The sequence below is a fragment of the Tachypleus tridentatus genome, chromosome 7, assembly GCF_004210375.1.
Source record: "Tachypleus tridentatus isolate NWPU-2018 chromosome 7, ASM421037v1, whole genome shotgun sequence".
Taxonomy (NCBI): Eukaryota; Metazoa; Arthropoda; class Merostomata; order Xiphosura; family Limulidae; genus Tachypleus; species Tachypleus tridentatus.
In genome coordinates, this window is record NC_134831.1 from 150487805 (window position 1) to 150550487 (window position 62683).

At 34.8% G+C, this 62683-nt stretch overlaps 1 protein-coding gene across 3 annotated transcripts; it reads left to right on the forward strand.

Annotated features, from left to right (window-relative positions):
- Positions 1-5457: 5457 nt before the first annotated feature.
- On the forward strand, positions 5458-49936 carry LOC143256902 (GMP reductase 2-like). 3 transcript variants are annotated; one of them, XM_076514742.1, is made up of 7 exons: positions 5458-5929; positions 13025-13144; positions 20121-20204; positions 20950-21123; positions 21553-21741; positions 35336-35542; positions 46642-49936. In XM_076514742.1, exons 1-6 carry the CDS (start codon positions 5843-5845, stop codon positions 35540-35542), a joined length of 861 nt encoding a protein of 286 aa, XP_076370857.1. In that variant the 5' UTR covers positions 5458-5842; the 3' UTR covers positions 46642-49936. The 3 variants fall into 3 exon arrangements, with proteins under 3 accessions (XP_076370857.1, XP_076370855.1, XP_076370856.1); XM_076514740.1 differs by having other exon boundaries at positions 35336-35538; XM_076514741.1 differs by lacking the exon at positions 13025-13144 and having other exon boundaries at positions 5597-5929; positions 35336-35538.
- The last annotated feature ends 12747 nt before the right edge of the window (positions 49937-62683 follow it).

Here is a 62683-nt window from a genome sequence, read left to right on the forward strand (position 1 = left end):
GATAGAATTCCTCAGAATTTGTATGTTCTTAAATGTGATGTACATCTTGTGTGAAACAACTGTGGAACGATTTTAATCTTCACTTTTTTGTGGCCCCCAACGGTTACAAAAGGTCTGTTTGTGGACCCTGACTCAAAAGGTTTGTGCACCACTGATCTATATCTATATATTCATTTTGCGATCTTTTAAATTTACAATATTTTTGCTTTATTTGCGTGTTAAGATAGCAATCCAAAAAGACAGTATTTAAGATAATTGTTTTATATTTTAATAAAGCTTTGTGTATTGTTTGCTAGATAGAATTTTTTTTAGCATGATGCAGATATGATGTGTGAATGTTAGGAATTTCTCTATTGTTTAATTTTGATGTGACATTTTGAGTTTTTCTGAAGATTTGGAGAAAGGCATATTGTACAAAAACACCAGAGTTGTTGCTGATAGCTTAATCAGTCAATTAGTTCGCATTTCAGATAAAGAATTCATCAGTTCGGTGTTCTACATTTTCAAGTTTTAATCGTGGATTTAAGAACAAATCTAACAATTAAATGACTTAATTTTTATTTGTTTGTTAGTGTTAACAACGAAGGTGTCACAACATGTAGACTTTGTATGTTGCAGTTAAAGTAATAAATCGTTCGTTATCGGCAAGTGGGCTGAAATTTGCATTATTTTTATCGAGTAATAAAAATAGTCCATCAATGAAAGAAGTTTTACAACAGTAGAAATACAAAGTATTTGTGTAATTACGTCGAAAATGTTAAATCCATAATTTTTATCGAGTAATAATGTGATGGCCAATCCCACTATTCGTTGGTAAAAGAGTAGCCCAAGGTGGTGATAATTAGCTGCCTTCCTTCTAGTCTTACACTGCTAAATTAGGGACGGCTAGCACAGATAGCCCTCGAGTAGCTTTGTGCGAAATTCGAAAACAAACAAACAAAGCATTTGTGTAATTACGTCGAAAATGTTAAATCCATCTGTAAGTTTGCGTACGTAACTTAATGGTAATAAAAAATGTTTTTATATGTCAAAAAAACTTTAACAATAGATAAGCTGAAAATATAATGAAATAGAGGTTTATGCTTATTACAATAGACATAATTAAGCAACTTCACATAATAGCACAAAGAAAATGTTAGTTGTTAAACTGGCAGATTTAATTGACCTGCTTATTGTCATAGGCCCGGCATGGCCAAGCGTGTTAAGGCGTGCGACTCGTAATCTGAGGGTCGCGGGTTTGCATCCCGGTCGCACCAAACATGCTCGCCCTTTCAGCCGTGGAGGCGTTATAATGTGACGGTCAATCCCACTATTCGTTGATAAAAGAGTTGCCCAAGAGTTGGCGGTGGGTGGTGATGACTAGCTGCCTTCCCTCTAGTCTTACACTGCTAAATTAGGGACGGCTAGCACAGATAGCCCTCGAGTAGCTTTGTGCGAAATTCAAAAACAAACCAAAACAAGCTTATTGTCAACTTGTAGTGTTTATTTTATTTGACTATATCACTAACAAGAAATTTAAAAACCCGCAACAATTAGTTGACTCAAGATTCAGCCACGTACATAACTAATATTTTTCCTTTTGTGAAATAGAATTAGGAATTTTGAAATTCAAACCCATTTAGAAACTAATATGTTGAATCTAAGTTTAAAAATAAACTTTTTTATTATTATTACGTTTATATTAACTTCGATATTGTCTATTTCACTACTTTGACAAATCCTTTATTCTACTTTAAGAATAAAAAGAAACGTTGATACCAGAATTCTTAAAATCAAATGAATTTGTTGGAGTTTTCTCAAGTCAAAAAGGATATACTCACAATTCAAAGACTTTAAGCCTGCTGGACATTTATACTTTGACAGAAACGTCACAGAATTTCTAATTGAAGAATAACACTTTCCAAGTTCAAATTCAACAACATAACTAACTATGATAGAGTTTAAACAGTATAACGTTAACAATGTAGCATTCTGACTATTCTAAGGTGAACTGAAATACTTTGGAACTACATAATATTAATTCGTTCAGGATATCAAATTTTTAAAAAGTACTAAATTTGGAATGGCTGAGTTAAAGCTAAGGAATAAACAGACTAGACACAATGTGCAAGACCCAGTAAAAACAATTTTTCTAAATAGAAACACAGCATGTATACTGGTTTGACTCTGAATAGTTGTCCCTTTAACAGTCTTAAACCAGGGTCAGGCTTACAAGACACCTGGAATCTAACTAACTACATGTAAGGTTTCTACTTAAAACTAAACCTTGCACTTACCTATTGCGACTGAGATACCACGAGACTGGTTATTATGATTTCATAAAGGTAGGGCCGAGACCTTTATATATATAATCTGTAAAAGTATTGAATGATATTGATTTCGACCAACTAAAACGAAATTGCTGTAAGCAATGTAGTAACAGGTGTTAATAACTTCGAAAATGATAAAGAAACAAAGGTAATCTGAAACAGTATTAACTTAATAATCTTCAGATGTTATGTAGAAATCTGGGGTTAAGTGCAGCCAAATGGTTAGCTTGTTGGAATATAAATACTAGGTTCCGTGGTTCACAACCCGTTATTGCTATAAGAAAACATTTTGTGTTGTGGGTGTCTAAATAAGAGTGAAGATCAAATCTTCTGTTCAGTTACAACGCCCTACAAGTTACAGTTACGATAGAAAGTGCTCGTACCCCTGCGTCACGAGTAGTTTTTTGCTCATAACTTAAAAAGTATCGCGAGTAGACTAATAGAAGTATAGTATATTATTAATGTTTTACTAACACACGTCTACATAAATTGTTATGTAAATTAAATGACAAATAAACTGTTTATAAACAAATAACCAAAAATAGGAAGAACAGAAAGTGTTTGTACAGTTCAGAACGTGTGAAAAAACTAATATTCCCGTAAAATTTGTGTTTAGTTTGGCAAATAAACTACATTATACAATTCCAGAACTAGACATTGGGTTCATAATTATTGGAATTTAGCCAGCAAAAATAATACTTCCGGCAATTTAGCGCTGTCTCCGTCATTATCTGCTTGGTCATCATGACGAACAGGAAACAACTGTCCAGTGATTTAAAAAACCGAATTATTGTAAAATACAAGTCTCTTGCACCTCTTTCCGGTATTGCTACACAGCTTAATGTGGCAAAATCTATTGTTCAAAGCATAATTGCCAAGTTTAAGCTTACAGGATCAACTGGTAACCTCCCTCGTTCCGGACGCCCCACCAAAATTCCAGAAAGAATCAAGAGGAAGATTCTCAGAGAAGTTAGTAGAAACCCTCGTTTAACACGTAATGACATACAGAAACTGGTAAGGGGAAACTTGAGAACTAAGCACTTCTACAGTTACGAACATGTTACGCTCTTCTGGGTTCAAAGCATGCCGTCCTCGTAGAACTACATATTTAAAGCCTGTTCATTTAGAAGCACAATTGAGTTATGCAAGAATGCATGTAAATAAACCATTTACCTATTGAAAGAATATTCTTTGATCAGACTAGACTAAAATCGAGCTTTTCGACTACAATGATGTTCGCTATATTTTCTGTAAGAATGAGGAATGAAATCTTCCAAAGAACACCGTCACTACAGTTAAACACGGAGGTGTCTTGAACATGCTATGGGGTTCCTTCTGCTCTTCTGGTGTAGGCAGCCTTCACCACGTCAACGGAATCATGAAAAAAGAAGAGTACGTTGATATATTAGGCACTTATATCAAGAATGGTGCTCGGAACTTGCGGCTTGGACGTCGTTGGATCTTCCAGCACGACAATGACCCTAAGCACACATCAAAATATGTGGTAGAGGAATTATATAAGCGTTCTGGAGTAGCCATCGCAGTAACCCGATCTCAACCCAATTGAAAATGTTTGGCATGAGTTGAAGACCAGGGTTCATCAGCGTCATCCGAAAAAAACGTGGAAGAGTTGGGTGCCTTCTGTAAAGAAGAATGGAAGAAAATACCAGTCGAGTACTGTCAAACGATCACGGAGGTCTGTGAGGAGATATTGCGCCAAGTAATTCACCTGAAAGGCTACACAACTGACCCTTAAAGTAGACACACAAACACTTTCTGCCCCTCCTATGTTTGGTTATTTGTTTATAAACAGTTTATTTGTCGTTCAATTTAAATACAAGTTTAAGTAGATGTGTGTTAGTGTAATATTTATAATATATCATACTTTCATTATCCTAATCGTGATGCTTTTTAAGTTATAAGGAAAAAACTACTCACGACGCAGGGGGTACGAACACTTTCTGTCGTAACTGTAGCTATGAGTGGTATTGACTATAGCTAATTTACCTCTAATTTATCATTTAAAAATTAGAAATGGCTGCTTTGCGCAAATTTCAAACAAAGAAACAAAACGAGTGAAAACCTGAATATATATAATATAAATATTAATAACACAGAAAAAAGAAACGTATAGTGCATTCCTATACTACAACAGAAGAATCCAAGAAACAAGAACAAAATAATTAACTTCGAAAATTAGTCCAAAATCTCTTTGATAATGCCCACCCCCGCTAGTAGGTCGGCATGTCTCCCTGATTTACAACGCTAAAATCAGGGGTTCGATTCCCCTTGGTGGGCTCAGCAGATAGCCCAATGTGGCTTTGCATTAAGAAAAAAACACACACTCTTTGATAATACGGTGCTTACGAAGTCTGATTAATTTACAGCATATAACATTTCTAACTGCGTTTCAAGCAATGTTCAGTATATTCTTTATACTCTCGAGTGTCTAAGATATCGGTCTTTTTCTTGGAATGGTATTATTAGAAGTATTGGTCCTTCCATACCAGGATACAATGCCTAAATGTTGGAAGAAAGTATCAATAAGTAACATGAAAAGTGGTTGAGACTCCTTAGGACATATCAGCTTTTCATATTATTTTGTTTATACTTTTCTTTATTGTTGGACGTCTTCATCAAAATTCAATGGGTTACGATCATTGGATATTGAAAAACTTATTCATTAAGTCATTTGTAACAATTTACATAATTCCATGCACTATACGTAGACACCAGATCGATGAGATTAACCTTACTGAATCGATGTGTATAGCTATCAAGAAAAAATGTAGCGCTACCTAGTATCAGACATTTTATTTTCCTGTCAAAATAGTAGTACTTTAAAGAGACGGTATTATACATAAATAAACGACGAGAAAGTTCATGTGAATAGAGGAAAAGGTACGTAAATATGGGCATGTTTAAAAAGGTGGAAGATACAACCTTACACTAACACTGTTTTGTTAAATAAAATTACTGTTTTTATTCTGTTGGCATTATGTTTTTGAACTTTAACAACATGGAATTTTTTTTACGTGCAATATGTTGTTTTCCGATTCAAATTTAATTGTGAGGTTATCGGTAAAGTATTTACATATTTATAATTATAATAATATTTTTCAGTGGCGCCCGGTTTTAGTTGTTCCTAGTGGTTCAGTGGTATGTCTGCGGACGTGCAACACGAGAATTTGGGTTTCGATATTCGTGATAGGCAGAATACAGATAGCTTATTGCGTAACTTTATGATTAATTTCAAATAACAACGGTAACTGTTTTAGTTATATGTATAACTTTACTTGAAATAAACGACAAGTTAGATATTTATTTTATTTATTGAGAAAAACAAATAAATATAGAGATTAGTTAGGTTCATAATTATACATCAGTACATGTTGAAGGGCGTTGAAGTTTACTGGATGAGTTGAAACAATAATTTTGGATAATTTCCAAGTTTGCTACGGTAGTAGGTTAAGAGTTCATTTTTATCTAAACCCGGGTGCTATTCGTAAAGTCTGTCTTTGTGAAGCTCGGAAATGCCACATATTGATAACGATATAAAACTAGATTTTAAAGATGTTCTTTTGCGGCCTAAAAGAAGTACTCTTAAAAGCCGAAGTGAAGTAAGTACTTTTATATTATCCAACCTTCCAGTGAATTGCAAATATTTTGAAAGTTATGTGATCTAACCGCTACTTCGCACGTTTATAAATAAATTGTATATATATATATAACACAACAGACTGTAATGCGGGGTGAAATATAGGGAGTCTTGGTGATAACAATACCCTGTAATTTACAATCTTATTGTTTTGCAGACTTAAATGGTATACAAAGTACTACATTGATACCAGACAATAAAAGAAGTAAATTTAAAATAATAAATGAATCAAACCAAATAGCTTAAAGAAGATAACAGTAATAAAAAAAGTAATAAATATAAAAAGTAATTTCATTAACAGCTACTGAATCATGAATGGAGGAATTTGTGCCTTATATTTTATAACTATAAGACTAACATTTACATCTTGAATAAGTAATAGAAAAAACTTGCAATTCATAATGTATAAAAATTCAAGTAAAATTCATTTTCATTTTGATATGTATTTATGGATAGGAAAAGGAATCTTTGGAGATTTAGATGTTTACACACCTTTGGCAAATTTATTTTTCAGTTAGAAGTGTAATATTGTACATTTTTGGCATTTAAAATATTGTTTTAAATATTTTCTTAAGACTTTAGTGACAAATTCACTGTTTTCAGTGTTTATAGGAAAAAACAAACAAACTTGAAACAACCCAGTTCTGTTTTGTGTATGAAATGTATTTCTGTTTCTCAATCATTTTGCAAAACAATGAAACACAACTGTTTCATTCAAAGTTCAGTGGATCATTTTGTAAGAATGGTTTGCATTCTTGTGATAGGTTTTTTACATATGATGCAATACAAGTCCTCTTAAATGTGTTTTTGTTATTGTTCTTTGTTTGTGCATTGATAAAATTTAAATAACTAGTGTATTTGCCCCTGAATGGGACAGTGATATGTCTGTGGACTTGCAATGCTAGAAACCAGGTTTCAGTACTTGTAGTGGACAGAACACAGATAACTCATTGTGTGGCTTTGTGCTTAATTCAAAACAACAACTAATGTGTTTCCAGCAGTAGAAGTAATATTATAAGATTTGGAAAGCTGGTTACATTCTTTTAGGGTAAGTTTATTTTTCAGTGAGAATTCTTGATTTCTTGAGACTGAGTAGGTTACTTTAAGATAAAATGTGTGTGCAAGTGGTTAAGAATATTCAACGTAATTGAGAAAAAAAAAAGAACTAACTAAACACAGTAAGTTCTTTATTATTAGTGAACTTGGGAATGCTATTACTTAAGATGCTTTTCAAATTCTTAACATAAATAATCAACATTGAAGACACCAAAGTACAATCTTGACAGTGCACACGCTATGTATTTTTGTAATTGGAAAAATGCTTGTTTTTGCTTTTTCCAGTTGTGTTTTTCTTCGATCCAGGGCTGCCTTGTTGTGCGAGCCTATATCACTTAGTCTCTCTTTTTTTCAGCTTGTTGATCTTCTCTATATCCTCATTTTTTTCTCTCATTCTTATTACACTTCTATTCATCTCTTACTTATTTAACTTTTTAGCTATTTGTCCATGTGTTTTTTATTTCTTACATCAAGACCCTATTAGCTTTATGGGAAAACTTTCACACATCTATCTTCAACCTTGTCCTCATTTTTCTTTGTCCATTGTGTCCCAGTTAAACTGGTTTCTTTCATCTTAGAATGTGCTTTTTCAAATAAACTAGCTTTCTCATATTCATTTCTTTTTTGCACCCTTTCTTTGTCATGAGGCTTTTCTTAAGATAATCTTGAGCTGAAGTAGTCATCTCTACTCACTTTGATTTATTGCCTTTTTGGACCAGAGGAGCCTTGCATTGTTTCTCATGCTCTATAACCTCATGGGGCTATTCACTCTATTATTCATAGCCCTTTTATGAGGGTTCAATGCCCCCTCTCTGTGATGGTTAGCTACTGTGGATTTTGAAAGCCTTTTTTTTAATTTTTAATGGAGTCTCAGCTCCATTCTGTTGGGAGGTCAGCTTTTTTCCATTTACATCTGGAGACTCTCTTTGTTGTAGTCTATTGGGTTACTCAGGTGCTTTTTCATGTTTTTTTTCCTAGCTTTCCACCTTCTCTCTTATGTGATTAGAATGGTATTGAATAAATGCTTAATCTTTTGTGTGCAGGTTTGGCTATTTTGACGAACTTTGCAATAACTATGTAATGATGAAGCTTTATATAATATAACTTTTAATATAGTAAATTTCTGAAGCTTTTATCAAGCATTACATGTCTTTTGTCCACAAAAAACCAGACTTATTATTCATTATTTTACTGAGGTTTGTCTGTGAATTTATGGAGTCCGAGTCTGATTCTTACTAGCCTGAATGCGAAGTGATTTTTGTATTAAAATTAAAAATACTTTTCATTTTACAGTTTTTAAATTTCATTTGCATAACCTCTAGGTCATCCTTCATGAATGTCAACTATCTGTTTTCCATAAAACTTTATACTCTTATTTGTTATTTTCTCTACCCTAATACTGTATACAGGCTTGGTCCATTTTACCAACCTTTAAACCACACAAAAAATATGAAATAAATAATAAATCTAAATACCTGTTTTATTTTAAGAGTGATTGTATATTGATATAAACAGTTACATATTATTTATTCTTCTAGCATAAGCTAATACAATTCAAATGCCCTGGTCATTAGACATTGTTTTACTGCCGTTAGATTAGTGTCAAAGAAGCAATAATTTGTGTAAACATAGCATCAAGTTACCAAGATACTTCATCAGGTTTCAACATGGTGTATTTGAAAGGTGTGCTTGTGCTGTAAGATTCTAATTTTTACATTTTAGTTACTTTTGTAATAGTAAAAAAATCTAACTTGTATACAGGCCAATGTGTTATGCTACATAACGTTTGATTTCTTGAAGTAGAAGTCATAAAAGCCAAAATGTATTTATCTTGACAGAATAGTCAGATTATTGTCTGCTCATTATGGTATTAGTGATAGGGGTGCAAGTGGGCCATGAGAAAGGTGGTGCTTTGAACCTTGTAAGTGTAGTGAGTGTTGGTATAATAAACCTAAAGACATAATGTGGGATCACATATACTGGAGCCAAGTGAATAAAGTTTGCCATTTATTTAACATTTATAATTAAATTTGAACTTAAATAATTTCTGAATTAAGTTGTTTTCTGTTCTATAACTAATGTTTTTAATGAAATACAAACCTTTATAATCAATAGTCAAAATTAAGAAATCAGCAAATATTTTTCCAGTTTTGTTGTGTATATATTTCATTTTATACTTTTAGTACATAGACTAACAATAATAATAGGTTATACTTTTGTTGCTAAGGTAGTGTACCAAAACATGCTGACATTTCCTTATATAAGAAGCTGTTAATCTAATGAATTTTTATCAATAATTATCTTATGAAAATGCTACAGATTAATTTCATGAATGATTTGAAAATTTGATTGGCTCACAAAGAAATTTACTGACATTTGATGGTCTGAACTGCATGTTTGGGTCTTTTTTTTTTATTTTGATTTTGCAAAATTTATTGATTTCAATTAGCTGTGAAATGTGTAGTTAGGATATACTATAGGGTGGGAGTTGTAGTACTTGCCCCATCATTCTGACAGGGTATAGGCTATTATATACAACACAATAAATTTAGACTTTATGGAATTTCTTTTGTAAGGATATTGTTAGTATTTCATTCTTATTCATTTTAAATATGCAACATAAAATATTAAAACTTGGTGAAATATAATGGGCTAAAGTATTATAATTTAACTGGCTTTCTAACTAAGCTATATGTGCATTATATTTTTGTTACTTGGTCAAGGTGATTTCTGTGATAGCAAACTATAAAACTGATGCAGAATGAGTTAACTGATAGTGTGAATGAGCTAGCCTCATAAAAAAAGTAGAAAGTTAAAATCTTTTCTTTCTGTGGATTATAAATAATTCAGTAGCAAATGTCATAGAAAATTGACATGTTAAAGATGTTAGGAAAGACATGGTATGCAAGTTTCAGTAAATGACATATATCATTAAAAGAAAGATCCTAGAGGCTATAAATTTTGATTTTAGCTGAGAGGTATGTATAAGTTTGTAAAACCTTCAAAATTTAGAAAATAACATAGGGATAGAAGTAATATTAAAATGGGGAATTCAGAGTAAAGAAATGAAGATTGAGGATTTATTTAAAACTTTTGTTTTGAAATCAGGTAATTAAAGCTTACATAATATTAACAGTTAAGTTATAAACTACATTTTGATGCTAAGTTGATTGTAATATATTAATAATAAAGTAGTTTAATTATAATTTGGATGTAACTCTAGAAAAGTCGTGACATGTAAACTTTGACATACCTCTATATTGGGTTAGCTTCTGGGGTTTGCTCCTATTTCTCTGTTATTCTCATGAAGACAGGAACTGGTAGTTTTGTAGTAGATATGTTTCACTTGAACCAACTCTGGTTTTTCATTGGTACTTGATGGTGATGTTTGGTTTCACCAACACAGCTTGCTTTACAGTCTCCTGATGTATTAGTAAACAAGGTGTAAACAATGGGCTGTTGGTAGAATTTGTAGTGGAAATTTTTCTTAGCATGAAATTAAGTTCCAAAATAAATTCCAGGTTTATATGAGGATTGTTAGAGTTACATAATCATAACTTTTTTTTTCAACTGTTTCATTAAAAAAAAGCTCTGTCTTTTAAGATATGGTAACAGGTGTATAAAAGAAGTTTGGGTACAGTAGGTATCTTCGGTGGCTTGACAAACATTAATTAAGAATGAGTAAGCTATTTTCTCTAAGAAATGCTCTGTGTAGTCATTTTGAAAAAGAATGCTTTGTATGAAAGAAGATTTTTTGTGAAGTTCAATATAGAAAGAGGTATGGTTGTAGGTTGAGAATAATATTATATTTCAAGAAAAAGAGTATAAGTGTATCAGATGATTAATATAAATGCTTCTTATTATACATTCATGTTTTATTACAAATCACTTTCAGTGAACCCTTCAAATTCTGGGTTCAAATCACTGTTCTCATTTAGTTGGAGCATTTTTTGTAATGTCTCATCATCACCATAAAATATTTATTTAAAAATTCTTTTTATCTTCAAAAGATTTGTAAAGTTTACTGAAAGCTTGGAAAATTTTGTGTAGTTACATAAAACACATTAAAAGCTACAGTATGGAAACTGTGAAGGTGAATTTGGGATCATGTGGTCGGTTGAATTGGCTAAGTTCATGGCAAGAGAGCTAATCATTTCATCTCAGGTAGGTCGAAGTGTGCATGTTATAACTTTTCACAGAGTTACATTTAAAATTTAATTTAAATATTTTATTATCAATTATATGAATAAATTTGGCATAAAAATGTAAATCATAAATTAAAATTTAGTATTATTTGAGTTTTAAGTTTTAATTTGTAAGGAAATAAATAAAAAGATCTCATTCTCCTGTAGTATAAGAACTGTGGCTTTGTCATCTGTCTTCTGTTTTCTTTAAAATTTTTACCAATTTTTCAAGAAGTATGGAACTTGGTGTAAGTTGCTCATTATAATGTTCATTATTCAGGCAAAACATAATTTACATAGTCTTGAAACTTAGTTAGAGGCCAATAAAATAGAAAAATCTAACCCATCTTATTGTGTCCATCTGCCATATCCTTACTTTCAGAACTTGCCAAATAGTACTTTTCTGATATTAAGACTATATTATTTATAATCAACAGAAAGCAGAATCATTTCTGTATCAAATGATGTATTATATTATTGTCTGTACAGAGAATGATTTTCCTTCCAGTTCAAACTTTATTCTTATGGGAAACACATTGATGATTTTAGATGAATTTTTAATGACTTTTGTCACTCAATTAGAAAGCCAGAAAAATTGTGATAGTCAAGGAATGTTCTTTACTTTTTACATGTTATATTATGTGTACTTTGATGTATTATTTGATTAAATATAAATTATTTAATTCAATAGCACAATTAGTATAAAATAAGTAGAGTTAAGTTTAATTGATATTTGAGAGTAAAAAACAGTTCCAGGTAAGTACTTTGTTTCTTGTTTTGCATGCATATTCTTTATTTAGTTTTATAAAAGTAACTAAAATGTAAAAATTAAAACTTTTTAGGTTAGTTAAAATTAAATAAACAATGTTAGTAATAATTTTTTATGAGGAATGCTTGCAGGTAGAATGTTTTATTAATTCAGTACCGAAATGTGAACTGCACATCTGCTATGTGATTTGCAATTTATAAGGCACGAAAAATAGTTTAAGAAGAATAAAATTTAAAAAACATAAATATATAATGTTACAAGCTTCAAGCTATTTAGGATAAACAGCTGTGGTTTTCTGTCAGAGTTTGCAGTCATTCTCTAAAGGAAATAGGGGAAATTTATAATTATTTTATAATTTTTTTTAAGAGTGGTTATAAGGTTGGTCAAACCAACCAATCTCATATAGAGTTAGGGAAAAGGAAATAATAGGTAAAGTAAAAAGTCTGTCTGACAAAAAAAATAAACACTTGATATTTATGTAGGAGTTATGAAAATGATATTTTAAAATATTTGTATGAAGAAAGGTATTTTTAACCTTAAGACCTGAAAATTGGTTTGGAACCCTTGAAAAAAGGTTGATAATGTGGGACCCTATTGAGAACCATGTGCAAAACTGTTGCAGAGGGTCATGATTAATGAATACTGGCTGTAAATGGGTTTTTGAGAATGTTTATTTGCAAGCATAGCAAGTACTAATGCAAATTTGTTTTTAACAATTTTATGCTTACTCTGATATATTGGTAATGTCTATTTGGTGGCTGTGACTGGAAAAATAATAAGCAGTATGATAAACTCGCAATAAAAATTATATGAACATCTTAACAATTTTGTCATCAAGAGGTTACTATTTTAAATTTCTAAGTATGTATTTATGATAAGCTGAACTTGGTTCTTTGTTAATGAAGAAAAGAGTGCATATTATGTTTGGAAACATATTGTAAGCAGAAATCTACAGTATTAGTTTAGGTATATGTTTGTTAAATTTTTTTTCTTTTGTAAAATTTTTGTTGGTTATTAGATGTTTGATAACAATTATTTTTTTGACAAGGTTGATCTGGAGCGTAATTATAAGTTTAAAAATTCTGGACAACACTATAAAGGGGTACCGATAATAGCAGCTAATATGGACACAGTAGGTACATTTGAAATGGCTGAAGCTTTGGCTAAGGTAAGGTTTATTTTATAGACAGCCTTATAAATTGTTATCATTGTCATTTTATTTAGTCTTTTTTTGTAAAAAAGGAATTATGATAATAATGATTTTTAGAAAAACTTCTCTGGCTTATGTAGTTTTTGTTTTTTGGTCATTAAAATAATCTTATGGTTAGTTACTCATATTTTTTTCTACAGAATTTCAATGAGGTTTTGTCTTTTTTTAGATAAGGGTATCATTATGGTTGTTATCTATCTTACCTTCAAGAAGAATATCCATAAGATTTGCTATAAAGGAAGTTGGTATGTTAAAGAGCTCTATAATGTGTAAGAGGGCAGTATTGTAGTGAGTGATAAATAAAACGTGAGACAGATCAAAAAAATTTCAATAGTCATAATAATATGGTTATGTGAATCAGTTTTCTGTTAAGAATATACTTAAATACTCCACTTGATAATTTAAACAAATAAGGTGGAAAGGAAAGTTTTATGTCTCAGTGCATTACCATGAAGGAAATACATCAAACTGATGAATAAATTGTTTTTTTTTCATAAGCAAAATAGTACACATTTATATATCTTTAATCATGTCTTCTGATATGGACCTCTTTGCTCACAGGATTAGATATTCTTGTTCGTTGCTATTCACTATATGTGAACTTTTGTATTATGTATGTTCCAAGCTTTCTGCACCCTTTTATTGAATTCAAATAATCGCAACATGTCTCTCATGCAAATCATGATGTGCCACTTCACCAGTATGAGCATAATACACTTTTGATGTATGCGACCCCTACTATGCACCTCTCCTGAATTATTACTTTTCATTTGACAGTGCTTGCATTGAGACATTTTTTTGTTTTTACTAGTGTTTTAGATTTAATTCATTTTCAAAGTGGTGTAATTTAACATAGTTTTCTTTTTGAAATCATTCAGGTTCAGTTATCCTTACTGTAGTTGCATTTATTATTTACTTCAAATACTTTTTTTGACTTATGCCACATGAATTATGAAGTTAATGTCTTTACATTTAAGACATTTTATCACAGGCTTCAGATGCTACTGACCAGTCAGGAGATTTATTGAAGTTTTTTCTCGGGGAGATTGAACATTACATGGGCAAACCTTTATATCCAGACATTGCCCCACTTCCTTCTGAACATATATTTTATGACTCACATCCTTCATAGTTGCATGAATATACTCCCAATTCTATTCCTGACACTAAGGTTCATGTTGAACAGTTTGCCTCTCAATTGGGTGATGATGTTAGTATGCCTTGTCCCTCACAGGCTTTGGATCAGTTTATCTTCACATATCATCGGACTGACTGTCCATATCTCAATGAACATCTGTTTGGTTTGTTTTACTGATTTGGTGGGTGGGCTCCAAATCTTTTATTATTCTCACCTATGCCCAGTTTTTCCACTTCCATCTTACAGTTATGACTCTTTTGTGGTTCTTTACCACAATCTATCTCCTGTCTAAGGGTCTTCACAGATATCCTGAAGGATTTTGAGAGACATCCTCTCCACATTGTTTGATGTCTTTGGTACTGGCTTTGCAAATGTGGTTTATCTGTTGGTGGGACCTTTTAGGCTATGATGCTGTCTTATCTGAAACCTTTTAACTTGTGTCTTATCTCTGGGATTTGCACATGGCTCCTTTTTTGAGACATTTCATCTTTGATACAGTCTATCAACAGTCTACTCTTTCACATATGTTAGCCCATTTGTCTTAGTTAAAACCGAGTGTGGCACAGATTTTGGTTTCCTGTCCTTCCCCTTTCCAACCAATACCTGTCCCTCTTTTGTGTAGTGCCATGGTTTGTTGTTTTTCTTGATGTTTCATGCTACACCACCGACAGTTCTGGTGACTACATGCTGGGAGCTCAACTTGTGGCCTTCATTCATTAGTGGTGTCCTTTTACCACCAATGTTTGGGTTCTTTTGGTTTTGTCAGAGGAACTCAAAATTCCATGTCTTTCTCCACCTCTCTTGTCCCAGGTACCTGTTTCCTTCCTATCCCCTAAGAATCCCATAATTTATCAGCATCTGTCAGAGGTAGTACAGGATTTTCTTGCTCAACAGATTATTGAACCTGTTCCACATGATTCATTGAGATTCTACTATCATATTTTTGTGTTTACCTAAAAGACCAGGGACTGGAGACCCATCATTGATTTGACTCACCTCAGTTGTTTTCTTCACCTCCCATGTTTCATCATGGAGTCTTATCTCACTTTCTGATGGCATTTTATCTGGGTCTTTGGATTACCAAGACAGACATCTCCATCTTCAATGCTTATCTGCATATTTTCATCTCTTTGTGATCTTGTCCTTATCTTTGATTCATCCATTGAGGGGTGGTGTAGCAGTTCTTTGCCCTGCTGTTCTGGTGGTTTTCAGCTTTTGTATTTTCAAGTGGTGAGAGCTTTTGCTTTTCATCTTCATGCCCTGGGGCTGCATTTCCATTTTTACAAGAATGACTGATTAATTTTGGCCTATTCTAAACAGGAGTTGGTCAGTCATACTTGTCAGCTCCTTTTTGAAGCTGCTCTGGTAGGCTGGTTGATCAAATTGGAGAAGTTCTTCCTACATTCTGCCCAGTATCTTGTGCATTTAGGTGTCTTTCAACACTCACCGTAGTAGGGCCCAACATTCTCTTTATTCTGTTTTGTGGAATTGTCAGTTTGTTATGCCCTGTTTGCTCCCTCACTTTTTGCATGCACGTTTCTGTTACTTTTGGGGATTTGGTCTTCTCTGATGATGCTAGTTTCCCATCTGCTATGCAAACATGCACTCTCTTTAGTGGAACGTTGCTTTGGATCCCTTGGTTGCTTGAATTAGCATGTTCCTCCTTCCCTTTGGTGGTTGGACAAGCCTCACATATCAGCAGGTATACCACTTTCTCCTCCTCATGTGGATTTATATCTCTTCAGGTCACATCGCATCAGCTGTATGGACCAATCACCAGGAAACTTCAGGTTGTTATTCTGTCAATGAATGTGTATGTATTAATGTCTTGGATCTTCTTGCTCTTCAATGAGCTTCAGATCATTTTTTTCCCATTGTTAGACATTGTCTGGTAAGGATATCTTCTGACAATTCAATGGTAGTAGCTTATATTAATCACTAAGGAGGAACCTAGTTGAGATCCCTCTGCTTTCATACATTGGATATTCTATACTTGGCACAGGCACAATACTTTTATTTAATTGCACTTCACATCTTTTTATCCCTTTATCAAACTCTGTTGACATGGTTACATAATGTGATTGTAATCTCTATGCTATTTTTGCCATCATTACTGTTATCCATGTATATGCTTAGTTATTTCTTCTGCCAGTCATGTCTTTCTCTACTGCCTTTTACCACTGTATAATACTTGGCTGGCTTGCTAAATGTCAGGGTTTTGCATATGGGCTGAGGATTCTTCTGCAATAGGTGTCTGTGATAAGTTTGAACAATAAATGGACAGCACATAATCCATTTGTTTTAAAATAATATATTAAAAACAGATCAAACATATGAACAAAAATTCTTTATGCTACAGGGTATCAAAGTTGTATCTAAAATTCAAAATAATTCTCATTTCTTGTCAAAAGTTTACTTGCACTGATTCAGTTATTTTAAAACCCATTTGAGAAGATAAACTATTTTTCTCTACTCTTATTACAATAATATCAGTGAATAATTTATTTATGCTATCCTATGGGCTACCATAGTTGTATTATAAACTCTAAATAACTGTCTCTTTTTCGTCAAAGTTCACATGGCTAGGTTAAATTACCTTAGAACTTCATTTGACAAGTCAAATTTTTCTCTTTATCTTTATTAAACTGTGAAGCACACTGTAAAATATCACCCATCTTGCTAATCACTTGCACTCCGGCTGACTCAATGTTTTCTTTTTTCTAACTAAACTTTGACTTTTCTCTGCTTCCTTAACTCTAAACTTACACTTATTTGGTCATCTGTAATTATATGTTGATCACTGAAACTTCAAACTTTCTCTAAAGTACTTGAGCAATGCTGTAATGTAACAATACTCATTTAAGGTATAAAGAAAAATGGAGAATCAAGTAACTTGGTGGCAACAATATTTTAAAATACATCAAAAACATATGATGTATGACTTTTATGTGCAAACAAATCAGTTATAACTATTGATTTTAAAATAATTACTTTTAACTCCCTTGTTATGAAACATAAATAATCATTAAATATCAACTCAAAAATAAGTTAAATAATAATACCTACAGTAAACAGTCCTGTATGTCCAACAGGATTATTAAAACATCCAGATAGTTATATTATACTTTGTAATAAAATTTTTACTTTTTCTTGTTCCTGGCCAAAAGTGCTATTTCGCAATTGCTTATGCATAAAGTAAATGGAAAGACCTATTTTTCTCTTCAAACTTTGCTTTTGTGACCTGGGTAATGAAGTTTTCAAATTTACCTATTTTTCAAACCATTTTAGGTAGATTCAGTGCTGAGTAGCTGATAGAATTTTCTTGAACTTGCAAAAATTTTCAAGAACCTTTTAGAAAGTTGTAGAAGCCTCAAAGCTGTGCTGCTCCATAACATGAATAAGTATCCATCTCTTTCCCTGGCTCATTTGGTGTACCTCAAAGTGGAATACAACAGTGTTAAGACCATGCTAAAAGTCTTGAAGTATGATGAGTATGGCTGGGAGGTTATCAGAGACTTCAAAATGGTGGCATTCCTGATGGGTCTCCAAGGAGGCTTTACCAAGTTTCCCTTTTATCTTTGCCTTTGGAATAGCAGGGACACCACAGCACACTACAACAGGAAGCACTGGCCACAACTGACTAAATTCTCTGTGGGGTGGCACAATGTCAAGTGTGAGCCACTAGTGGACCTCTGGAAGGTGTTGTTCCCACCATTGCACATAAAATTGGGTTTTATAAAACAATTTGTCATGGCTTTTGATAAGGTGTCTGCAGCCTTCAAGAAACTTTGAGATCCTGGAGTGCACATAATTTCCAAAGAAGCTCAGTAGGAAGGGAAAAAAGCTTGCAGCAGCTTTATCGTAGTGGTTTGAGGCTTCTTGGGCAATCACAAGGCTAAAAGTTATGTGGAACTGGTTGAAGCTCTGGTGAAGAATTACAGCAAAATGGGCTCCAGGATGTCCCTGAAAGTCCATATCCTTGATGCTCGTCTTGGTAAATTCAAAGAGAACATGGGAGCAAGGCGAGTGCTTCTACCAAGATATACTGGACTTTGCATGCCGCTACTAAGGATTGTATAACGAAAGCATGATGGAAGACTATATTCGGGGACTGATATGCAAATCTTGAAAAACTACTCACTTCTAAACATTTTTGTTCATTTTTGTATTACTTTAGTGTAAATACATGTAAATCTTGATTCATATGTTGTTTTATTTAGACCTTATGTAAATAAAAGTGTGCAAATTTTCCTGTTTTTACACAAAAAATATATTAAATTCTAAATTTCATTATCCAGGTCACAAGAGCAAAGTTTGAGGGAATAATGGCCATTTTCTGTACTTTTACAATATAAACAATTAAGAAATAACACATACTGTCCAGGAACAAACTTTGTGTTACATAGTGTTATTCACATTGAAATAGTGAACACTATTAAAAGCATAAGTTATAACTGATAAATATAAAGATGGAAACTAGTAAAGGTGGGCATGTAACTGGTGAAGAAGAAACAACTTATGAATATAAAGTACATATAACTTGTCAACTATACAATAAATAGTTTTCTAAAGAAGATTATAATCTCAGTTTGCTTTGTAATTGAATCTTTTTAAAGCTTCTCAGCAGCTGTAAGCAAATAACACATAATATAACCATGTGATGACATATTTTGCTTTATTCAGACTGATTGGCTCATATTGGATCATTGTTAATGTCAGATTCACTGCCACCACTGTCTCTTGAAGACACAATGGAAATGATGTTTTCATCTGACTGCTTTTGGCTAATTGATGATGAGTCACTGATGAGGTGACATAACTTTAACAGTATCTGTAGAGAGTGTTTTTATCAATACTTGCTGTGCTTCACTAATTTATTCAGATGCGTTCTTTGAAATATTGCAAGTGGGTTTAATTTTCTGTTTTTAAGCCGAGGATGTCACCTCGTTGATTTTTGATAACTCTTCTGCAATTTTTTTTCATTTGTTTCTAATTCTAAGGTACTTAAGAGACTAATAGTTTGTTAAAGAAATTATTTAATTATGTTTAATTCTTTATTCTTCCCCACTTTATTTTTTGAGAACTGTTTCATACTTCTTTTGGTTTAAATTATGAAAATAATATCACTGCATATCTTCTTACTAATTGAAGTTTTTCTCTTGTGTTTGCCATGATAGGCTGCGTTTAATTAGCTCGAAGTTGTTTCTCTTACTTTGCCATAGCACTGTGTCTTTTTGTTAGTTTATAACTTGGCTTTGCATTGGTACTTTAATTATAATTCAGCTTTACAATTCTTGAATAATAAGTTTTTATAAAAATAACTTACTACGAACATTTCACAATTTGAATTTTGGACCAAGAGTAAATAATAAATATTTCCTTATGCTTTAACACTACAGTACATAATATATATTTTATGTATTTACCAAAAATTTTAATACATTTTTGTTCTCTAACTTTATGAGATTAAACTTTCTGTTGCTGTAAATTATATCAAGGATTATGTCAACAATAGTTAAGATTGATACTAAACAATTGGTATGTTAGAACAGTACTCAGTGGATAACATAATAAGACAGGTAAAAACTACTCACTGTATATAATTATTGTAACTAATTCAGTGTTAGTCCATCATGAATATAGTGTACCGAGTAGAAGCTCAGCTGTATAATTTAACTTTTAGTCAGGGCACCATAACAACTGGTAAATTAATTTCTGGGAAAATTTTATTGTATTCAGATCAATATTGAATTTTATTTCTGTGGAATTTCTCTTTGATGTTGTTTTCTTTTGTAGCATGGACTTTTTACAACAATACACAAACATTATTCTGTAGAAGCTTGGAAGGAGTTTGTTAACAAAAATCCTGATATTATAGAGGTAAGATCCTAAAAATAGCATTTAACTTAAGGATTGTAAACATATTTTTATTGTTTGGATTTATGTTTTTTATTAAAAATAATGAATTTTTGATTAGAAACACTTATTTAATCTGTTAAATTTACAATGGAGCTTTTGGTTTTATATAGAAGTCTGTGTAATAAAATGATTTAGAATTCTGTGTGTTGTTTTTACTCAATCTCCACATATTAAACATAAATCTTATTGTAAAAATGTAATTGACACATTTGGTGTAAAATGAAGCAATAGTGAATACTAGAGCAATGGCAACATAATACAAAAACTTTTAAAACAAGTTTGATAAATAATGTGTTTAAAAAATAATGTGGCTTTAAATATTTTTGTAAGTTGCTTTATAATGTGGAAATGCTTTAATTTGGAACAGGTTACATACTGTAGGCTTGTGCTAATGTGACTTGAATGTTCTTCAGTGATGATTTCTTTTAATTTTTTTGCTTGACTATATGTTTATATAGAAGCTTATCAAAAAGTAATAACACATTTTTTTCACAGAGAATTTGAACAGTAATTCTATTTGAAAGAGTTTCCTGTAGAGTGCTGCTGCCTTGTAGTGTTTCTAGACAATGATTTAGATTTTCATCTAAAATCCATTATCTAGAAAAGGATCTAAGTTTCACAATCAAACTGTTCTTTAGAAACTTATCAAGACAATAGCTTTGTTGCTATAGTGTGGCTTTCAGTACATCATGCTTTTTATTTGTAGAATATTGCAGTTAGTTCTGGATCAGGGCAAGGAGACTTTGAAAAGCTAAAAGCTATCACTGAAGCAGTCCCGCAGATCAGATATATCTGTCTTGATGTGGCAAATGGATATTCTGAGCATTTTGTGTCTTTTGTGCGCCAAGTTAGGAAAACTTTCCCATCATTCACTATTATGGTAATTATATTCACATGTCAGTATGATGCATATTTTACTGGAATAAAACTTTCAACTGTATTTGTCTGTGGTTTGTGTAAATTACATGTATCTTAAACAGCATGTTGCAGATTAATTTAGAATAATAAATGAGTAATACTATTACATATTTCTCAGATATAACCTAAACATGATGAGAAAATGATAACTATAAGAGATCCAGTTTTGTTTTTTTTCTTTGTCCATACCTGGGGTTACTGATGAGAAACTTAACTCAGTGACAAGTGATGAATTGAATAATAGAGTGGTCTCCACTTTTCTTTCTTACTGAAATTCATTATTTTGGTGATGAAAAAAAAATCTACATGTCAAATAGCTTTAAAAAATTAGATTAAGAGTATAAGTGTTACATATTATTGAAGTAATCTTGACATTTTGCATTTATTTTAGGCTGGTAATGTAGTGACGGGAGAGATGGTTGAAGAACTAATTCTGTCAGGTGCAGACATTATCAAAGTAGGGATAGGCCCTGGTTCAGTATGTACCACAAGGAAAAAGACAGGAGTTGGCTATCCCCAACTAAGTGCTGTTATTGAATGTGCTGATGCTGCTCATGGGCTTGGTGGACACATTATTTCAGTAGGTTAATGTTATCTGTTGTAACTTTTATATTCTTTGTGTGCTCATTCTTGTTGTAGACCTTATGGTGTCTTCAGATTTTGGGAACACACTATTATGGTAAGTCTGGATAGTCCAGAAGTATCTTCTCTTCACTGTTATAATTGTTTCCTTTATGGAATGTAAATGATTTTGGGTCTTAGGTAATCCTTAATTTTTTAACAGATTGCTGAAACTAACATTGCTGTTTCCATACTTCAATAAACATGCTCATAAGTTTGACTGAATTAAATGTAGTTGATAATGTGTAGAACACTGCAGAGTTCACTCTTAGATAATGCATGTTAAAACAAATGTAAGAATGTGGCAAGATTCACTGTAGGTAAAAGATTTATATATGAAAAACAAGAAATTCCAAAAAAATAAAACCTGTAGACTAAAGCTGTTCACTTATAAAGAAGTTGTAAAGACTAAACATTCAAAGTATAGCAAGGTTACCTTTCCAACAATAGTTCTGAATGGTATAGAATGAAAGAAACCAGTGTTTAATTTTAAGGTAAAAAAGATTTGAATAGAATTGATAGTTTAATGGAATTACTGAGGTATAAGTGTGATTTGTCATTCCATGTTGGTATATGTATAACTGCTCTTTGTGTGAGATCAGGTGAAATATTGACTACTCAGAAAAAGTGGAAAAAGTCAGGAGAAAAGTTTATTTCAATTCCAGTTGTGAAAAAGTCTGGAAGAATGGTAAAAAAGATTTGAATAGAATTGATAGTTTAATGGAATCAAAGAACCTCCTCTCGCCCATCCAGTGTAGGTTCTGAAGACAGAGCTTATCATGGATCACCTGATTCAGCTTGAAATGTCAATCAGAGAATCCTTTCTCAAGTGACGACATCTTGTGTCAGTATCTTTGACATTGAGAAGGCTTATGATACAACGTGGAGGTATGGCATTTTGCAAGACCTCCATATATATGGGTTATGTGGCTATTTGCCCATTTTTGTTAAACAATTTTTTAATGGACAGGAGATTCTGAGTTCGTGTGGGTTTGACACTTTCTCGTTCTTTTCTACAGGAACTTGGAGTCCGTCAGGGCTGTGTTTTGAGTGCCACACTTTTCAGTATAAAGATTAATGCCATCACTGAATAGCTCTCTCTCATTGTTGCAAATGGGCTCTATGTCGATGACTTTCACATCTCGTGTCAGTTGTCAAACATGAGGTATATTGAGCGGCAGCTACAGACAGCCCTCAATCATTCACTGAAGTGGACCATAGCAAACCGCTTTAACTTCTCTCTCTCTAAAACCATTTGCATGCACTTTTGCCACCAATAGAGTATTCACCCTGTTCCTGAACTCCATATCAGTGAAGTTGTGCTGCCTGTGGTCCCTGAGACAAAGTTCTTGGGGTGCATCTTTGACCATAAGCTGACCTTTATACCATACATCAAGCAGATACGGGTCAAATGTACAAGAGCACTGAACAACCTCAATATCCTCTTTTCCATCACTTGGGGAGCAGATCAACATTCTATGCAAAAGATATATTGTGCTCTTATTTGATTGAAACTTGACTATGGGTCACTGGTCTATGGCTCTGCTAGAACCTTGGCGTTAAAGATGCTAGACCCCATTCATCACCAAGGGCTTCGGCTATGCACTGGGGCTTTCCGCACTTCTGCAGTTCATTGCCTCATGAACCTTCTTTGCACCTTTGCCATTTGCAACTGTCTTTACTATATGCTTTGACACTTCGTTCCTTACCATATCATCCCACCTGTGGTTGTGTTTTCCTCAGTGGGCCTTACTTTGTTAAAACAGATGATTTGCCATTGCTCCTTTTGGCCTTTGTATCCAGGTGCAGTTGGATGAATTGGGTCTGTCCTTGGATAACATTGCTGTATCTGCTGTTCAGCCCATCCCACCATGGCTTCTCAGAGTCCCCAGATGTGGCCTATCTTTAAGTCATATGAGAAAAGCAAACACCCTGGATTGGAAATACTGTCTGTTATTTGCTGAATATCTTTCGAACCATCCTTCCATTCCTATTTATACAGATGGTTCAAAATCAGGTGACTGTGTGGGCTCTGCCATGGTTTTTTGTGGTTAGGTGGTTGCGTGCAGAATCCCCTCTACAGCTTCTATGTTCACTGCTAAACTGTACGCCATTTCTCTTGCCCATGATCACATAGAAGCTAAGCAGTACTCAAACTGTACTATTTGTACTGACTCGTTTCATTCTCTACTGGCCCTGGAATCGCTTCACATTAGTTCACACCCTGTTCTCACCGATATTCAAAACTGACTGCCCCATTTCTTTGTAACATCTACTTCCATACAATTTTTCTGGATACTGGGCCAAGTTGGTATTTGTGGGAATGAGCTTGCTGACACCGCAGCTAAATCTATCTGTGGTGGCACTATCACTGCTGTACCTGCTCCATACATGGACTATGGTTCTGTATTCAAGGCTTGGCTCTGTGCCAGCTGGCAGTCGACTTGGAGTGAGCAATGTGAAAACAAGCTTTTCCAAATAAAATCCTATATTGGACTTTGGCCGTCTTACTTTCATAAGGATCAGAAAGAGGAAGTTGTTCTAACTAGACAATGCATTGGTCACAGATTTTTAAGTCATTGTTTTGTTTTATCTGAAACTGATGCACTAGTGTGTAGTCTGTGTAACACTCAGATCACAATAAGCTACATTTTACTTTCCTGCTGTTGTTACGACTCTCAATGACGGCACCATTTTCAACATGTTCTGTTCCAAGGTTTGTCCATAACGTTAGTATTATTGTTGATGGTGACACTGCCTACCTTGGATATGTTTTTAGGTTTATAAAGGTCATTAATCCTTTTAATGCCATTTACGTTTTTAATTTATACATTAGACCCTTTTTTAATGTCATTCCCTTTTAAGAATCGCAGTCCATCTACTTCGATTTAAAATTAGAAAATGACAGTAACGTCAAATAACTCGAAACCAAGACTGGAAAGGCCAATTTCAGGTGACTAATGCTGCTGTTGGAACTACTCGTTAGTCATCCTGGCAAGTTATTATTAAAACTACAAATCTTTTGAAACTTTTATTACTTTATTTTTTGAAAATGGCCATAATGTCAAATAACTCAGAACCAGGCCAACAAATAATAAGCCTGTAATCATCCCAGGGCATACCAATGTTTTATATACAGATGTAAGTACCATATAGAATTAGGATTGCCATATTACCTTTTTCATCACCTACTTGTTTCCTTTCCAAGGGTGAGTGGGTGTGTAAGGTATTTCTAATGTGCCTACATTTAAATGTGGAATGGCTGTACAAGTCGAATGAACTTCTCTCAGTATGGCAAAATAATCCTTCAAGTCCAAAACAGTTGGCAGAATCATGTTTGACAAGTCAGTATAAAGTTTAAGCAACAGTACAACTAAGCATGTTTAAAGTGTTTGATTAAAGTCTATCATTGCCAATCTCCATGCAGCTGATTGACTGTTTCCGGTAAATTCCTGTTGGAGTGCCCCTCGGTGTGGATTCCTGTACGTGGTGAGGGGATCTCCCAGGGAAGGTTCTGTTCTTTCAGATTACCTCCTCTGGGATCTAAACATCCAACCATGTGTTTGCCGTGCATGGTGACCCGTGAAGGGGAGAAGAGGATCCTGGTGGCTGAGGAGGTCCAACCCTAACACACCACTTTGGCCTTGAATTCCTTGAATAGATGGGCAGCTTTGGTGTGGTACCCCTTGGGTCAAATGGCTGGTTCACTTGTGATAGGGTCAACCAAGTACCAGTGTTGGATGTTCTCAACAGGTGTTGTGGACAATGTATTTGATGCTGGTGTTTGGGTATAGTGCTCATGAAACCCTGGTGTTGTTGCAGTATCCTTGTTTGGGATTGTAGTGCGTCCCCTCGTAGGGCTCCATGGTGGGTGGGGTCAGTGGACACTTAAATTTTTTTTATGGATTCTCAAAAAAATCTTAAATAAAATAGTTAAAATAGACCATAGTTAAACGACCATGCCTTGAAGTTTCTGAGCAGCAATCTTCAACATTTGTAACACCTGTTGTACCTAATTTGCTTATACTACATTCTCTTTCAGACAAACCTTTAGGGCAAATGTCTACCTTTTTTCATTCAGAAGGGATTAGAGGGACATACTGGTTCTCCAAAGTTTCTAAAGAAGCTTCGATCTGGAGACATATTGGTTGAAACATCCACATCCCAACACAGTGAACTCCTCTTGAATTCAAAGGCAATTGGGGATGTACCAATTGAGCGTTACCCCTCATGCTACCTTGAATTCATCACGAGGAGTTATTGTTGAGAGGGACTTGAAGAACGTCCCCGAGTCAGAAATTCTCACTGGTCTCTCGATTCAAATTGGTTTTGCAATGAGGCGCATCTCCACTCGCAAAGACGGAGTTACACTGCTGACAAATATCCTCGTTTTGATATTTACATCACGTGCACCTGCGACCATCAAGGCAGGTTATCTAATTTGCAGGGTATGACCGTACATTCCAAACCCTCTTTGATGTTTCCAGTGTCAGAGGTTTGGCCACTCAAAGACATCATGTTGTGGTTCCCTGATATGTGCTAGTTGTGGTGGCAAGAACCCACGATGCCTATGAGTGTCTCATGGACCCACATTATGTCAACTGCAATGGTTCCCACCCTTCCTACTTTAGTTCTTGCCCAAAATGGTTGGAGGAAAAAGAGGTGCAGCATTTGAAAATGACCCATAACATTAGTTATTTTGAGGCTCTGAAATTCCTGTCCGCCACTCCATCTCGGACATATGCTGCTGCACTTCGTTCCACAACTACAGTAGAAGTGCAGACAGATCTCTCTGTACCTCCAAGAGAATAGTTTTCAAAACAAATGAAAAGCCTTTTGACCTCCATGGTTAAAAAGATTGATGAATCAACTTCTACACCCATCTCTGTTCCTCACATACAGTCCAACAAATCTTAAGATCCACATCCTTCGGTTTCAAATACAGGCATTTCTTCAGATACATCATTTTCTCCAACCCCACGATGCAAAACAATCATTCGTTCACGTCATCAATCCCTTTCCAACAACAAAGACCTGCTCCATCGACCCAGGGCAGGATCCATGGAGGTCGATAGACCTCCTCCAAATTAGGACAGTAAAGACAAAAGACGTCATAAACAGAAGGGTTCTCCAGCCATTTCGCCTACCCGTCATTAAAAATGGCCACCTTGATACAATGGAACTGTCGAGGTTTACATTCTAATCTGAATGATATCAAAACATTGATTGCTTCCTACCATCCTGTATGTCTTTCCTTACAAGAAACATTTCTAAAACCTGCTGATACAGTCATCATTGTGATGGACGAGTACATGGAGGGGTGGCACTATTGGTTGATCAGCATGTGCCCACCCTGCCTTTGTCACTCAACACACCCTTGGAGGCCGTAGCCATCCGTGTTTCCTTGGGTCATACCATCACTGTTTGTTCTCTCTACCTGTCCCCTGAAGAGACATATGATCAATCAGACCTTGATACTCTCACTGAACAGTTGCCATCTCCATTTCTACTCCTGGGGGACTTTAGTAGACATCATCCCCTCTGGGGAAGTGCTGTTATTGATAGGAGGGGTCGCTCTGTAGAGCGTATGATCTCTGATCACAATCTTTCTCTTTTCAATACTGGTTTTTCTACTTACTTTCACGCACCTAGTCAGTCCTTTACCGCTATTGATCTCTCGGTTTGTTTCCCTTCATTATTTTCCCATTTTTCATGGAGGGTTGACAATAATCCACTAGGCAGTGATCATTTCCTTTACTTTTGAGAGAAACTGGCCGTGGTCAATGCCACCCTACCCGCGTGCCCCGGTGGAAGCTGGATCAGGCAGACTGGTCCACTTTCACTGCTCTTGCAGAACTTGATCCTGTCATCGTGAATCAGCCATTAATAGACGACTGTGTGGCAGCGGTAACTGACTATATTATACAGGCAGCTGCTCAGTGTATTCCTAAAACCTTGACACCTTTTCCACACTATCCTTGTCTGTGGTGGAATCCTGCTTGCCACTTGGCATGGAAGGCTCAAAAATGGGCCTGGGATACTTTCCATAGATATTCCACACTTTCGAACTGTATCGCTTTCCAACGGGCCTGTGCACATGCTAGGTGGGTAAGACGTCAAAGCCAGAAGGAATCTTGGATTAAATTCACAACTAGCATATCTTCTACCACCAGTTCCAAGGTCATATGGGACAGGAATCGAAAGATCAGTGGGCACTACAATTCTGTCCCCCTCTCCATCTTACTCTGTGACGGCCAAGAGGTAGCTGATGTCTGGAGCATCGATGATACTCTAGGTGGAAGCATTTGCGGGATATCTAGCACTTCTACTTGTTCCTCCATCTTCTTGGCCATCAAGACTCTGGCAGAGTGTTCACCTCTTTTCTTTCAAACTGACTTTTTAACTATAATTGTCCCTTTACACTGGTGGAACTGAAAATGGCCCTTCATCGGTCTGGCAGTACATCTGTTGGCCATGATGATGTACACTATGACATCTGCACTATCTCTCTCCTGCTTCTCTTGATATTCTTCTAATTGTTTTTAACTGGATCCTGCAGGAGAATGTTTTTCCTGGTGCCTGGCACCAGGCTATTACCTTACCTTTCTCTAAACCTGGGAAAGACCCCAAGATTCCTTTACACTACTGTCCAATTGCTTTGACGAGCTGTCTCTGTAAGACCCTAGAGAGGATGGTTAATGCTCGTCTTGTTTGGTTCCTTGAATCAAACAACCTCTTCTTGCCCACCCAGTGTGGGTTCCGACGACAGCACTCCACCACAGATCACCTAATTCGACTTAAAACATCAATCAGAGAAGCCTTTCTCAAATGCCAACATCTTGTTTCAATATTCTTTGACATTGAGAAGGCTTATGACACAACATGGAGGTATAGCATTTTGTGAGATCTCCATATATATGGGTTACATGGCCATTTACCTATGTTTATTAAAAATTTTTTAATGGACAGGAGATTCCGAGTTCATGTGGGTTCGACACTTTCCCATTCTTTTGTACAGGAACTTGGAGTTCCTCAGGGCTGTGTTTTGAGTGTTACACTTTTCAGTATAAAGATAAATGCCATCACTGAACAACTCCCTCTCACTGTGGCAAACGGGCTGTATGTTGATGACTTTCACATCTCGTGTCAGTTGTTGAACATGAGATATATTGAGCGGCAACCAGAAACTGCCCTCAATCGTGTTCTGAAGTGGACTATGGAGAACGGCTTTAATTTTTCTCTCTCTAAACCCGTTTGCATGCACTTTTGCTGCCAACGGGGTATCCATCCTGATCCTGAACTCCATATAGGTGAAGTTTTGCTGCCAGTGGTCCCTGAGACCAAGTTCTTGGGGCTTATCTTTGACCATAAGCTGACCTTTATACCACACTTAAAGCAGCTACGGGTCAAATGTACAAAAGCACTGAACATCCTCCGTGTCCTCTCTACTGCCAATTGGGGAGCGGATCAATATTCTATGTTAAAGATATATCGTGCTCTTATTTGTTCAAAACTTGACTATGGATCAATGGTCTATGGCTTTGCCAGACCCTCGGCCTCAAAGATGCTGGACCCCATTCATCATCGAGGACTTCGACTCTGCACTGGGGCTTTCCGCACCTCCCCAGTTCAGAACTTATGTGTGGAATCTCACAAACCTTCTCTGCACCTTCACTGTTTGCAACTGTCTTTACTGTATTCTTCGAAACTTCGCTCCTTACCAAAGCATCCCACTTGAGGATGTGTTTTCCTTCCTCAGTGGGCCTTACTTTTTTAAAATAGACGATCTGCCATTGCTCCTTTTGGCCTTCACATCCAGGTGAAATTGAATGAATTGGGTCTGTCCTTGGAAAACATTGCAGAATCCACTGGTCAGCCCATCCCACCATGGCTTATTACAGCCTCCAAATGTGACTTTTCTTTAAGTCATCTGAAAAAGGCAGATACACCTGATTGGAAGTTCCGTCTTTTATTTACTGAACATCTTTCGGAACAACCTTTCGATTCCAATTAATACGGATGGTTCAAAATCAGGTGACTCTGTGGGCTCTGCCCTGGTTTGTTGCAGTTTGGTGGTGCATGCAGAATCCCCTCTACAGCTTCTGTGTTCACTGCTGAACTGTATGCCATATCTCTTGCCCTGGATCATATTGAAGATGAGCAATACTTTGACTGCACTATTTATACTGAATCCCTTCGTTCTCTGCTGGCTTTGGAATCACTTCACGTTGGCTCACACCCTGTTCTCGTTGATATTCAAAACCGACTGGCCCATTTCTCATTAACATCTACTTCTGTCCAGTTTTTCTGGATACCAGGCCACGTTGGTATTCGCAGGAATGTGCTTGCAGACATGGCAGCTAAATCTATCTGCTCTGGCACTATCACCACTGTACCTATTCCGTACATGACTATGTCCTGTATTCAAGGCTCGGCTCTGTGCCAGCTGACAGTCCACTTGGAGTGAGCAATGTGAAAACAAGCTTTTTCAAATAAAACCCTATATTTGGCTTTGGCTGTCTAGCTTCCATAATGTTTGGAAGGAGAAAGTTGTTCTAACTATATTACGCATTGGTCACAGTTTTTTTAACTCATCGTTTTCTTTTATCTGGAACTGAGACACCAGTGTGTAGTTTGTGTAACACTGAAATCACTGTAAGCCACGTTTTACTTTCCTGCCATCGTTACGATTCTCAACGACGGCACTATTTTAAACATGTTCTGTCCCAGGGTTTGTCTGTAACATTGGACAGTGTTATTGGTGATGGTGACACTGTCCAACTTGATAGAGTTTTTAGTGTTTTAATGGCCATTAATCTTTTTAACCTTATTTAAGTGTTTGATATTTATTCATTACACCTTTTTAATTGTGGTTCCCTTTTCAGTCTCAATCTCTTTAGTACAATTTGACATTGTAAAATGGCCAGAACATTAAATAACTCGACACCAGGACTGGAAAGGCCAACTTCAGGTGACTAATGCTGTTGTTTGAACTATCCGTTAATCGTACTGGCGAGTTGTTATTACACTTTTGCTGCATGTCATTTAACACTTTTATTACTTTACCTTTTAGTACTGGCGATAATGATACATAACCCAGAACCAGGACTGGAAAGGTCAACTTTAGGTGACTGATGGTGGTTCTTGTACTTACCTGTTAGTCTTCCTGGTGGGTTATGATCATTACAATTCTGTTACAGGAAGTCCTTTACAACTTTGTAGACTGGATGTCAACATTGGTTTTACGCCATTTTATGTTTTAATTGCTGTTTTGTTTATACCTTTGTTTCCTTTTACGAATTTTACTACATTTACTTTACTTTTACGTTTTTACAGGACATTTGGCTAATTTTTATTACGATTTTGGTGTATGTCTTTTAACACTTTTCTTATTTTACCTTTTGATAATGGCTGTTATGACAACATAACCCAGAACCAGGACTGGAAAGGCCAACTTCAGGTGACTGATGGTGATTCTTGTACTTACCTGTTAGTCTTCCTGGCGGGTTATGATCATTACAATTTTGCTAGAGAAAGTCCTTTACAACTTCTCTTACTCTGCTTTCTCTCTTAACATTGTAGACTAGGTGTCAACATTGACTTTATACTTTTTCTGTTTTTCAATGATGTTTTGTTTTACCTTCATTCCCTTTTATGTATTTTACTGCATTTAATTTATTTTTACCTTTTTACTGGACGTTTGGCGCAGATAGCCTAGTTGCTTTGTGCCATAAAACACTAAATCAATCAATCAATCAACCCACAAGTGTGTTGTCTTCCATTTATTTGCACACCCATGTTATTCCTCTGAGCATTTTCTAATGGAGGATCATCTTCTCACTGAACCTTCCACCAACTAAGTATGGGATTTTAGCTATTTGTGAGAGGAGGTAAGAAATTGTTTTGGAAGTTAACATTTTTTCTACACTGAAAAAGATTTTGGATAGATACTTAGCTCTTCTTATATTTCCCACCCAACCTCCTCACTTCCCGTGTAGGTTTGTTTATGTACAATCCAATCATGAAGTGGTTACAAGCAGTGCTGAAGAGAAAGTACTAGTTGTGACAGGAATTGTATCACAGTTCTATTTGTGGAGGGTTGCTGAATTATCATTTGCATTATAGTATGCAGATGGCTCACATGAATAAATGTGAAGGTAAGTGGCAATACCAAGTCTCGTGTTGAGTGAAAACACTTGCACTTATAGAGGGGACAGTACAAGTCAAGAAAAGTTATTTGTAAGAGGTGGCAATTATCTATCAGAAATACATTTTCAGTTTTAAAAAATGTTAACTTTTATAAATTTGGTACAATTTTTGATGAATGTACCAAATGTTAAGTAACTGGCATTTATTGGGCTTTAAAAGAACATAGAAAGTGAACATAAAGTTATTGAGCATAGAAATTTTTGAATTACATACTATACCCAATGATAGTGCATTTCATAGAGGAGTGCATAAAACATAATGGAAAATTTCAAATCATTTGCCACCTTTGAATGCATTGTTTGATGATGCTTCAGCTAGATAAGATTATAAACCTGTCACCTTTTGTCATTGTGTTCACAGTGTTGAGCAGAAAATGTTAAAGTTTTTGAAAGAACACCATAGGTTCTTCCACATATTCTGCAGTGTGTTATCACACTTGAAACATGAATAGAGTAAGATATAAATCTGGGAGCAGAATTTTATGAAACTGTCAGACTGGTGTGAGGACCCTTTATTCAGAGCTAAACTTTTTTTTTGTGATGACAGTTACAAAAACTGATATGAAAAGTTTGAAATTTTTTATCAAACAGATTAAGCTTATGTCACTTTTCTTAGGAAAAGACTTGGAATCTTTATTGAAGAATCTTTTGTATAGATTTATAAAGCAAAGTGTTATGAAAAAAGCTATCATTGCAGAGAGAGTAACTGCAGTTACAGTTGAATATGTGAAGTTAATAATTCCAGTTTGTATTATAGTGTCAAGGTTTCTAAAAGTATTTTCAAAATGAAACTAAAATATATTTACTTTAAATGATACATTTGGAATTTTTAAGTTACCTCTGTAAATATGCTAAAGGTATAAATAGTTTTGTGTTTCCTGCTAATTTAAATAGGTATTAATCAAGTGAATGTAGATGTGAAGAGTTTGTGAGAATTGGTGATTTTTATTTTATCACAATCATGTCTAAAAGTGGTTATCTTTAATCATGTTTAGTTAATTGGTACTTAAAACTTTAAAGAAATTGCACTGACTATTCAATACTTGTTTTAAAAAGACTGTAGAATAATCACACTGTCTTAATATAGTTTATGGTACATGTAACCAGTATATTTGAATTCATTACTCTTAGACTGAATGTTGCTATGTTATATGTGATAAGACAACTGTTATTCTCATTGCAGTTAGCTCTCGTATTGATAATTTTGAAATGCTTAAAGAAAAGGTGTAAATATATTTGATTTAACATCATAATTAACTGTAACTGGATGTTTTTGAACTTTCAATGATATAATGCAGTATTACAAGTTATGTTTACTGACATTATATTTTTCATTTTAGTTTTGTTTAATTTCAAATCTGATTATATATTTTCTTCAAGATTTTTTGTTTTTATTTTATATCTAGTCATATAATTTTTTTTTTTTTTACTTTTAAAATTGGATTAGGAGAAATTGTAAATATAGCCAGTAGATTAGAGACTTTCTTTTATCATTTATCTAGTCTTATATAATGCAAACAAGGAATAAATGGAATTGGATGTAAACAGCATGGCACCACTTGACATTGAAAATTACCAGTGTATGTCATGAAACTTTTACATTATCTCCAGTTTGAAAGATGAAGCTTTCTATCAACAAGATGTTTTTATGTTTAAGATGTATATGGAGCAAAGCACGACAACACAAAGTCATACTGTTCATGCATGATATAATCTGATATTTAGTTATTACAACTTTATTAAGCACAGTAAGACCTCCATTCACTAAAATGTTGACATCATTTATCTATTCTGATTTATTTAGAATAATACAATCACATTTCAATGACTTGAAAAATGTCTGGAAGATAAAAACCTGATGTTTTTACACCATAAAAGTGTAAGAACTGTGGCTAATAAGTGTGCAGTTAAATAATGAGGGTTTTAAGTATAGAACATGTCTGGTTGCTGTGTGATAAGAGTTCAGGAGAGGAATACATGCTTTAAACATGTCTTAGGTGTGAAATATGTAAGTAGAAAAGACTTGTGTTAGGGAGTGTGTACACTTCTTAAATTTGTAAGACACGTCAGTAACAGGGAAGATCTGAATTTGAAAGTTATGGTACACAAGAAGTACCTGGGATTGTTTTAAACTAAGCTTAGTTGGAAATAAAGAAGTCTTTACTTTAGGTGAATGCTTCTGGAGTTCAAGTAAAAAAAACAATAAAGACCAACTAGACAGAGATGACTAAACTCTTTTTATACTTGTTCTAGAGGTCTTTATAAATAAAAATGCATATATTAGATGAGTAGTTTGGCCTTTGTTGATAAATTAAATGTAATATGTAGTGCTGAGGAGAGTGGAGTATTATTTTAAAAGATTATTCTCTTTGTATTGTGAAAATGAAAGAGAGGAAGGGGTTCATTTGAGTTTCTCAGTATAAACTGGATTTATTTTGAGAGACTTGATGTTGTACATTTGATAGCTGTATGGAGAAAGCTGGACTTGAAATTCTTGACTGGAAGAGGCAATTTCTTATTTACTACTTTTTGTATCACATTCTATCTGGGGTTATTAATATTTTTTTAAGTTTTTTCATACTTGAACTTTTTGTCAAGGCTGACTAAAATTTTTGGAAAATTAAGTAGAAAAATTTATAATCAGAAAGGCCTAGATTTTGTAAATGTTTTTATAAAGACAGTGCATACAATTCAAAGTTTGTAAGCAGTTTATTTGAATGTGATGGTGTATGGAATGCAGATATGTTTAGCTACAGAGGTGATAATATATGAAAAACAAGATCACAAACTTAAGCAAAAATGTAATAAATTTAATATGTATTTTTCAAAGGAACATCACAAAGAATTAAAGAAAATACAGAAACAAGTAAAATTAGGGTATTAGGCTTGTCATCTGCTTTTGAAACCATTTGGAATAGAAGAAAGCAATTATTTTTTATGGTATATTTTTAAAATAATCTTTCCATAAAATATGTAAAAATTCACTATTAAATTTTAACAGATTTGTATCTAGAAATACTCTTTTGACATTTAAGGTGACACATTGGTTGAGTAAATAACTTTTCACACCCTTTGCTATTGATTAGGAATAAAATCTATCTCATAACATTTCATTAGATAAGCTACAAATGAATGAAAATGTTAGTGTTAATAAAATGGATGATTTTTGTCAGATAAATTGTTTTTTTTAAGATATTTCATTTAAAAATGTAAGTCAGTACGAAGCATTTCTTTAATCATTTTAAACTTTAAATTAATGATGCATAAGGTTTTTACTTATTATTTCCATGTAATTGTAATTATGTTAGTGTCTGGTCTTATCATCTTTATAATGTTTTTGTTAAGGATGGAGGATGTTCTTGTCCTGGTGATATAGCTAAAGCTTTTGGTGCTGGAGCTGACTTTGTAATGATTGGAGGAATGCTTGCTGGACATGATGAGTCAGGTGGAGATGTGATAGAGAAGAATGGTAAAAAAGTGAAGTTGTTTTATGGAATGAGCTCAGCCACAGCCATGAAAATATATCATGGTGGTGTTGCGGAATATAGGTAGGTAAGCCAAGTTCTGGTGGTGTTAAACTATAAACATTTTTTTGTGATAAGTAAACATTACTGTGATGATGTTTTTAAACACTGCTGAGTTATGGCAGTTATTAATAAACTGATACTTTATATGGTAATTAAATACTATTGTGGTGGTTTTGCTTGATACATAAAAATTTAGGTGTGGAAATGTCAAACTTTAATGGGTTTCTTTATGGTATCTTGAGGATAATAATAATAATGAGTCTAAATAATAGTAAACCTAACTGTAGAAAAGGTCAATTTTGGCTTTAAAAATTGTCTGATTGCCCAGAAATGGCAAAAATTTAATCCAGGTGAATAGTATGTTCTAAACCCTATTCTGTTTGACCACATATGTAAAAAAATATAAAAAGTAATGAAGGATAAAATAATACATCTAATTAAAAATGTTATTTAGTTTTGTTTTGTGCAATTTTATTGGCATAAGACCTTCATCAGCAAAAGATAGTGTTGCATTGAAACCAAACATATCAGCTATTTTAATTGTTCTTTAAGGATGGTAGCCTTAGTTTTGTTGAGATGGAAAGAATGTTAGTCTAAGTAAGCATGAATGTCTGTTTTTATAGCTTATAATGGTTTAAGTAAGTTATCTTTAATGTGGATATTGATTTTAAGAAATGAGGCACTTGTATTGGAGATGTGATAAGTGTGTTTAAAGACTGTGTGAAGTTGTTAGATAATGAATTGGTCGAGTTGAGAATTGGTTCAAGTCACAATAGATAAAATGTCATCTGTTTAATGGATGAAAGAGTTAGGGAAAATGCTGTCAAAAAGTAGTATAAAGATATTTTTCAAGGTAATCAAAATATATAAAGGATGGACCTATTTTTGTTTTCATTGAAACTTTGATGAGTTGGTACAGGTGGTTTTGAATTCAAAAAAGGTATTCATAGTTGAAGAAGTGTTTCAATGGTAGAGAATTTAGTTTCTCTTTTGTTTAGAAAGATTTTCATAACCAGCATGTCATCACTATGAGGAATAATACTGTGTGATTGCATATTCATGATTATGATGTATGTTAACCATTTTGTGTTGAAATAACTTTAAGGAATATTAAAAAAATCATTGAAGTTTTTAGGAGTCAATCAAGCATTATGTGTGCAAAAATGCAGAATTTTAAACCCTTTTTCCCCTGCACATGACATTAGAGAGATTTTAGGGCCTTCTCTCTGTGTATACATACACTGAAAAATAATCTTTAATGAAAGTGGAGGAAAACCCACTTGAATTAGTTGCATCATCATTAACTTACTACAGTGGCATTACACATCTCACTCTGGAAGTATTTCTTTATGAGCAACTCTTCAAAGTATCTAGCATGGGTAAATGTTTTTACTGCTTGCTACAATATGTGTTGGCCTACTTTATATTATGGTAGAGTTGAAGTGATTAGATTTTACTGAGCATGCCCTGTTAGCTCAAGGAGTAAGCTTGTGTTTCTCAGCAACAATGAAATAATGATCTGGCAGATATACTTTGTATTTAACATGCATGTAGATGGAGGTTTGGCTGTTGGCAGCTACCAAACCTAATGCTCATCTTGCTTTGTCATCATTACTGAGAAAGAAGCACTGCTTGGGTTCAACAAAAGAAAATAATGTATGTAGTCATAAGTTGGAAAGGTGAAATCACCATCAGCATGACTGTTGTGGAGTGTGTTCGAAGCCTTACACAGCTTAACTAGAACCACTGAAATGTGGCACCTCCCTTTAGCTGTGACACTTTTTTTTTGGTATTATTCAAAGACATACTCCAACTCAACGTTATGAATATTCTTGCTTTTTCAAAGTATTGGTGGGTTCATGAACATGTTTGCATGTGCTCAGTATTTCAGAATTGTATCGATCACCTGCTGCTGCCCCTGCTGATGTCAACTTCCACATAATGTGCAGAAGATCAGGTTGTAATGTTTCAAATAAAGGTTTTCCTCTGCTATTCTGGCTGAACACTTGAAAATGAGGATTCTGTAGGATATTGGACACAATTCCTCACATCTTTTTCTCCAACAACCTGCCTCAGTCTTAAGGCAATATAAATTTAAGTTTTTTTCATATTCTTACTTAGAATTATAATTTTTTTATATTTTATTTGTGGACAATATTCCATATCTTTTTATTGGTTTATCTTTATTGTATTGAAGATCATTGATTTGATGATTTATTTTACTTGCTATTTTCACCCATGTATATGCAAGAAAAGGCTCCATAACAAAAAAAGAAACAATTGTGTAAACATAGAAGTATGCAGTTATCCATATATGGCTTGTTTTCTGTAACTATTTAGGGAACACAAGAACAGATATTTTATGCACAAGATTAAAAACTGCTTTAGAGAAGACAAAACTTATAAAACTTTGATTATGAATGGAAATCATACAGTGACATAACAGGCGTAAGGCCTACATAAGCTTACAGAGTTAAATTTTCTATCTTGAAGTAAATATGAACATGTATCAATAATATTTTTGGGCTGTTTTGGTTTAGCAGAACATTTGATGAGGAAAATAGGGAGGAGGAAATGAAAATTATAAATAATCAAAAATTTCAACATACTACTTGTACCATTTACAACATTACATCCTCTCACCACAATTAAGGCAGGATATCTGAATTGTAAGGTACTGCCTTATGTCCCTAACCCTGTTGTTTTCATTGTCAATGATTTGGTTATTCAAAAACGTCTTGCTGTGGTTTCTTGACATGTGCCTGTTGTGCTGTTAAAGACCATGATGCTTTTGAATGCCAACTAGAACCACATTGTATTAACAGTAATGGTCTATATCCTTCGTATTTTACTTCTTGCCCCAAATGGGTGGAAGAGAAAGAAGTACAACATCTAAAGACATTTCACAATATTACTTACCTAGAGGCTCAGAAATTACTATTCCCAATTCCATCTCAGACTTATGCTGCTGTAATTTGTTCCACTACTACAGTAGAAGTCCAGACAGACCTTTCCATGCCTCCTACAGAATCCTTACCAGTGCATCTTAATCTAGTATCCTCCAAAATTAAAAAGTTAATGAATCAGTATCTACTTCTATCTCTGCCCCTACCATATCTTCCAGTTATTGCCCAACTTCACCTTGTTCAAACCCAGGTGTTTCCATGGGGTTTTCCTCTCTTGACACCTCAAAAATTAAACCATTCATTCACACCCTCAGTCACTGGAACATATGTTTACAAACACCGATCTGCCTACTTGATCCAGAGCAGGATCAATAGAAGGGGACAGACCCACATCCAGTAAAGAAAAAAATGTGGTAAGTAAAGAAAAGTAGAAGGTCTCTGCCATATTATCTTCCAAAATAAATAAAAATGGCCATGCTAATCCAATGGAACTGTCGAGGTGTTTAATCAAATGTGAATAACATTAAGGATTTGATTGACTTTTATCATCCCAAATGTCCTTCTTTGCAGAAAACATTTTTAAAACCTACTAATACAGTGAAAATTCGACAATACTCCTTATACCGAAATGACAGGTCATGTGTAGGTCAAGGGGGAGTAGCACTGCTGGTTGATCAGCATGGGCCCACCCAGTTTTTGTCATTGATTATGCCCTTGGAGGCTGTATCCATCCATATCCACTTGGGTTGTAGCATCACTGTTTGCTCTCTGTACCTTACCCCTGGAAAAAATTATAATCCATCAGACCTTGATGCCCACATTGAGCAACTGCCATCCCTCTTTTTAATTTTGGAGGATTCTAATGGGCATAATCCTCATAGTTCCAGTATTGATGCGAGGGGTCGTACTATAGAGCATATGCTCTTGAATCAAAACCTGTTTCTCTTCAGTCAGTCATTTACTGCTATAGATCTTTTCACTTGCTTTTCTTGGGAGGTTGACATGAATGTATGGGGTAGTGATCATTTTCCTATCATATTAAAAGAGATTGTTTGTGGTCAGTGCTGCAGTGAAAGTTGAACCAGGCCAACTGGCCCTCTTTCATTGCTCTCTCGGAACTTGATCCTGCCATCTTATGTAAACCATCGATAGATGATTGCAATTGTGTAGCAGCAGTAACTAACTGTATTGTCCAAGCAGCTGCTCAGTGCATCCCCAAAACCTTGACATTTTTTCTATGGCATCCCCACCCTTGGTGGAATTCTGCTTGTTATATAACATGAAAAGCTCAGAAATGTGCTTAGGAAAAATTTCATAGATATCCCATGCTTTTCAACTGCATTGCATTTCAGCAAGCCTGTGCACATGCTTGGTGAGTTAGATGCCAAAGCCAGAAGGAATCTTGGATTAAATACACCTCCAGCATGTCTTGAACCACCAGTTCAAAAGTCATATGGGACAAGATCTGAGAAGTGAGTGGACGGTATACTTATGCCCCCCTCTCTATCTTAATATTCAATGGCCATGAAGTTGCTGATGCTCAGAGCATTGCCAGTACTTTTGGTAAATGTTTCTCTCATGTATCTAGCTCTTAAAACTCATCCCCTTCCTTCTTAGCTATTAAAACACGAGTTGAACATCTGCCTGTTTCCTTTCCAAGTAATCATCCCGATGACCACAGTCGCCCTCTTACACTGGTGGAATTCAAACTTGTGCTTCATCAGTCTGGCAACACATCAGATGCTATGCTACCTTTCTCCTGCCTCTTACTATTATCCTGGCTGTCTTTAATTGGATATGGCAGGAGAATGTCTTTCTTGATGCTGGTGCCAAGCTATTGTATTCCCTGTTCTTAAACCTAGGAAGGATCCAGAGATTCCTTCAAATTACTGTCCAGTTGCTTTGACGAGTTGTCTCAGTAAGATCTTAGACAGGGTGATTAATGCTTGTCTTATTTGGTTTCTTGAATCAAATAACCTTCTCTCACCCACTCATTGTAGGTTCCAAAGACAACGTTCCACAATAGACCACTTAATTTGCCTTGAAACATCAGTCAGAGAAGCCTTTTTGAAGTGACAACATCTTGTTTCTATTTTTTTTTATTTAGAGAAAGCTTATGATACAACATGGAGATATGGCATTTTGCGAGACCTTCACTGATACAGATTGTGTGGCAATTTGCCACTTTTTATTAAGCATTTTTTAATGAAATACCGATTCCAGGTCCATGTGGGCTTAACACTTTCCCATTTTTTTCCCACAGGAACTTGGAGTCTCTCAGGGCTGTGTTCTGAGTGTGACACTTTTCATTATAAGGATTAATGCCATCAGTGAACAGCTATCCCCTACAGTTGCAAATGGTCTTTTCGTTGATGACTTTCACATCTCATGTCAGTCATCAAACATGAGGTTTATTGAGCGGCAGCTAGAAACTGCAATCAATCATGTACTTAAGTGGACCACAGCAAATGTTTTTCAACTTTATCTCCCTAAAACTGTTTGTGTACATTTCTGCTCCCAACAGGGTATTCATCCAGATTCAGAACTTCGTATTGATGATGATGTACTTCCTGTTGTCCCTGAGGCAAAGTTCTTAGGTCTTATATTTGACTGTAAATTAAACTTTATTTCACATATCAAGCAACTTTGTGTCAAATGTATAAAGACACTGAACATCCTTTGTGTCTTCTCTTCCACCTCTTGGGGAGCAGATCGATAATCCATGCTTAAAATTTATCATACCCTTATCCAATTCAAACTTGACTATGGGTCTGTGGGTTATGGTTCTGCCAGGACCTCAGCACTGAAAATTTTGGATCCTATCCACCATCTAGGGCTTTGGCTTTGCACTGGGGCCTTTTGTACTTCTCCAGTCCAAAGTTTGTATGTGGAGTTCCATGAACCCCCTCTGTATATTTGCTGTTTGCAACTGTCTCTTATGTATGCGTCCAAACTTCTCTTTATCACAGCATCCCACTTGGGGTCGTGTTTTCCATCCTCAGTGGACCACACTTTTTCATAATAGAAAATCTGCCATTGTTCCTCTTAGCCTTCGTATACAGGCACAATCAGAAAAATTGGAATTATCTTTTGAATAGCATAGCAGTATCCACAGATTTGCCTCTTTCACCATGGCTAATTACTATCCCCAACTATGACCTATCATTGAGTCATCTGAGGAAGTCAGATGCTCCTGATTGGAAATATCACTCTTTATTTGCTGAACAACTCTCAAATAGTCCATCCATTTTCATATATACAGTTCAAAATCAGGTGACTTTGTTGGCCCTGCTGTTGTTTGTTGCAGTTTAGTTGTAGCACACAGAATCCCCTCTACAGTTTGTGTTCACAGCTGAACTGTATGCCATTTCTCTTGCCCTGAAACTATGCAATATACAAATTGTACGATCTATACTGATTCACTCAGCTGTCTATTGGCCCTGACATCATTCCATGTTAGTTACTACCCTATTCTTATCAATACCCAAAACAAACTGGCCCATCTCTCTCTATCATCTATCTCTGTCCAGTTTTTTTTGGATATCAGGTCATGTTGGTATTTGTGGGAATGAGTTAGCTGATAGAATGGCAAATTCCATCTGCTCTGGTTCTATCACCACTGTACCTGTTCCATACATGGACTATGGTCCAGTTATCAAAACTTGACTGTACACCAGTTAGCAGTCGACCTGGAGTGAGCAACAAAATAATAAGTTATTCAAATCAAACCTTCTTTAGCTCTTTGGCCATCTTGTTTCTGTAAAGATTGAAGGGAGGAAGTTGTTTTGACTAGGCTACACATTGGTCATAGTTTTTTGACTCACCGCTTCCTTTTATCTGGTATTTATGCACCAATGTGTGGTCTGTGTGGCACTCAGGTCACAATTATACATATTTTATCATGCCATTGTTACAACCAATAACGACGATCCCATTTTAAACATTTTTAAGGTAGGTTTTCCCTTGACATTAGCCAATGTCATAGGTGGTACTGCCCACCTCACTCATGTTTTTACATTTTTAAGAGCCATTGGTCTTTCTAACTTAATTTAAGGTTTTTATTGGACTATGTACTGTTTTAGCATGATTTCTTTTACACATTTTAATTTTAATTTTGACCTGAACCCAGGACTTGAAAGGCCAACTTCAGGTGTCTGCATGCAAGTTTTAACTTAATGCTTCAATTTTCCTGGCAGGTCTTGATTTTACATATTTCACATATTTTTTACTTTAATTTCCATATACTATTATAGTATACTACATCTTGTTTGGCACAGATAGCCTAGTAGCTTTGTGCCAATAAACATGAAATACTTACTACTTGTAGTGTTTGGTTGACTAACTGCTTTATGTTAAAACTATTTGCATCAACTTTCTTTTCAAATTGTGAGATTTCAACTTCACTGTTGCTCTTTTCTGTGCTTCTTGTGAATTTTTACTGTCATCTATAGAGTGTGTGTACTTGAATTGGCCCTGCCTGTTAAGTAAAGAATAAGGCTCCTTACATAGGATAACTAACTTATTGTATCTTTACTGTTGTGTGGCCATGATCATTTGTAGTTGATTAATCAGAAATATTTGTACCAAGATTTTTCATTTTAATTCTAACAATACCAAATGAAAATTTAATATTGACATCATACGTTTTAATATATTGTCCACAAAGATGAAGAAACACAAACTTATAAATCTGAATAGCAATTATAACAAACTACACAAGATATCATAACAAGGGATGTGGTGCTGGCTGGCTGGCTATATCTCACTATCCTCTTCTCCTGCCATGTCTTCATCAACTGTAGGGTCTGGTTTAGTGTCATTAACATTTTTTTACTTTATAGCACTACAGGTCAGTAGTAGGTAATTGATTTGCTTTCAATGTTGGTAGATATTTCTATTTGCACTAGTTTTAACACTGGAATGTGATTTGAGACAGCATTCTCTGAAAACTTTCAATGTCACTTTTAAGGGTATAAGAGTTTGAACATGAAAAAGTGTAAAGTTTAGTTTATTAAAAAGCATGTTACGTTCAGTAGAGTGTAATTGTATTTTCAAACAAAAAAACTGGAACACCCAGTCCTTGCCTCTAATTTCAGAATGGTTAAATAAACTTGAAATAATTTACCATTTATTGAACTATTCCACAATATTTCTAAGTATCTTAAAATTGGCATTATTGTTAAAGTAATTCCAATAAATGAATAAAATTAGTCAAATTATATGCTCAAGAAATTTTAATTATCCAATTCTTAAAGTCGGCTACATCATACCTGGATTTATTTAAGAATCTAACATTTTCTAACATACCATTAGGTTTTTGTGCTAACTTTGAAATTCTTTAGACATACTTGAAAGAATGGAATGTAAACGTTCTGTTATTTTTCATTAAATTCAGTACGTGACTGTGTAAAATGTTTTTTATCTGTGAGAAACTCTTCAATTTCAGACCTGGGCAAAATTGGTTTCTACTAAGAAGCACAGATGGAATTTTTTGAGAGTTTAGAGGCAGGGGAGAATACATGTTGCAATAATAAGCAAGTTAGTCAGGTTTATTATGTTCGTGATTCAACATGACTGACGATTTGATGTTTTTGTCATGAAACCAGGACATTTTATGCTTTCCAAGAACTTTTCATGGAACAATTTGATGTACTACCTAAAATTGGAACTGTCATGGCAAAACTGGCTGCCTTAGGGGAGAACCATCTGGAATAGTTAAAGCACATTTACTGAGATCTTGTGATAATGCCAAATTTATGCACGTTTTTTTAATTTTTGAATGGATAACTTTCATGATATTCACTATTAAGCTGATGGATGTGCCATCAAAATTTTGTTAATCACTAAAATTTTACAAATCAGGTATAGATTATTTCAGGAAATTCTCATTTTGTTTTGTACTTTACAAATGCTTCTTTGGAAGCTTTTTTCAGAAATATGGAAGATTATCTAATTCACAGTTACTAAGGTTTTCATGTAGGTTGTGTGTGGAATTTATAGGTGGCATAAGTGAAATGTGGAAAATCAGTAAAGGTTTTGAGTGACTGTTGTCCTGGAAAAAGTGAGTGGAAGTCAGAAATTCTAATAAAAAGTAATAAAGGATAAAGTAACACATTAATAAAAACTTACCACCATTTCAGGCAAATGTCTTTCTTTAAGCAGTAAATACCATGTTGCATAGAAATCAGGCAGAGAAAGAATTGTTGAAGGTTTAGAATAGACAGAGGTTTTAATTTTGTTCTACATGGAGCACATTAACAAAAATACTGTTTGAGAAAAGTGTTTTTTTTTATAAATAGTATTAAAATTAGGAAGGAAATGGAAATTTGGAGTTAGAGCAAATAAAATTGGATGTTGGAAAATAAAGATATAAATATAAAAGTAATAAAATTCAGAAAATGAAATAATAATATGGGGAAACATTTCTAATAAGGTTTTAGCCAAGATGTGGTTGAAAAAGGTATATATAATTTTTAAAAATCGTTTGAAAGCAAACCTTTCATTAATTCCATAAGTGGACTTATGGTTGAAAGATGAGACTGTGTTTTTTGTTTTAACTTGTTGAGTATGAATTTTAGAAGTAACGTTATAATCAGGGAGATTGTAGTGCTTAGGAATTTGAGATCAGTCATTACCTCTTAAAGGGTGAACTCAGTAGATAGCCAGATGTGGCTTTGTAATAAGAAAACACACACGCACCTCTTAAAGGGGATCAGTTGTTGAAGAGTTGAATTCTACATTGTTGAGAACAAGTGAAACAGAGTGTAAAAATGTTAAACTTGTGGCCTGCATTTAGGAAAACCTGTACAATAGTGTTTATTTGATCTATGTAACTAATTGCTTAACTGGCTAATTTCAGTTTGGATCACAGCAAAGTCTTAAATGTTGATTTAGTATAATATCAGTTTATTGGTTTAAAATTTTATTATAGAAATATTTACTTTTCAATGAACAGTTAATCAACATTCTTAATTTAATGAATCTAAGTTAGCCAATATCCATGTTTTTAGTGATCTAAATGTAAGATTGAATGAAGAAAATATTTATACTGTATAAAATTTTAACTAAAATGATTTATGTTTGTATTAAAACTACATGCAAGAATAGTTGTTTATGATATAAACATTAGATAGTCTTTGAATGAAAAACTTTATGGAGGTGTTTATGAAAGTATATGTTATGACCTGCATGTTTGAGAGAGAGAAATTTTTGATGTATATTTGAAGTTTATTACTTCAAAAGTCAGAAACATTCTAACATTGGCATGGTACTCTTTAAGTGTCTTTTAGATTTTTAAGTGTCTTTACTTTTGTTTTAATGATCTGATTTTCTTTTCAGGTGTTTATTTATACAATTCCAGAAAAAGCATTGTTTTGTTTATTTTCTGATTTTTTATCCATGATGTTACATCAAAACTCAGTAAAATATTTTGTGTTTCAGCTGATAGACAAATATGTCAACATTATAGAACAAAGAATGTGTTCCATTAATAAGCTGAAATACAGCTTTTGGGTATACGTTAAATATTGTATTTTTTAACTACTTCAGTGTGAAGGGTGAGAAATGCAGGTGGTTATACTAATATTAACAAGAGACTAATCAGAGCTTTTGTGCTTTTAAGATATGTTTAAAATGTTCCCATTAGGTAAAAAATGTCACAAGATGACAGCTTTACCAAAGAATCTTATATTGTGTGTTTCATATATTTTTCTATTAGGGGAGTAGGTAAATAACAAACTTGTTAGTGGTTAAAACAAAATACCAAAGGTTATATGCACACATCCTAGAAATTATGTGATTGTTCTCAATATCTGAATATTGCTTCCCCCTTGCATTTTTCAGGTTAAGTTGCACGGAAAACACTTTGCCTACTGTGAATTTATATATATATACACACATATATGTTGAATATAGACTAAGTTTTGCGCACAGATGTATCAGTATTTTATTGTTGTAGCTAAAGGTGAGAAACTACATTTCTGCACACATCATGTTTTAAGTTTTCGTAGCAAAGGTTATTCCATGTATTTCTTCAAAGTGCTTTGCAATGTCCATAGAACATACTTTTTAGGGTTAAACTTATTTAGAATAAATTATATTATCTTATGTTGAGTAATATTTTGAATTAATTGGTGATTGTCATCCTTTAGTTTCCAGTTTTACTGTGGTTCTAAGTTTGAATTTTGATAGACAACAAAATTTGTCTTTGGGTTTTTAGAGCTTCTGAAGGGAAAACTGTTGAAGTTCCTTACAAAGGAGATGTAGAGCACACAGTCCTTGACATTTTGGGGGGGCTAAGATCTGCCTGTACATACACTGGTGCTTCCAAACTCAAAGAACTTCCTAGGCGTACCACTTTCATCAGAGTTACTCAGCAATGGAATCAAACTTTTCAAAGTGAAGTGTCACCGTAAAGATTAAGTTAAGTAGTGTTAAATAGTTTGTTAACAGTGCTTTAGTATGCTGTTTCCATGAAATAATGCTAGAGAGCTGGATTGTTGTGATAATTAAAATTTAATTTATATCTTTTGAGAGTGATGTTCTGCATGAAAGCTATTTATACAAGATTCTCTGTCTTATTATTTTTATTATGTTAACTAGTCATGTTTGAAATATCAGTTTTTTCTTAGTTTCAATTTATTACTTTTGTTATCATATACATTTATCAAATTCAAGATAATTGTTATTAAAGAGTGAAACTGCTTAAATCATTGATAGGAATTTCTATTTTATTGCATTTTTATAAATGCAGTCACAGAATGTATGATTCCATATTTAAATGTATGTTATGTAATTCTACTTTTAAGCCCAGGGGTTGAAACATTTGTGTAATATCGATAAGTATTTCATATCAATGGTTTAGGTAGTCTTCCTTTTGAAATACTTTGGTTATATTTACAATTTTTTGTATACTTCTGACATGTTATATGATTCAATGATTATAAACAGTTGAATGATGTTTAGTATGCTACTTTAAGAATTCAGCAAGTATGTAAAAGGAAACTTAGTTTTTAAAAAGAATAGAGTTAAGATACCATATATATATCCTTAAAAAATAGTAGACATGTTTCTAGTCATGTAGTAAATAAAAAATAATGGTGTACTTCCAGTCCTTAACAGTTTTCACATGTAGAATTTTAAGATGCACAACCTTTTTGAAACTAGTGATTGTGGTTGATGTTATCGTTTGAAGTGTGCTTAACTGTTCTATTATACAGTGATTGTAAAACTTGTGTCAGAAGTTGGTAGTAGTTTCCATATTGTTCCCTGCTGTTTTACCCACAACTGCACTTATGTTTAAAATTAGTATACTTAAAGCATTTTTAAGTCTTATGAAGCTTTTCAGGGATATCGGTGTTCTAAAGCAACAAATGTTGTTATTGTTTATAGGTAGTTACATTTGTGAACTAAATGTTTAATACTTTCACACAGATTTACAGTATGACACTAATATCTTATAGAACATACCATTTTCTATCATACTATAAAACTTACTGGATACAAGACTCCAAATTAGTGCTTCAACATGAGCTTTCTTGTAGCCTTTAACAGTAATCTGGAATTAAGAATACTTCCACTGTTGTTTATTGACAGTCTGACAAAAAAATAAAAGCAGCTTTAAAATTGTGTTGAGAATATTTTTTGAGGTACTTGTTTCACTTTATATATAAATACACTATGATTTATTGGTTTAAATGCCTTCTTTTGTTAGGTATAAAAATAATTTTATCATTCTCTCACTGCAAAGCAGAGTGGGAATTGTTTGTTTTTCCTTGTCCACTTGTCTGTTCTGATCTTGTGATAGGAAATCATATGATTGAATGAGTGAATTTTGACTAAACTTATACACGAGGTACTGCATACAGTGCTCTAGATCTGATTGACCTTTGAAAGTAATAGGTTGCAGGACAAGGTGGGTAGAGGGATTAGATGTTTCATGAACACAAGTTACACCTGTTTTGTGCATTTTCTGTGGTTATATAGAATGCTGCTGATAGAATTATACACTTCTAGTGTATGTGTTTATTGTTTGAATACCTAGGTATTCCATCTAAAAGGAGACTGAAACTGTTGGTAAAATAAACTTGTTAGCTATGTGTTTCTTGTAAGAAATTGAATCAACACCTGAACAAACCCTTAGTTGTGTTAGTTCTATTGTGGAGATGTGTTATTGTTAGTTATTTAAAAGGCAGGTTTTCCTCCTCTATTCTGGTGTTATTTTGTGAAAAAAAAATTGAAATATGCATTTTTTTATGTTGTTTAAATCTAACTCTGAGTAGGTTGTGCAATTTTCTTCAACATCTAAGCTTTGAATAAAGCATATTGCTTTTATGTGCCAAATTAGGTTTTTTCACACCTTGTTTAATGAACAATGAAAAAAAAGTTATTGTTGTTTGTATTTGAAGTATAGTTTTTGTGTATTTAGTATACTTTAGTTTTATGACATTCTTTACTAAAAGAAACTGAAATTTTAAAACTAGACTGAAACAGAATTTTGTGATAGTTAAATTGTGGGTTCTTGATAATGCAGCAACTGGACTTGAAACTTTGTATTGGTGCTAAGGAGAAATTTCATGTATTAAATGAATGGTCAGTTGTGCTGACTGGGTTCATAATACCTCTTCAGTAGGTTAGTATTGTGAATGAAAGTTTTTTTCGTTGTATCACCCTTATATACTTTAGTATTGTTTATAAAATGATCACCAGAAGATATTTTTGAAACAATTATTTTTGAAGGTAATGCTTGTTATATGCTACTATATTTACCAATTATTTTAGAAAGTTTGTTGATATGTATATACATAAATGTATGTATTACCTTTACATGTTGTAAATGTTTTGTGATGTTACTTCTCTATATACCTAATTGTTAGTCATTTTATTAATGTTAGTACTCTGGTATTACTATATAATGCTGTTTTTAGTGTTATTAAACAAAACTGTAGAATTCATGTCAAAAACGTACTGTTTTATGTGATATAGCATGTGGGGCCTTGGGTGTGTTATACCAGTGAAGATAAATGCTTATAATTTCAACAGGTACCTTAAAGGATTGGTAGTGGGGTACTGTTAACTAGCTGCCATCCAACTAGTCTACCAGATATCTCTTGTGTAACATCCACAGTAAACAAGTGTTGAAATTTGATTAATCATTTAGCTCGTTACATGGATGAGAATAGTATTCTCGTAATTGAACTAATTCTTAATTGTTAAACGATACTCTTTAAGCATAATAAACAAATTTATACAGACACACAGAGATACATATGTGTGACACAGGACTGAGTTTTTATTTTATATATGTTATGCAAATTTAAAAATATTCTCTTGGGAATTTTTTTTTGAACAATGAAGTGTCTAATTAGGGAGTTGGTGTTCAACTTTAATTGTAATTTGCCATGAGAGAGAAGTTAATTTCTCTAAGTTTTATCACAAGCTTTTTCTCTTGAGTTTACTTTGGTTTGTACATGGAATTGAATTAGAAAAATATTAAAAGGAATCTGATCCAAAAAGCTTTTTGTGGTAGATTATATTTAGGGGTTGTTGGAACATTTTGCTATTTTTACGGGTGTACCAAGCACATGTTGATGAGAACTCGTGTATACTTTCCAAAAAACATCAAAAGGGCATTGTTTTCACCAATAAATAATTAAAGCATTCATGTGCAGTGACTTTGGCAAAGTGTGTGGATCTAAACATCCATTCACATTTTTCAGCACTCTATTTATAATATCCACTCGTCAATAAGATCTGTTTAAAAATAAAAGCATTTTTTTTTGTACACTATGGGAAATACAAAAAGCATAGGCTTGTAAATGTGTCGAAAGTTGTAAAAGGTTGTTTTCTAATTTTAAATATTTTAAAGCTGAGAATGGCAAGTAACTATTTTACCCTTAAAGTAATAAATCGTGAAATTTAGTTTTAACAGTTTATTACTATGGTTCTTTCGTAAAGAAATTTGTAACAAAACAATTATTATTGTGCACTATAAATTTAAAACCACAAGAATTTATTATTATGAAAACTAATAATAAACTACTAACCTACAAAAGTAATTCAGGGCAGTTATATATTTAAGGGGGAAAAATGCTTAATTCTGACTGGGAATCTGCAGAGGTTTACAAAACTAATTTTTCTGTTTTCAATTGAGATGGAATAATAAACACTGCTGGCCAAAATCTTAAGGCCAAAGAATATAAAGAAAAAATATGCATTTTGCATTGTCAGACTCAATCACTTATTTGAGTAGAGCTTCAAAAAATGAAAATAAGAAAAGGGAAAATAAATATAAAAAAACTTTTTAGCATTTAATAGGGAAAATGTGAACACTATGAAATTAGCCTAACTACTAGCTGGTCAAAATCTTAAGACCATACCAAAAACAAGCCCTAAACAAGGTAGGAAATACCCAACAAGAAGTCTCAATGGTGAGTTGCACAGCCATCATTGTGAATAACTGTAAACATTCACTTTGGCATGGTCGATATAAGCGTTTGCAGAAGGCTGGCTGGAATGTTGTTCCAAGTGGGGAAGATGACTTCATGAAGATCATGCGCTGTTTGGAATTGACGTCCATTTCTATAGACTTCTCTTGCCATCCACCCTCAAACATTTTCAATGGGGTTCAGTTCAGGCGAACATGGTGGATGGTCCAAAAGAATCACGTTATTCACTATGGAAAAAGTCCATTGTCTTGCTGGCATTGTGGATTGCAGCATTATTCTGCTGAAAGATCCAGTCATTTCCACACAAGTGAGGGCCTTCAGTCAATAAGGATGCTTTCTACAACATGCCAATGTAGCCAGCTGCTTTTTGACGCCCCTGTATAATCTGAAGCTCTATTATTCCATGGAAGGAGAAAGCACCCCAGATCATGATGGAACATCCTCCACTGTGTCGTGTAGAAAATGTCTCCGGTGGAATATCCTTATTGTGCTAGTAACGTTGGTAGCCCTCTGGACCATCCAGGTTAATTTTTTTCTCATCAGAGAACAGAACCTTCTTCCACTTTTCTATGTTCCATGTTTGGTGTTTCTCAGCAAAGTTTAACCGAGCTGTTTCGTTGTGTGGAAGGAAGCGTGGCCTTTAAAGACGTTTATGGTTTTTAAAGCCTTTCTCTCGTAAATGCCGTCTTACTGTACTTGAGTTGTATTCTGCGTCCGTAAGGGCTTAATCTGGTTCGACGATCGGCTGATGTATTGCCGGACAACCCGTCGAATCCTCTTGCTCAACGCTGACGAAATTTTCTTGGGTCGATCATTTGAAATTCTCGTTCCGTATTTCTCAGGTTCTTTTAAGAAATTTGCAACAGCAATTTTACTACGCCCAATCTCACCAGCGATGACACGTTGAGAGAGACCTTGATTTTGCAGCTCGACAATTCTGCCACGTTCAAACTCTGTCAACGTTTTAGCTTTTGCCATGTTTTTACGCAATGTAACACAGGAGATGCCAGTGGGAGATGTTGATAACGCTAATGCTTGAACACAAATGACTAAATTTCATTACGTGTTTACCGATTAACGCTTCGTTTCAATATGGTCTTAAACGTTTGACCAGCTAGTATTTAGGCTAATTTCACAGTGTTCACATTTTCCTTATTAAATGATGCTAACAAAGTTTTTTTTTTATTTTCCCTTTTCTTATTTTCATCTTTCGAAGCTTTGCTCAAATAAGTGGTTGAGTCTAACAATGCAAAATGCATATTTTTTCTTTATTTTCATTTGGCCTGCAGTGTATATAACTTTATTTCAATAAGTAACAGATGTATCTTATAATAAGATTGTTTGTTTGTTTTGGAATTTCGCACAAAGCTACTCGAGGGCTATCTGTGCTAGCCGTCCCTAATTTAGCAGTGTAAGACTAGAGGGAAGGCAGCTAGTCATCACCACCCACCGCCAACTCTTGGGCTACTCTTTTACCAACGAATAGTGGGATTGACCGCACATTATACACCCCCACGGCTGGGAGGGCGAGCATGTTTAGCGCGACGGGGGCGCGAACCCGCGACCCTCGGATTACGAGTCGCACGCCTTACGCGCTAGGCCATGCCGGGCCTCTTATAATAAGAAAATATCGAGGTTTAGGTATCCAGTATTTCGCAACAGATGTCGCTATATGTAGTAGGCAATTAATTTTGTTATTCCGAAACAAACGGTACTAATATAATAGTAATCTGACAAACAACGATTTTAAGCACAATGAAGTTTTTCTTGCAGTTCCAGGTATCATAAAATCCATCTTCGAAAACATGTTAACGAGTATAAGATTTTATTTGTTTAAACCTGTCATACCCTCCTTCCCAGTGGCACAGCTGTATGTCTCCAGACATATAACGCTAGAAACCGGGTTTCGACAGACGTGTAGTTTGTGCTTAACTATGAACAAATAATAAGCCTGTAATCATCAATGGGCATACTATTGTTCCAAATACAGATGTAAGTACCATGTGAAATTAGGATTGCCGTATTACCTTTTTCATCAGCCCCTTGTTTCCTTTCCAGGGGTGAGTGTAAGTGTAAGGTATTTCTAATGTGCCCACATTTGAATGTGGAATGGCTGCACAAGTCGAATGAAGTTCTCTCAGTATGGCAAAATAATTCTTCAAGTCCAAAACAGTCGGCAGAATCATATTTGACAAGTCAGTACAAAGTTTAAGCAACAGTACAATTCAGCATGTTTAAAGTGTTTGATTAAAGTATGTCATTGCCAATCTCCGTGCAGCTGATTGAGTGTTTCCAGTAAATTCATGACACCAGTCCCGTCAGTTGGAGTGCCCCTCGGTGTGGATTCCTGTACGTGGTGAGGCGATCTCCCAGGAAAGGTTCTGTCCTTTCAGTTTACCTCCTCTGGGATCTAAACATCCAACCACGTGTTTACCGTGCGTGGTGACCCGTGAAGGGGAGGAGAGGATCCTGGTGGCTGAGGGGTCCAACCCTAACACACCACTTTGGCCTTGAATTCCTGTAGACGGGCGGCTTTGGTGTGGTCCACTTGGGCTAGGGTCAACCAAGTACCAGTGTTGGGTGTTATCAATAGGTGTTGTAGACATTGTATCTGATGCTGCTGTTTGGATATAGTGCTCACGAACCCTGGCATTGGTGCAGTGTCCTTGTTTGGCATTGTAGTGTGTCCTCGTAGGGCTCCATGGTGGGTGGGGTCAGTGGGCACTGAAATATTTCTTTATGGATCCTCAAAAAAACTTAAATAAAATAGTGAAAAACAGACCATAGGTAAACGATCACGTCTTGAAGATTCTGAGCAGCAATCTTCAACATCTGTAACATCTGTTGTACCTCATTTGCGTATACTACATTCTTCTTCAGACAAACCTTTAGGGCAGATACCTCCCTTTTTCATTCAGAAGGAACTAGAGGCTCTCCAAAGTCAGTAAAGAAGCTTCGATCTGGTAACATATTGGTGTAAACATCCACATCTCAACAATAAACTCCTCTTGCATTCAAAGGTGATTGGTGATATACCTATCGAGGTTACACCTTCTGCTACTTTGAATTTATCACCTGGAGTTTTTGTTGAGAACGATTTAAAGAACATCTCCGAGTCTGAGATTCTTGCTGGTTTCTCCACCCAAGGAGTTTCTGCAGTGAGATGTATCTCCACTCAGAAGGATGGAATTACAATGCTAACCAGTATCCTCATTCTGACATTTACATCACCATACCCACCTGCCACTATCAAGGCAGGTTATCTTGATTGCAGGGTATAGCCATACATTCCAAACCCTCTCAAATGTTTCCAGTGTAAGCGATTCAGCCGCTTGAAAATGTGATGTCGTGGTTCCTTGATGTGTGCTCGTTGTGGTGTTAAGGACGCATGATGCCTGTGAGTGTGAAATAGAACCTCATTGCATCAACTGCAATGGCTCTCACTCATCCTACTTTTGTTCTTGCCATAAATGGTTGGAAGAAAAAGAAGTGCAGCATTTGAAAACGATTCATAACATTACTTACCCTGAGGCTCAAAAGTTGCTGTCCATCCCTTCATCTCAGACGTATGCTGCTGCACTTCATTCCACTACTAAAGTGGGAGTGCAGACGGATCTCTCTGCCTCCAAAAGAATCATTCTCAAACCAAATGAAAAGTCTTTTGACCTCCATGGTTAAAAAAGTTGATGAATCAATTTCAACACCCATCTCTGTCTTTAACATAAATTTCAGCAAATTCCAAGGTCCACTTCCTTTGGTTTCACCAACTTCAGGTGACTGATTGTGGTTTTTGTACTTATCTGTTAGTCTTCCTTGCGAGTTATGATAATTACAGTTATGCTACAGAAAGTCCTTTACAACTTGTATTACTGTATTTTTTTCTCTTAATGCTGTAGACTAGATGTAGACATGGGTTTTATGCTTTATAAATTTGTTTTATTTTACCTTAATTTCTTTTTATAAATTTCCTAATTTTACTTTAATTTTAACTTCTTACTGGATGTTTGGCACAGATAGCCTACTGCTTTGTACCATAAAACACCAAATCAACTACTCAAATCCTTTGGTTCCAGGTACAGGCATTTACTCAGATACATCTTCTTTTCCCACCCCAAGATGCAAAACAATAATTCGTTTGCGTCCTCAGTAACTGGAATCCCCTTCCAACAGCAAAGACTTGCCAATCAACCCAGGGCAGGATCCCATGGAGGTCGATAGATTTCCCTCGAATAAGGACAGTAAGAAAAAAAGACGTGGTCGTAAACAGAAAGGTACACTTATTTAAAAATGGCCATCTTGATACAATGGAACTGTCAAGATTTACTTTCTTATCTAGATGACATCAAAACACTGATTGCTTTCTACCATCCTGTATGTCTTTCCTTACAGGAAACACTTCTGAAACCTGCCGAAACAGGTGGTTTTCTTTGTACAGAAATGACAAGCTGTGTGTTGGACGAGTACATGGAGGGGTGGCACTGTTGGTTGATCAACATGTGCCCACCCTGTCTTTGCCACTCGACACACCCTTGGAGGCCATTGCCATCCGTGTTTCCTTTGGTCGTACCATCACTGTTTGTTCTCTTTACTTATCACCTGGAGAGATATATGATCAATCAGATCTTGATGCTTTCATTGAACAGTTGCCGTTTCCCTTTTTAATCCTCGGGACTTTAATGGACATCATCCTCTCTGGGAAAGTATTGATATTGATAGGAGGGGCCGCTCCGTTGAGCATATGCTCTCTGATCACAACCTTATTTTTCAATACTGGCTCTTCTACTTATTTTCATGCACCTAGTCAATCCCTTACTGTTATTCATCTCTCAATTTGCTCCCCTTCACTATTCTCCCATTTTTCATGGAGGGTTGACAATAATTCACGAGGCAGTGATAATTTTCCTATAATTTTGAAAGAGACTGGCCGTGGTCGATGCCACCTGACCCGCATGCCCCAGTGAAAGTTGGATCAAGCAAACTGGCCCTCTTTCACTACTCTTGCACTCTATGACTATAATTGTCCTTTTACACTTATGGAACTCAAATTAGCCCTTCATCATTCTCGCAGTACATTGGTTGAACCTGATGACATACGCTGTGAAATGCTGTGCTATCTCCTGCTTCTCTTGCTATTCTTCTGGTTGTTTTTAGCCAGATCTTGCAGGAGAATGTGTGCCAGGCTATTATCCTACCTTTCTCTAAGCCTGGGAAGGATACCAAGATTCTTTTCAACTACTGTCCAGTTGCTTTGATGAGCTGTCTTTGTAAGACCTTAGAGAGGATGGTTAATGTTTGTCCTGTTTGGTTCCTCGAATCAAACAATCTCCTTTAGCCTACCCAGTATGGGTTCTGATGACAGCACTCCACCGTGGACCATCAGATTCGTCTTAAAACGTCAATCAGAAAAGCCTTTCTCAAAAGACAACATCTTGTGTCTGTATTCTTTGACATTGAGAAGGCTCATGATACAACATGGAGGTATGGCATTTTGCGAGACCTCCATATATATGGGTTACGTGACCAAATATATTACAAATTTTTTAATGGACAGGATATTCCAAGTTCACGTGGGTTCGACACTTTCTCGTTCTTTTCTACAGGAACTTGGAGTCTGTCAGGGCTGTGTTTTGAGTGTCACACGTTTCAGTATAAAGATTAATGCCATCACTGAACAACTTACTCTTACTGTAGCAAACGGGCTTTATGCTGATGCTTTCACATCTCATGTCAGTCATCAAACATGAGGTATATTGAGTGGCAGCTACAGACTGCCCTCAATCGTTTACTGAAGTGGACCACAGCAAACGGCTTTAACTTCTCTCTCTCTAATACCGTTTGCATGCACTTTTGCCGCCAACGGGGTATTCATCCAACTCCTGAACTCTCTGTTTGTAAAGTTATGCTGCCTATGGTCCCTGAGACAAAGTTCTTGGGGCTTATCTTTGACCATAAGTGGACCTTTTTACCACACTTAAAGCAGCTATGGGTCAAATATACAAGAGCACTAAACATCCTCCGTGTCCTCTCTTCCACCACTTGGGGAGTGGATTGATGTTCTATGGTAAAGATATATCGTGCTCTTATTTGATTGAAACACAACTGTGGATCACTGGTCTATGGCTCTGCCAGGACTTCGGCGTTAAAGATGCTGGACCCCATTCATCATTAAGGACATTGGCTTTGCATTGGGTTTTTTTGCAATTTCCCAGTTCATAGCCTCATGAACCTTCTTTGCACCTTTGCCGTTTGCAACTGTCTTTACTATATGCTTCAAAACTTCGTTTCCTACCAGAGCATCCCACCTGGGGTTGTGCTTTCCTTCCTTGGTGGGCCATACTTTTTTAGAACAGACAATCTTCCATTGCTCCTTTTGGCCTTCGTATCCAGACACAGTTGGATGAATTGGGTCTTTTAAGTCATATGAGAAAAGCATACACTCCTGATTGGAAATACTGCCTGTTATTTGCTGAATATCATTCGAACCATCCTTCCATTTTTATTTATACAGATAGTTCAAATTCAGGAGCCTGTGTGGGCTCTGGCATGGTTTGTTTTGAACCATCCTTCCATTTCTATTTGTACAGATAGTTCAAATTCACGTGACTGTGTGGGCTCTGCCATGGTTTATTGTGGTTATGTGGTTGCATGCAGAATCCCTTCTACAGCTTCTGTGTTCACTGCTGAACTGTACGCCATTTCTCTTGCCCATGGTCACATAGAAGCTAAATAGTACTCAAACTGCACTATTTATACTGACTCGTTTAATTCTCTACTGGGCCTGGAATCGCTTCACGTTAGTTCACACCCTATTCTCGCTGATATTCAAAACCGACTGGCCCATTTCTCTTTAACATCTACTTCTATCCAGTTTTTCTGGATACCGGGCCAAGTTGGTATTCACGGGACGCGCTCGCCGACACCGCAGCTAAATCTATCTGTGGTGGCACAATCACTGCTGTGCCTCTTCCATACATGGACTGTGGTCCTGCATTGAAGGCTCGGCTCGGTGCAAGCTAGCAGTCGACTTGGAGTGAGATATGCGAAAACAAGCTTTTCCAAATAAAATCCTATATTGGACTTTGGCCGTCTTACTTCTGTAAGGATCGAAAAGGAAAGTTCTAACTAGACTACGCGTTGGTCACAGTTTTGTAACTAATCGTTTTCTTTTACCTGGGACTGATGCATTAATGTGTTGTCTGTGTAACACTCAAGTTACATTAAGCCGCATTTTATTGTCTTGCCGTTCTTATGACTCTCAACGACGGCACCATTTTAAACATGTTCTGTCCGAAGATTTATTTATAACGTTAGACAGTGTTATTGGTGAGGGTGATACTGTCCACCTTAGAAATGTGTTTAGTTTTTTAAAGGCCATTAATCTTCTTAATGCTATTTAAGTTTTTAAATTTATACATTAGCTGTTTTTCAATGTGATTCCCTTTTAAGAATCAAAGTATACCTAGTTCGATTTGAAATTGCTGTAACGTCAAATAACTCGAAAGCAGGACTGGAAAGGCCAACTTCAGGTGACTGGCGGTGGTTTTTGAACTTACCTGTTAATCTTTTTGGCGAGTTGTGATAATTACAATTATGCTACAGAAAGTCTTTTACAGGTTATATCACTATAGTTTTTCTCTTACCGCTGTAGACTAGATGTAAACATTGGTTTTAATGCTATTTATGTTGTTTTTTAAACTTTGTTTTGTTTTTCCTTAATTTCCTATTATGAATTTTACTAAAGTTACTTTAATTTTAACCTTTTGCCAGATGTTTGGCACAGATAGCCAAGGTGCTTTGTGCCTTAAAACACCAAACCAACCAACCAACCAATCAGTTGGAGTTGTTGAAAAATATTTTTGGCTATAGTTTTGTGCTTTTTCATAAACAAGCAAACACAAGACAGCAGGACTTTAACCTTGTTAATATAGCAATTAGTTTCACACAATTTGGATTCGACTATTCAGGGATTGCACTTTATGTACCCCCCACCCCAAGTGGCTCAGCGGAAAGTCTGAGGGTTCATACCGCTATAAACCATGTTTGGATACTTATGCTATGGCAGTTTCATTGCAGGTTTACTCATTTTCAGATCCACAGAATTTTTTCACTCGAAAGCCCCCTATATTATGAGGTTCAGAAGCATATTTCTTTTCCTTAATATTTACCTTAAGAAGACAGTTTGTACTGATCACTGATCGCCAGAAGAATGACTTTTTTAGGCGTATATATGACAATGTGGCATATCCTCATTGGTTGGCAAAGTGAAGTTACGACATAAACCAATAATTATTGGACAAGAAAAAACGAACATATGTCTGATTGTACGAATGACTATACATAACACTGCGTTCATTATTTCTGTTTCCTACCTCTATTAAATCTGATTCTTATCCTAATTTGTCAGATATAATAAAACGTTTTACAAACAGCGTTGGCATATCATTCTCGGCAAGTTACATTAAAGGGATATTTTGGGCTAAACAATGTTGAGCTTACAGGATAAACAAAGTGATTTTTAAATATATTATGTAAATTATGGTGATTAATAACAAAAAAGGCCTCCTTATTGATTCAGTGTTAAGTCAGGATTTATAACGTTAAAATTTGATTTCGATACACGAAGTGAGCACAACATGAATAGCCTAATGTGTAGCTTTGTGCTGAATAATAACGAAAAATACACAAAAGAAATTCGTTGTGTAAAGACAACACAGTTGTTGAAAGGCACTTATGTAGATAACAATTTAAATATTAGGAAGAGTTGACAAAAACAATACTTTAAGGCAATTATGTAGTAACTTTCAGTGATGTCGAGAAACCCACTTGTTGAGAAATTTATATGCAAAAACGGCTCGTTTGGGTTGAGAAAATTCTATGTAAAATATTTTCTCAACCCAAACGAGCTGTTTTTGCATATAAATATGTAGTAACTTGTACAAGAAAAGTAAAATTATACAATAACAATTGTTAAAGGTGTAACGTAGAGTTTTAATTATGAGTAAAAAGCAAAATACAAAAAGTTGTATGATAATTCTGTTCTAGATTACCAGTTAGGAATCCTCGCTGCTAGTTGGGTTTTGGGCCCTAACCCCTCTCTAAAACATATTACATCGTAAAATAAACAAAAGTAATTTATTACCTGACGAGAATATTTTATTGGAAGATAGATGTTGATAATTGTAAAATAAAGGCACAGAAATTCATTCAGTTTTGTCCATTTCCTGTGAGCAGTTTACATTTGTCACTCAATTCGTCGTTAAAAATATACATAATGCGAAATTGAATAATGAATAAAATATATGAAATATATCAATGGATTTTTACACATTGTTTGTTAATCCATTTAATGAAGATTTAAAAAAGTCAACTGTGATTTGTGAAATTAACTCTCTTGTTTTTAACAGCATTTTACTGATAATGAAAATTAGCCAAACAGCATTTAATGGTGTATTACTAAGTGCTTACATTATTGTTGTGTAAGCACGAAATATATTTGGAAAAATATTCCACGGTACCGAATTAGTACAGTTTTTGTGGTATCTCGGTAGATGACTCTTAAAGTTCATTCCTGAAATCGGCTGAGTTAAAGTGAAATTTTTTTAATGAGTCAGACTACCTAACTATCACACAAGGATCGAGTCAAAATTTGGAGCTTTATAGATGAAAGTCAACCATAGCCCCTGCTTCTGTTTAAGCACAGGCCATTCAAGCTTATTTGTTGTGTTATAAGTGAAAGTCCTACTGGAGTTATAACCAAAGGTTAGCGGCAAATAAAATAATTTCAGATGCATATAATTATTAGGTTTTTGTTTTTACCTGCAGCAAGAATTTTGTTAGCACAATAGATTGTAACCATTATGCGATGATACATATTGTAAAACAAAATGTCTATTAAGAATGTTTTTTCAGCGAACTACTGGTATTACTGTAATTAAATATTATTAAATACAAATATGGGTCGAGCTTATTATAAAAACAACAGTACTTTTATTTAGAGAATGATTAAAATGAATAAAACCAAAAAGTGTATCATAATTTCTGTATTATTATTTCGATAGTTTGTTACGCATATATCAAATTACATTTTTTTGTATTGTAGACTTATATTTCTGCACACCCTTCCCTGGTACAGCAGTAAGTCTACGGATTTACAACGCTAAAATGAGAGGCTCGATTCTCTTTGGTGGACTCAGCAGATAGCCCGATGTGGCTTTGCTATAAGAAAAAACACTTATTTCTCGTCTGAATATTTATACATCCCAAAGATAAGGACGACCTTACAATTAACAAGTTAAAGTAGGGCTGGTGGAAATTTCCAAAATAGCAGTAAAAAAATGGCATATTAGCCCTTAAAATGTTCTAGAAGAGGAGTGATGAATCAAATGAAAACTGACGTTTCTTTCCAACAATAACTCATCGTTTCTTAACTACTGTGATTTTTAATTTTAGAAAAAAAAAAAGAGTACAGTGGTTGTGATAAAAACCAAGTTGTATTTAATTTGATTTTTCCAGGAAGTGATGTAGCTTGAAATTCACATTAATGAGTGCAAACTTTTTAAAATAAGAATCCAACATAAGTGGTTTATAATAATATGAACAGTCTAATTCTGTTTTTAATATTACTTGATTTAAGCTTCAACAAGTTGAAATGCTGACGTTAACTACATTTTGTAAGAACAATGTTCAAAGTCCCTCCTGCACTTGAAATTACTCCTTCGATTATGGATGATGCCCAGTATGATAGCCATGATTATACACACTATAGCATGAAATGACACACTTTACATTGTGAGTTGCTTCTGCAAAAAATGGTGTCAGTGTTATACCACACATCTTGACAAACCTTTCGCGGGCTTTTCACTGCTCTGTGATGCTAACTTCAAAAATAAAGTTTAATGTATTAAAAGATATAAACTATCCGTTAGAGTTACACTGAAGAACTTAATATACAACCGAGTAATTGCGATTGCTGTGATTTCATTCCCTTCAGTCATCTTTTTCATGAAATAGTCGTTTGTTTTAAGATGTGTCTGAAAGCTTGTAAACTTTAAAGTTGTACGCATTCATTAACTTCAGGTTTTTGTTCATTATTTTGTTAACGGTACTAGAAGATATTTGAGCTTAATTGTATGACTTCTGTGCTTTGAGAATGCTGTTTATTAATATTCATTTTGTGGATGAAGCTATTATTTCAGATTAGAAGTTTGGTTTGTTTTGAATTTCGCGTAAAGCTACTCGAGTGCTACTGCGCTAGCCGTCCCTAATTTAGCAGTGCAAGACCAAAGGGAAGGTAGCTAGTCATCATCACTCACTGCGAACTCTTCGGCTACTCTTTTACCAACGAATAGTGGGATTGACCGTCACATTGTAACGCTCCTACGACTGAAAGGAGGAGCATGTTTGGTGTGACAGGGATTTGAACCCGCAACCCTCGGATTACGACCCTCGATCGCCTTAACCACTTGCCCATGCTGGGCCCTAGATTAGAAGTATGGTTTATGAGCTGTTAATTTCCTAAATGCTTTGCTATGCAAGTGCGATTTTCTTAAGAAACATTGAAGGCCTATTTCTTTTTTGTAATATATTATGTTCTTTGGCTTTACATCGTGTAACAATCTCGCTGTTTAAAAACCTTTTTTTTGGAAAGTGATTTTAAATCCATATAGTCTTATCTTTATCCTTGGAGGTACTGCACTGTCGAATGGTCGTGAATTTGCTGAGAAACAAGTATGTAGGTACTAAATACGTCATGCTTGTGTCACATTTGCTATCAGCGGCAACTGCTACTGCATTATCATAAACAAGCTATTTAAA

Bases quoted from the DNA above. Each gene is read 5' to 3' on its own strand.
- LOC143256902 (XM_076514740.1), top strand. From the start codon at position 5,843: ATGCCACATATTGATAACGATATAAAACTAGATTTTAAAGATGTTCTT. The intron at 21,742-35,335 runs GTAGGTTAATGT...GTTTTTGTTAAG, and splicing joins TTGGTGGACACATTATTTCA to GATGGAGGATGTTCTTGTCC. The intron at 35,539-46,641 runs GTAGGTAAGCCA...TTGGGTTTTTAG, and splicing joins GGTGGTGTTGCGGAATATAG to AGCTTCTGAAGGGAAAACTG.